Below are 72,089 nucleotides of genomic sequence, written 5' to 3' on the forward strand. Positions count from 1 at the left end.
AATCTGAGTGTCAATCCGCTGAGTAAGTGCAGTTCAGCAGTGTCATAATCAGGGAAATATCACTAATAGCAATGGTCTATAAAGGTTGCTAGGTGCCAACTTGGTGGTCAAACTGTTGAGATTTTTATGAAGCATGAATCTCCTAATCAGATAATGAACTTACTCTTCTGGAGAGTAAGATAAGACACATGTCTAGTTCTAGTTCAGTGGTTATGTAGCTAAAGTTAAACCACGCATCACAGTACAAATACAACAATCTTTATAAACGTTCTATACTATTAATAACATGGATATTATCAAAGTGGCTTAATCCTATAGTTTGTTATGTATGAAACTTAGCTCTGTTCAGTAAGCTAAAAAACAGTCTGGACAAACGCAGAAAATTGTAAAATATCCAGTAGATCTCTTAATAAACCAGATAACATTAGGATGTCAGTTTGATACAAATTAGACCAGGATTTGTAATGACGGCTCGTTGGTAAACTCTAGAAAGCTTCAAGAAGCCCAGAAAGAGCCGAAGAAATTCCATCCAATCACTGCTAGGGGAATATTCTAGAATACCGATGTGTAGCTTCCCCATTGGATGGATAAGAATGACCCCCCACGTGCCTATTGGTTGTCCGAAATGATGATTTACTTTCAGCCAAAAAACAATAAATACATGAGATTTCTGTACTATATTTTGACACTATTTTGGGGAATAAAATTCCTACTTACCAGTCTTCTGTCTTCTCTCTTGCGACGTTGCGGGTTCGATCGTTCAAGTAGTCTAGTAGTACGCGGCATAGTAAGAATCAAAGCTCTAGATATAAAAGTATTTATCAAATCAATTCATTTAGCTTGATTTAATTTAAGTGATTCTAAAAATTCGGTAGATCTAATGCAGATGTGAAGGCGCGGATCGATAAAGCAAGAGCAGCATATCTACAATTGAAGAATATCTGGAAATCAAAACAACTGTCTGTCGATCAACAAAAACTCACAATTTCCAATACTGTATGGGACGGAAACTTGCACAACTACGAAAGCCATCATTCAGAAGATACAAGTGTCCATTAACAGTTGGATGTACTTGAATGCCAGAGTCGACGTTCACTCTGAGACTCAATTGAAGAATATTTGGAACTCAAAACAACTGTCTGTCAATCAACAAAAATTTTACAATTGTCAATACAAATGTAAACACAGTTCCACTGTATGCGACCAAAACTTGAACAATAACGAAAGCCATCATTCACAAGATACGAGTGTTTATTAACAGTTGTCTACACAAAATACTTCGTATTCGTTTGCCAGACACTATCAGCAACAACCTACTGTGGGAGAGAACAAACCATATTCGAGTGTAGGAAAAAATCAGAAGCGCTGGAAGTGAATAGGACACCCATTGAGGAAATCACCCAACTGCATCACAAGGCAAGCCCTCGAATGGACTACTCAAATCTAAAGGAGAAGAGGAAGAGCAAATAATAAATTACGCTGAGAAATGGACACAGATATGAGAATAATGAACTAGAATTGGATGGAAGTGGAAAGGAAGGGCGTTGACAGAGTGAGTGAGTTGGAGACTGCTGGTTGTTGGCCTATGTTCGATTGAGGGTAATAGTAGTCAGTAAGTATGTAAGATTCTAAAAGTTATATTACCATGTTACTATTAATTAAATAATTCTAATGGTGTTGTGAATCAGTCATTGCTTCGGTGAGGTTTCATCCTCTTAGGTTGGGGCTGATAACGTTGTTCAGGCAAACTACGAAAACTCCACGACCAAACCTTCCGGCTCAAAAAGCAAAACTCCATGAAAATCATTCACATGAGCTACAAATCTTCTCCACAGTCTCATCGTTTCTTCTAATCCGAAATTAGGACAGTTGTGACTACTTAAATGAAAACAGTAGTTGATTTTAACAGAAGGGAACAACAGCAAAGAAAATTCATGCGAACCATAAATCCCCTTCATAATTTCACAAGTACTATTGAAAACATTCATTCTTCTGTCGATATCAGTGTAGAAGAACTTTGAAGATTATTCTTAGTAAGCTAGGAAGAACTTGATAAATGTTTCATTCTAGTATAAGAATCCTCAACAATACAAACCTATGACCTCATCATAGAGGGTCGAGCAAAGAACTTTCGCATCCAATCAATCGGTGATATTAGGTAATTACATTGGTGGGTAAGTTATTTTATCTCGATATGACTTAAATCCACTGATTACGATTTCTGACATAACTTTCAGAAGTCACTTCTTTAAATTAATCCTTAGTCAACATATGATTCATACAACTAGATAGTGGAATAAATCATTTACAATTGTGATATGTACTACTGATTTCGACAGAGATATAAGTAGTATATCTCATCAATCGAAAATGAAATGCCTGGCAGTAGACGTTTGATAAAATCTAAGAGAAGAGAACTAAAAAAAAGAATGATTAATGTAGATACAAAGAAACAATGAAGTTTCAGACAATTGATTGACATTTTGTAAATGATGTATTTATTGTAATGTTCTTAGATTTTACCAAGATATTCTATAGTTTAAATTCATTTAGTATTGTTTGTTTGAATCTTCCCATTGATGTTTTAGGACTGTGACTGGTCAGTCTCTACCAGTCTCTTACCATGCTTATGAATATAGGCTATATCGAGGCAGTACGCACAGTATGCACATATGTCAATTAGAGACTGACCAGTTGCAGTCCTAAAACATCAATGGGAAGATTCAAACAAACAATACTAAGTGAATTTAAACTTGACCCCATTGAACAAGCAAGTGGCTATCAGGACTCTGTGGCCGAGTGGATAACGCGATAGCGTTTGAAGCGAAAGATACTAGGTTCGAGTTCCGGAGTGAACATCAACTCTGAGATTCAGGTACATCCAACTGATGAGTCCCAAATAGGACGAAACGTGCATCCTGGATTCCACTGCTACCCACTATCCATTTTTGCTTACTATTCTATAGTTTCCTATTCAGACACTTTCGATTGTCCCCATTTGTGTGTTCTTATCCACTACACAATCAATTCACTACATAACCACTCTTTCTTTTTGACAAAACAAACTATACTACTCAAACAAATCATGATTCTATTTTTTTCTCCCTCCTTTTTTCATATCTACCGTATATCTACAAATGAGGAAAAAAGGGGAAAGAAGAGAAAAACAGACTGTTTGTTTACTTAACAATTACTCAGTCACAAATATTTACCAAGTTTAAACACGTATGAATCTTTAATCCAGTCACAAGATGATTATAAGAGTTGTATGAACAGACTGTTTTATCTTGTGTATTAGATTTTCTTTCTGAGCAAATAAAATATAAATGTCATTGCCATCTTCGAACAGTTAGAAGTATACTTCGCTCATATGAGAGAAGTTTGTGTTGATGTTACTGTTGTTGTTGTTGTTGTTGTTTAGAAGACCAATGAAAGCTCCATAATCAAACCCCGACCGTTGCTGCTATCTTGATGTGGTGGTCGGGCTTGCCTATCGTGATGAATCAATCGAGCTATACTGGCTGGAACAATCGTTCCTCAAGGTCCTATCATGCCAGACAGGTAGGTTGAAGAGCAGTAAGACTAAAAGCAACAAACCCAAGGTCCGAAAGCGAAGTCGTACTGCTGACTGTACAGTGGTCTGATGTCAGTAAGGAATTTCCTTCAGACAACCAACATAATAGCGATGCTGCTTTCCCACAAAGAAGAGCGGGTTGAGAAAAGGTCGACCCTAAAAATGCACACCTGGCCTTATCCCACGGATATCTGTCTCCGGCGGTATGATCCCAACAATTAGGGAGCTAACACAAAAACTACCCACAAAAAGGTCGTGTATGACCGACCTCAAGCAGTTGTCCTGTGGGCACTGCGGTCACACTCTCAAGTCATTAAGACCACTTCCAATCCTATTTTCTTCTCAAGTACCTCCAGAAGAACCCTTTCACAGTGTGGGCAACCTGGAAGTGATAACTGTTCTCATACATAAACAATTAATATGAATGAACTGATATAAGACTAGTTTATTAACGGGAAAGTAAACTTCTACACTAAATTGACATTGAAAATCTTGTCTAGAATGATAATCAAAACTGCCCATCTATATAGTTGAGTTTAGAGAATAAAATATCACCCATTATTTTCTAACATTTAAATAGAGTAACCATTGGCGAAGCAACTATGTATCCAATTGTGATCCACTTAGATCGACTCATGAATTCAACTATTAAGATTACTACAATTTCCACAAATCCCCATTCTCATATAATAATATTGTTGGTGATACAACTGTTGGATTATATCGCGTTGTAGATTTGTCTCTGCTTGGATAGTAATCTTCTACAACTACTCTAATCATTATTCATATACCACCGATTGAGATTCAGCATGTGCTCACTAGTGACTAGTTCCGATATGGATTTTTTGAGGTCCTAGTGAGAAGTCGTGACCAGTACAGCTAATCCGTGTTGGTTGTGATCCAATTACCCACCGAAGACAATGGAAGATGATTGCACAATATCATGGATTGGTTGAAGTTAAACATTAACATTGCTAAATGCCAGCTCAGATGTCTAGAAGATAAACGTTCACACACAAGATCGAAGGTCGTGAGTTTGAATCTCACATTCGGGATCGTGGATGCTCACTACTGAGGAGACCCATACTAGGATGAAGTGGTCTTCCAGTACTCTCATGTTCGTATTATTGGTCATACATTGATCGACTTATGATCTCAATCAGAAATATATATGTCATTAATAAATATAAAATAATTCATTTGGGGAAATATATTATTGTTCAGGTCAACTATATCTAATCATTCAAATATAAAATTAAAATGAATAAGATTGTCAAGATCATTATTTCATCTCCACATGAGCGATCATTTCATTTGATGAATAAAGAAAATAATGATGAAAAGGGAAATGACAATTTATGGATCATCAACACCAAAGGTCGAATATGATTTCAGTTACAAAGAGAGATTTTTTTACCTTTTAAATTAAATTTGTTTGGTATCCATACGATGTTATTACATGGATAAATGTATTAGGGTGTGTGCTACTGATATCGACAGATAAAAGTAGTATGTATCATCAATAGAAAGTGAGATATTTGGCGGTAGAATGTTGATGAAGTCAAAGAGAAGATAAAGAGAATGGAGAATGATTGATATTATACAAATGAAGTGTTTAATGTACAGTTCTCAGATTTGACTAAGATATACTGTAATTCTGTGTGCGAGATCGAAGGTCCTGAGTCCGACGCCAGTGTATTGGATCGTGGATATGCAATGCTGAGGAGTCTCTCACTAGAATGAAACGGTCGTCCAAATCTTCTACTTTCCCACTGGTGGTCTAATATTCATGAATTCATAATTTCAATGAAATCTAACCATCTCCACAACCCCATAATGAAAATTCATTCGGTTAGCTTCTTAATTTAGATAATGTCAAATAATATTGTAATCAGTTACAAATATTTTGTCGTTTACAAATAACATTAATTTGACGTTCAACAAATGATATGTACTTTTAAACAACATAATCGAAGGACGGATAATACTGTATAACTGTTTTGAAAATTTCATAGAGATTCTCAGACATTCACATCCAATATACCTCACCATAACGGATCGAACTCAAGACTGTTAGCTATGCAACGAGCTCTTAAACTTTTGGCCACTTATCTAACGTCCATTGATGTACATGTTTATCTTAAGTCAATCGATGGTATTGCATTACAAATGTACCGATGAATCCAAGCTCAGTCGTTTAGAGATTAAAGGCTTACCACCAATATGAAGGTCCTGGGTTCGGTCTCCTAGAGTGAAGTCATGAGTGTTTACTACTAAGGAGGCAAAAAAAACTGTGATGAACTAAAATTAAACTTTGTTTATAGATACTTATCAATAAGTACTAGTTACCTTTAACAGTTAAGATCATGAATCACTTGAAGTTAGATCACCATAGAAAACCTAAGAAGCACTGGATGGCTGTTTCATCCTATTGTGACATAAATATGATTTCGAATCATATTGAAATTAAACAATTAAAAGAAAAAAAAAACAAAAAAGGAAGAAAACAACCGAGAAATTCGATATCAAAATAAAGGGTAACAATTAAAAAGAAAAAAAAAAAGGTGATCATTTTGTATCCTTCAACACAATGTGTTGTGTTTCACTTTTGTGTGTGTGTATGTGTGTGTATGTCAAAGCTTCATTATTAATTATAATAAATAATTAAAAAAAAACAAAAAACCCCCATGAACTATTCAATAAATGACAATCAAGTCAAAATGTAAAAAGAACCTAAATTAAAATAGTGAGATATTATGGAGGTGGGGATGTGATAAGGTGTGCTGGGAAGGGGTGGGATGGTGTGGGGTGAGGTAGGATAAATGCTGTCATCAATTATATAGTTCACTAATTTAGAATAGATAGAAAGGAAAGAAACGATATGAAAATAGTGAATTTTTTATTAAATTCTATAGTTGACATTACTTAACAACAATGTTATGACATTTCTTTTAAATAGTAAACAAGAAATGTTAGAAGGGGTTTTGTGAGGATTTCAGTTGTTTCATAGTTGAAATCGTCAGTCAATTGAAGATAGAACACCAAGGAAAACATGGAAGCACTGGACATCCGTTTCGTCTTATTGTGGGTTGAGTGCTCTGGCGCGATACTGGTAGGTCCTGGGTCCTGAGATCGTGGATACGCACTGCTAAGGAATCTCACAATAGGACGAAACGGCAATCCAGTGCTTTCAGGTTTCCCTTAGTGGTCTCGCTTTATTGACTCATGATTTCAACTATTAAAAAAGAAATGATTTATTTTGATTTGTATGCTCATTTAATGAATGAGATGCAAAACCCGACTAACACGTCCTCGTCGTGCCTCCCGGATCATGGGACTATTTGTATGTACTAGTGTGAGCGGTAACACGGGAGGTGGAGATCGGCCTAATCAACAACTCTACCTATACCCACGAATGATTACGAAAGCTACAAAGAATCATTGCATAATTATTGTTGGTTCAAAAAGAAAGAAAGAATGGGTCTGACCAAAAATAAAAGAAAGGAACAATGATGTAATGATTCTGCATTAGCATTGCAAAGACGGGTATTGAGCCCTGGTAGTTGTGCCGTGCTTCGATGTAGCGTTCCTTTCCAGAAGGGCCTACTAGGCTTCACCATGTTCCTATGTCTGGAAAGGGGGATATTTACTGAATACTCATCAATTTTGATAGATGAGATCATGAATTAGTTGAAGCTAAACTACCGTGAAAAACCTGAAAGCACTGGACGACCGTTTCCTCCTATTATGAGACTCATTAGTGGCAATGCGTATCCATGATCCCGCCTCGAGGGATTCGATCCCAGAACCTATCAGTTATCGTGCGGGCGCTTAACCACGAGACCCCTGAGCCGGAATCCAACGGTCTCCAGGTTTTCCATGGTGGCCTAGCTTCAATTGATTCATGATGTTAACTATTAAAATCACTATAATATCCACAAAACCCCTTCTCATATTAATCAATTGTCTCAATCTTGATTGTTCCTTCTGCAAATATCAGTCCATTGTCTCTTAGTTCATTGTTCATGCATTTTCATACGAATTGCGTTCCGTTCCCGTTCTTTCCTTATCAATCTTCTACTGAAATACATTCGATCTCTGATCATCACTAAATACTACTTATGTGGATATAAGTAACCCACATTACAATAGCACAAGTTACTACAACATTTTACATTCAATTAAAGTGTATAAGACCAATAATATAGTATTATTTCCTTTCGCATCTTTTTAGAAAGCAAACGAAATACTGAAGTAGACGTTTTGTTGGAACTGTGATGATCTGGACGTATGATAGAAGATAAGACTACAAATGAACAACTTATCATGCATCCAAAATATATATATCATTGTACAGCTTTGAAAATGGATCCTCCGATAAGCAAGCTCTTCGTTCAACCAGTTTTTTTAATTTATTCAAGGTCGCAATGAATGTGTTCCAACTACTTAAAACACGATCTCACCTCTTCGTCTTGTCATAACAAAATATAGTTCAGTACAATACCTACGACAAATGATGAACACGATAATAAAAATCAGTAACAGTATTTCATAAAAATTTTGAAATTACAATGATAACATCCAAGTCATATTTCTACTTCTGGATCTAAAATTTGTAAATAAGATCACAAACAGATCAAATTTCAACCATGTCCGATGTAAGGAAGGTATCCACTGAAGACAATGAAGAATAATCATATGATATCAAAGGTTGCTTGAAGTTAAACTTGTAAACTTTTTGATGCCAGTTCATTGGTCTAGAGTATAAGCATTTGTGCGTGAGACCTAAGGTCATGGATATGGTTCCTCGTTATGAGGTCGTTGATTTGCACTCCTGAAGAATAACCTCCTAGGACGAAATATTTGTTTAATTTAAAAAAAAAGATTGGATAATCTCAATAACAAATTCATCAATTTCCACAAATCCCCATAGATAAAAATGTCATAAATCCAAAAAAAAATTACAATAATCATCAATTTTCCGATAATTTATAAAATTTTCATAGTTGAAATCATGAGTCAATTGAAGCTAGCTAGACCACCATAGAAAACCTGGAAGAACTGTTTGACGGCCGTTTCGTCCTATTATGGGACTCCTCACAAAATGTCAATACAGTAACGATATTTTTGTTTTCTTTTTATGTGACATATCGGAATATTAGACGGTTACGCATTTTAATCACTCAACAGCAATAAGTTGATTTAACTTATCAACTGTCGGTTAATCAGACACAGTTGATTCATTTGAGTTAATATATTAGTCCCCTTTAAACATTCAGCTGTAAAGGTTTGTTGTTATAAAGAATAATTAATGTTCCAGTTGAATAAATATAGAAGGGAATCGACATGTATATCCGATGACTAGAGTTGCATGTAGGAAAACAATTCATGAAAAGAAAATCTCTATTTATTCTATATATAATTCATGAACCGATCTAAGCTAGATCACCATTTGATACCTGGAAGTACTCAATGGATGTTTCGTTCTAGTGTGGGACTACACAAAAGTGTGCATCAACGATTTCGCACCAAAAAGGAGACCTCTACATAGGATCACCGGTCCCACACACGAACGCTGAATCTTTAGACTATTGATCTGGCATCTAATAGTGTTAATGACTAACTTCAATCAATCCATGTCTATATGTAATTGTTTGTTTGGTTAAATTTAATGAAACACATAAATATTGGTACAAGAAAGTACCAGATACATATGCGCCACACAAATCTCATTTGATTTGTGTGAGGGCTGTGATACTGCTCAGGTTACCAAACTGAAACAGGTGGTTTTCTTAGGGGGCCACACCCCGAGCCTTTAACCTAAAGATCCGATCCACAAGGCAGTGGAGTGTCGTAAGGAGATGAAGTCCCATGGTAGCCGGTGACCAACGATTGATTCATACGCCATTTGTTCTCTCAAGATACTGGATCCAGCCCATATGCACATTTGGTTTGAAATGAGGGCTTTCCAACTCCTCTAGGTGAACGCGCCGTGTCTACCTACCCGCTTAAAGTGCGGGACATTCGCTTTTTGTCCTCTCAATTTTGAAAAGGACACCCCCACCACGAGAAATTTGGAAACACTTGAACCATATTATTATGTATCATATTTATTGCTTATTACATTCTTACATTTTCTAGGCATTATGTTCAATAACATAAAGATAGAATTTTAAGTAAACTATACTAAACACATCATCAAATTACTGGTTATGAATACTTTTTTGACTGAAGAATGTTCGCATACTTATCAGAAATTATAGGATCATAACTCATAAAGAACACTACCTGAAGGTGTCAGTTCGAATCTCAGAGAGAAGCCAGTGGATTCCAATCTATGTCGAATAGAGACAGGTTTCTACCTCATACAATAGATGAATCGTCGCGCAGCTATTCATGGATCAATTGAAGTCAGACATTAACATAGTTGAATGCTAGATCATTAAGTTAAGTGTTCTTATTCCAGACTGAAGATCTTGGGTTCGAAACTTGCATACGAGATAGTGGACACACACTGCAGACGAGTCCCATACTAGTGTGGTGTAGCTTACTTATATCCACATTAGTAGTAGTAGCATAGTCAAAACATCTAATAGAAACAAATTTTACAGTAATCCATTAAGAATACTCCTATTCAAGTGAATGTTGTCAACTCATTCATCCTATTTCATCTCTTTAAAATCCTCCTGAAGGATAAATTAAATAGAGATCGAAAAGAATGTATAAGATCCAAGAAATATTGACTTGATCTACTTATTCTATTGTAATTATGAGATTTTACAAGTTAATCATTATTTAGATCTAATTAATTCTTCGAATAGATCAATCCAAATGTCAGTCTGAAGGGTAATGATAGATGGACTTTATATTAAAGTTATTTTACGTGTAATCATAAATTGATTAACAGTAAATACTACCTATGAAAACCTAGAACTACCGGATAGCTATTTCGTTCTAGTATGGGAATCATCAGCAGCGTGCATCCACGATCTTCGAAACGCGATTCACCAGAAGGTCCTGAGTTTGTGGACGAACACTTATGAGGAGTCTCATACTAGAACAAAATGGCTGTCCAGTGATTTCAGGCTTTCATTAATAGTTTAGCATTCATCTATTCATGATATTAATCTTAACTCAACAGTCTCCATAACATTAAACTGTTATCTAATTTCTGTTTATTATGGTTTCAACAAAGTAGATTGAAAATTCGGTGGTTATCAATTTTCTTCGATAATTTGATGCGATTGCAGAATAATGTATTCATTCATTGAGATTTTACAAATACATTCTTCTCCTTTTGTGTTCATGAGTTCATACCTTATTAGCCTAGGATCATCACTTGCTGATCGCCAAGATGAAACTAAAACTCAAGAAGCACAAAACAACAGGGAGGACAACATCACAAAAGTTTATTACGGCTTTTCTTTGGATTGAAAAGAAGGACACTCGATCAAGGTACCAAAGAAAGACGATCTAAACAGGTGTGAGAATTACAGAGGCATCACTCTTCTCTCAATTCCGTAGACGCCCAACTTCGAAATCAACAAGCTGGAATCCGTAAGGATCCACCGTGTACAGACCAAATCGCAACTCTACGGTTCATTGTGAAACAATCAGTTGAATGGAATTCACCACTCTACATCAACCTTAATTGACTACGAGAAAGCATTGTAAAGCGTGGACAGGACAACACTTTGGAGGCTTCTTCGACACTACGGCGTGCCTGAGAAGAAAGTCAATATCCTACGCAATTCCTATGATGGATAAAACTAAAAAAATCGTGCATGAGGGAAAACTCACTGACTCGTTTGACGTAAAGGCCGGTGTTAGGCAAGGTTGCTTACTCTCACCCTTTCTCTTTCTCCTAGTGATCGACTGGATCATGAAGACGTCAACACGGGATACAGAGGACGGTTAGGATGCAGCTGAACTATCTGGACATCGTACTTGGTCTGGCTCTTCTTTGGCATACGCAATAATAAATGCAGGAGAAGACGATCAGTGTAGCAGCAGCCTCAGTAGCAATAGATCTCAATATACACAAAGGGAAAAGCAAGATTCTCCGATACAACACAACATGCAACAACCAAATCACGCTTGACGGAGAAGTATTGGAGGACGCAGAAACCCTTACATATCTGGGCAGCACCGTTGATGAACGTGGTGGATCTGATACGGATACAAGAGCAGCATATCTACAACTGAAGAGCATCTGGAACTCAAAACAACAGTCTCTCAATCAACATCAAACTCACAATTTTCAATACAAATGTAAGCACAGTTCCACTGTATGCGACAGAAACTTGCACAACTACGAAAGCCATCATTCAGAAGGTATATGTGTTTATTACCGGTTGTCTACGCAAAATACTTCGGATCCGTTGACCGGACACTACCAACAACAACCCATTGTGGGAGTGAACAAACCAGATTCGAGTGAAGGAAGAAATCAGCAATAAGTACTGTAAGTGGATGGGACACACATTGAGGAAATCACATAACTGTGTCACAAGGCAGGTCCTCACACGGTATCCTGAAGGTATATATATATATATATAATCAAATTATATATCTATTCCATTCACAACGATAATATCAAACTTACTCAGGAGTTATGTACCTATCAATACTGATTTGATCTTATCAGATACCAGGTCCGTCAGTCAGCGACAACGTAGAACTTCGTACGTACGTATATCAGTTAAGACATGAGAAGAATAAACACAAATTGTATAGAACTAGAAAGGGAGGTCCAGGACAGAGGGGGATGGGAAATGCTGGTTTGCGGCATATGCTCGATTTGGAGTAAGAGGCGTAAGTAAGTAAGTATAGTTGACACCTCATTACCTTTTAAAATGTAAGAAATCTTATCTAATCTTTATTCTGATATCAGTTACTTGATTAAAATTCGATAATTAAAACAAAGTGAATATAAACACGTCTTAGACTCCTTTTGAAAATTTAACCTGGATTTAATGAATATTCCATTGAAAAAGAAAAAAAAAAACATTTTCCGACAGCTACATGTGAAAAACAAAGTTTTATTGAATATTGATCCGAATATTCACTTATCTAGTACCCGATATTGTTCCAATGAACGAACATTCAAATAGGGACAATCAATCTATTTGTTTAATACAGAATTATAGAATATCTTTGTAAAATATGATAACTATGCATTAAACACTTCAGTTGTGAACTTTCTATTAATTGTCTATTACATTCTGTATAATTCTTCCAATTCACAATTCCTTTCTACTTTAACTTCTGTTTTCTTCAACTTCACCTTCTTTATTTTCTGCTATCATGCATTTCACTTCTGATTAGTGTTACATAATATTTATGTCTGTCGACATAAATAGTGCATCGATTCTTTGTAGCTCTCGTAATCAGTTGTGTGTATAGATACGACAAGGATGTATGAGTCGAGTTTTGTTTCCCATACATCACAGTGTTATAAGTTTAATTATGACAGCTTATATTTTATGTATAAATTCATAGTTTTCGGTATTGTCCTGATCTTCTAACTGGATTATTTACATACTGTTTCATTGTCATCCTAGGCAACATTATCAGAGACTAAATCACATATATGTAAACAATTTGTAAACTCAGACAAAAGAAGTTTGTCAGAGGTTATGAAAAGTATAATAAAAACGATGAAACTTAAAGAAAGACACTCAGTAACAAAATTGATATCTGAACGAATTAACATAGCACTTTTAGAATAACTAGAAAGTTCATTTCTACATCAACTAGGCCTTGAAGATTTTGTCCAAAATGAGAGTGAAAGCTTCATCTTTGAGATAAGATTGTACAACACGACCAAAACCATACACCTGAACTGCAAGTTGGCAAATCAGTATTACACAATTAATAAGCTTTATGTCAAAAAATATATCACTGATGTTCTAAGAAGCCCATTTGATTAGCGACAATAATTCATGAACGAACCAATCAGTTATAAAATAACAGGTCTCGGGTTTTGACTCAAAATTCATTCATCCGTTTGGGTAAATAGCGTTTAGGCATTTTACCTTATTTCAGTTTGTGATACAAACTCTAAATACACGATCCCGCCATAAGAGATTCCAACCCAAGACCCACCAGTCTCGCACCAGAGCACTTATCCGATAGACCACTGAACTGTCATCCAATGGTGTTAATGTCTAACTTCAACCAATCCACGAAATTGAGCAACCATTTCACCAATTGTCTTCAGTGAGTTCATATCACCCAACTGGTCTGGTTTACTTGTTTGTGTGAGTTAATATAGCCATCAACTCACATATTTTCATTTTGTTGTTTTTTTTTCTGAATAAGCTGACAATAGTAACCCACAATTCCCAGTAAACGTAACTTGGATATAACAAGCGCATACAAATTCATGATTCCTATAGAAACAACTAACATTCGGGAAAATTATGTATGGGAACAAAAATAGACACTAATGCTATTTCATAACCGACTAGAAGTAAAATAACAAAGGGCAATAATCAAATTATATAAGAACAATGTCAACTAGAAAACTTGCGGTGAATTGCTTTCATGTATAGGAAATCAGATTGATGTTAAGTATTGATAACCTACTGTATAGTTTATTTTAGATTACTCTTGGAAATATCCAAAGAATTTTTTAGAGGTAATGAGAAAAAATGCCTTTTAATCAAAATTACCACAGAATTTCAGTGTAAAATTATACTTGATGTTTAGTAGTTGTTAGATGTTTTCAAATGAAACTTGATGGAGTCTAATGTGAACCAGTTACTTAATGACTTACTCCTGTTACCCCTAGTGAAGGAGCATAGGCCACTCACCAGAATTCTCTATCCAACTCTGTCCTGGACAATCCTTTTCAGTTCTTTACAGTTAACATTCATCCTTTTCATATCTGCTTCTATTTCCCGACGTAATGTGTTCTTTGACCTTCCTCTTTTCCGCTTCCCTTCCGGATTTCAAGTTAGGGCTTGCCTCGTGATGCAGTTTGGTGGTTTGCTTAATGTATGTCCTATCCACTTCCAACGTCTTTTCCTAATTTCCTTTTCAGCTGGAAGCTGGTTTGTCCTCTCATATGAAACACTGTTGCTGATAGTATCCGGCCAATGGATGTTGAGTATTTTGCGTAGACAACTGTTTTTTAAATACTTGTACCTTCTTGACGATGGTTATAGTAGTTCTTCACGTTTCAGCTTCGTACAGTAGGACTGTCTTGACGTTCGTATTGAAGATTCTGACGTTTAAATTAGTTGACAGTTGTTTTAAGTTTTATATGTTCTTCAATTGTAGAAATGCTGTCCTTGCTTTGCTAACCAGTTAACTAATATAATTTATCAGAAGGGAGTTTTGTGAAGATTTTAGTAATTTTATATAGTTGACATCATGAGTCAATTGAAGTTCGACCACCATGGAAAACCTAGAAGCACTGAACGACCGTTTCGTCCTATAGTGGGATTACTCAGCAGTGCGCATCCACGATCCCGTCTCGCGAGTTCAAACAGATCTGTTGGGAGATATCAACTCACTGAAGACAATTGGTGAACGGTTGTTCAATTTCGTGGATTGGTTGAAGTTAGATATTAACACTGTTTGATACTGGCTCAGTGGTTTATCGGTTAAGTGCTCTGGCGTGAGACTGGTAGGTCCTGGGTTTGAATCTCGCGAGGCGGGATCGTGTATGCGCACTGCCACTGAGAAGTCCCATAACAGAACTGAACGGCCGTCCATTGATTCCAGGTTTTCCATGGTGGTTTAGCTTCAATTGACTCATGATCTCAACTATATAAAATTACTTAAATCTCCAAAAAACCCTCTTCTGATATTATTCAACATAAGCTCACTAGTGACTGGCTTCAAGAGGTATTTTTTGGAGTTCTAGTAAGAAGCAGTAATCGGTGGAGTTCAACCAGGTCTGTTAGGAGATATCAACTCACTGTAGACATTGGTGAATGGTTGCTCAATTTTGAGATATAATTTATCTGAAATGTAGCATATGGAATGCCAATCGGAAGTAGCCCAATGAAAAGGTCAGTAGATGTTGAATTAGAAGTGACATAAAGATCTAGTGCATTTCATTGGGGTCAATAGGTTAATTTCCTAAGGATTAGGGTGGTATATATTAATGAATGATTATTCATGCATACACTTACTCTCTCACTCTTGTGTTCTTTCTCATGTAGTCAGTTGAGCGGTTAGTGTGTACCATACAGTGTATCAGTATCGGATTTCGAACACTGCAGGTCACAGCAAATATCAATACAGTTTATTGATTGGTGTGAATTTACAATCAATTTAAATTCATGAGTCAATTGAATCTAGACCACCATGGAAAACCTGGTAACACTGGACGGCCGTTTCGTCCTATTGCCGGACTCCTCAGCAGTGCTTCAAGAGGTACTTCCTGGAGTTCTATTGAGAAGCAGTGACCGGTGGAGTTCGACCAGGTCTGATGTGAGATAGTAATTCACTGAAGACAATGGTGGACGGTTGCTCGATTTCATGGATCGGTTGAAGTTAGACATCCACACCGTTGGATGCTACCTCAGTGGTCTAGAGGTTACGTGCTCGCGCACGAGACTGATAGGTTCTAGGTTTGAGTCTCGTGAGGCGGGATAGTGTATGCGCACTTCTGAGGAGTCCCACAATAGGACGAAACGGCCGTCCAGTGTTACCAGGTTTTCCATGGTGGTCTAGATTCAATTGACTCATGATCTCAACTATTAAAATTACTATAATATCCACGAAAACACATTCTTATAATTATTGAAATTCAGTTTTTCCATTACCATACAAACTTCCAAATACTTTATTTCTCAGCTGATTGATCACTGCGTATTGACCAATGTCATGCTTATCTGCTCCTTTTACAACTGATAAAATTCTATCGATCATGTTGCAATCTGGCCACTAGTTTAAGTGACACTACTTTGCGTGGATAATGTCGAGATCTAGGTAGTTGGAGGTAGTCGATGGGATACCTTGGATCTAGACCTCTTGCTATTTCGCGCTCTTCAACAAGACATACCTAACATCTCAAAAGAAGCTGGTGCCTGTGGATAAAATTGGATGGGTATCACCAAGTTTCACAGTCTGGGACGTTACCACAAAGCTCGTTTATCAAGCTCTGTGTTGTGTTCAGAAAAAATATAAGAAACCTAATGAATAGTTAATGTCTCTTTGACGTTTACTATCACTGATTACAAAGTGTTTTAGACTTTATCAGATAAGACTCATTTACTCTATGGTTTCTAAAATATGATAACCGCGCTGTATCAAACATTAAGTGACGTTAAAAATATGAATGGTCTCAAAGCAACTCGCTCAACCAGAGACTAAAATGTCATGGGTTGGATCATTTGTGAGCTCAAGGATACTCACTGATGGAGAGACAGAGATTAGGCTGAATCAGCCATCCAATGCTCCATAGTGTTCTCTAGTTTATGTTTTATGTATCAGTTTGTTATTCAACTAGGGAAAAATCAACTACCAAGTGCCTATATGCTTACAAAATAAGATGTTAACAATATTAGTTAGTGATGGAAAATATCTTCATATCTCATTAAAAGGTTGTAAGTGATCGACAAGAAACCCTATAGACAGATTTTCTGCTAGTTTGAAATCATCAGCAATACACTTTTGCAGTCTTAAACGGACTGATCCTACCTGTATAATTCAAATATACGTCATCCAGCTTCCTTAGCACCATGGAGGCATTCGAAAAGTGACTAACGAAATTTACGAATGACCACTGAGTAGTAACTAATTTATTGTTCACCTAAACCTTGTTGTTCGTCAGATTCTAATCTAATGAGACGATATTACCTAACATCAGAATATGGTACACGCGACATATTTAAATTCATGACTCGATTTTACACATATAAGCGATCTAAGCTGTGTATAAAAAACAAATTCAAATGGATCAATCATTTTACTCAACCCCCCCCTGTAGCCCCTCTGAGGGTTACTGCCGGTCCAAGGATAAAGGAGGAGGGTTGGACATGAGGTTAGTGACCCCATCCGGTAGAAAAATCACTAACCATAAAATTTTATCCAAGACTATGAAGGTTTGATGGATGAGGAATGTACCAATTTATCATTAGCCATTTGTTTTCATACTCACTGAACCTAACTCTTTTATTCATGTCGTTGCAACACTAAAATAATGAGAAGAAAATAAAGTCCCAAACAAAACGAGACACTTGATTGTGAAAAAACGTTACGAGATATTTTATTCAGTAGAATATGAGGTGTCTGTGTCTATCTATCATCACAAATGTAAAGTATTCTGGAGGAAGATTAAGTTGTGGGCATAGTCTAACATGTACAAGTAACTTATGGGTTATCGTATTTAAGTTATTTGTTAAAAACAAAATATTAATTGGGTTTGTAATCAGAAAAACAATATCATGGTATTAAAGAAAACATGCGTTACAACTGAGCGTTCACTCACCACAACCATGTGAATTTCAATAGTTTGCATAGAACTTGTTAGAAATTGTGGCCGCCTGGATGCCCTGTTTATGTATAACATGATAATATCGCCTATTAGAGAGCAGTGAATAATCGTTCGGACCAATAACACACAAAGACTGTACGAGCAGTCTAGAGTACTGGTCGGTCCTGCTTTCTGCCTAGCCTAGCCAGTTAAGTCCAGAACACCTCAGTTGTATGGATCATTTTATTTCAAACATACTGAGTTTATATACCAAACAGACTGACCACAACGTACCAATAAAATAGAAAATAACATTTGTACAAGATTCAGGCAAATGTGACTGTGAATAAGGGAGAAAGTGAATGATAGATAGGGCATAAATCAAAAATGGTAAATCGTATAACAATAGTTCATAAGTCAAAATAAAGTGTATAATAAGAGGGACATGAATAATAATAGTTTAGTTATTTAACAGTTATACGATTAAAAATATATGTATAGTATTGGTTCATAAATAGATCTTAAAGTTACCACTCACTATTCTAATCGGGACATAAGAGAACTATGATATACAAGAAAGGTAAATACTTACAATGTGATCAGATTGAGGATTTGTAGAAATTGTAGTATTTGTAATATTTTAAATTCATGAGTCAATCTAAGGTAGACCTATATTTAAAACCCGAAAGCACTGGATCGATTGAAGTTAGATATTAACACCGTTGGATGCCAGCTCAATGGTCTAGGCGTTAAGCGCTTGTGTGCGAGATTGAAAGTCTTGAGTTCGAGTCCCTTTGGTGCGGGATCGAGCATGAGTTAAAAATTCGGACCCTGATCACAGAGAATAGTGTGTTGGGTCTTTGGTTCATACTGAAACCCAGAGTGATAACTTCATTGACCTTGAGACCTCGACTGAAATTCTAAGTCAAATTATTTTTTTGGTTTTTTCAAATTTCATTTATCCCTTGAAATCGGATTGTTCAGTGATAGGCGGCTAGCTTCTGTGAAGCATTATACTCCTTGTGGTATCTAAAGAGTTTTGTCTTCCCTCAGAAATCCGAACGAAAACTTGAAAACGAAGTTACATTCAGACAACAAATCCAAAATGAAATGAAAACACGTCTTTAGTCCCAGAGTGAATATCAACTCTGAGATGCAGGTACATCCAGCTGATGAGTCCCAACTAGGACGAAATGTACGTCCTGGATTCCAGTGCTAACCACTATCCATCTTTGTTTATAAAGCTTGTGAATCCTCATTCTGTTTTAACAAGTTTCATTGTTAATATAGGATAGAAATTTTAAAAATATGAAAGCAACTATCAAGATGATGTTACTTATTTATCAAAATGATCTATGTGTTATTAGACAGGTAATTAATTCTTTAAAGAAAAAAAAATTATCAACCACATAGTTACTGATATTCATCTCAAATTCGTTATTTACTGTAATATAAGTAGTATAGTGTTTATTATTAGTAACTTTGTATATTTCCCTAGTGATTAGATGATTTAAGTGTTTATATTCAACTGAATTTTGATATGAAAAGTATTCTATTCTAATTCGAAATATAATGCATAAATGAATTTTTTATGAGAACACTAAAGTAATCACTTTCACGTTAGGCATATATGCCTTCAAATGCCCTGGTACGACCGAGAGTGGCTAGAATCCGCTCTCCCTCTAGAAATGCTCTCACATGGCCATGCGTATATAGCCTCTGTCAGGGACATCCTACTCACTACCTTCTCACTGCATTACTATTGTTTACGAGGGAACAAATGGCGTACGAATCAGTCGGTAGTCACTGGCTATCATTGGACTTCATCTTCTCACGATGCTCTACTGCCTTGTGGATCAGATCTTTAGGTCAAATGTTCCGAGTGTGGCCCTCTAAGAAAACCACCTGGTTCGGTTTTGGCAAGCGGGCAGTATCACAGCCCTCACACAAATCAAATGAGATTTGTGTGGCGCATATGTATCTGGTGCTTCCTTGTACCAATATTCTTGTGTCTAAACAAATAAATAAACATTAGGTATATTAAATTCACTTCGTATTATTTGTTTGGATCTTCCCATCGATTTTGTTAGGACTGCATCTGGTCAGTCTCTATTTGGCATATGTGCATACTGTGCGTATTGCCTCGATATACCTTAATTCACAAGCATGGTTAGCAAGTGGCTATCAGGACTCAGTGGCCGAGTGGATAACGCGATGGCGTTTGAAGCGAGGGTACTGGGTTCGAGTCCCAGAGTGAACATCAACTCTGAGATGCAGGTACATCCAGCTGACGAGTCCCAAATGGGACGAAACGCGCGTCCTGGATTCCACTGCTAGCCACTATCCATCTCTGCTATTAGGTATATTAGTTAAGAAATTCTTTGTAACCTAATGAATATTAAGAAGCGCATTTTTTTGTTCCAGTTCGAGTACAAGAGTGTTTGTATTTGAAAATATTCTCCTTATTAACTAGTAGAATATCGTTGAATTATTGACTCTATATCAATTAAATTAAATTGAAAAGGGCTTCAAACTCCACCTGTAGCCCCTCCGGCGACTGATGCCGGTTTTTAGCCTGGATAAAGTATGAGGGTTGGGCATGGGGTTAGCGATCTCATCCCGTAGAAAACTAACTCGCTATAAAAACGCTACCCAGGAAAAATTATTCAAACCAGGACAGAGTGGGTTGGAGGATTCTGGTCGGCAGCCTATGGTTCATCGGAAGTAATAGGCGTAAGTTAGTAAACAAAAGAGCTTCACTGAACTTTATATGTGAAAGCCGTTTACACTTTATAGCATGATCGCTTTTGTTCGCTTTTTTTATGAACTATTTGTGTACAATATCGGGTTTTATTCTGATTGGGTAAGAATTACGTGAAAATTTATCGAGGTTATGCTAAGATTGTCTCAGTAATAAATCTTGGGGTTTTCGAGCGGTGAGTTTATCATGTGATTTATTCGTCATTCTGATTACGACTTATACAATTTTAACACTGTGCCACAACAATGACGTATCGAACAACTATTCTTTATGCTTAATATTCTTGGACACCTATTCACTCGACAAGTCCTCAAATCAGAACACGGTTGAACAGGAAAGGGATTATTTTCCGAATAACAAAGGGTAGATTGAAGTAAGAAGCACAATAAGAAAAACGCTAGTACATTGATAGTTTTTACATGAGAAGATTCTAGAGTGTTCTCCAAGTATTGACTAGCTGTGATTGGATAAGAATTAGTCAATCAGCGTTTGCCAACGCATTCGTGCCCGGAACATGCTTTAATCCAATCTATGTCCCGCTTACATGTCTCTTTTGAGCAGATTCGTAGGGTCTGGTGCTAGGGTCCAACTACAACCGAGTGACTGGCCTGTGCTTTCGAATTGTCCATCGTCTAGTCAATAAATAAGTTGTATCACTCTTTGCTTGCACAAAAACTGACCTGTCTGTTCTAAATGTTTTGATTTCAAAGGTGTATGGTAGAACGTCAAGAGGTACTCGATATCGAGTCTCGTTGCTGGCTATCAAAGTTGCTTTCAATTGATTAGCATGACATACCCAAACTTCTGAGGCAACTGACACCCCATAAACCACATTCCCTTTCTTTTGCACGATCAGACCAGCTGTCCATGTGCTATGTTTTCCACGATAGTCCATAGCAAGTACTTTTTGACCCACCGTGAACAATCGTGGCATCTGCTACTATACTATTTCTGGATCTACTGCTGTGGAGGCAATGATTATATCCTCCGGTTAGGGTGTTGAACTCTTAATATTCGAGAGAGAGATGGTTAGATTGACGGATAGTATTTGTCGACTGATACTTGATATTGAAATCATGGCTCAGGAGTATTAATGTTCACCTCTGTAAACTACTAACCTTATACACAGGATTCCTTTCTTAGAACAGAAATTTACAATCAAAAGTTTTTGATCTGTCAGTAGAGTAAACGTATGGCCATAGAGCATTTTATGAAATCTATTGATGGCGAAAATGACTGTAAGAGCTTCCTTTTCAATTTGACTGTAATTTCACTTGGCTGGGATGAGTAATCTAGTAGCATGAGCAATTGTCTTTTCTAGTTCGTCTGCTAACACGTGAAATCCATGATTAGAGACATCAAATGCAACAGCAATTCCCAAGCTAGGGTCAAAATGTGTCAAAAGAAGCGTTGAGCTAAGCATTGATTTGACTTTATCAAAAGATGCTTGACATTCTGCTGACCACTGCCAAGGTTTATCTTTTGATAGTAATTCATTCAATGGACCGCTCATTCGATACGTTTCAGGTAGTATTATGCTATAATGACTGATTAACCTCATGAAGGATCTTAATGAACGGACATCAGTCGGTGCAGGCATATTCTGAATAGCTTCGATGTTAGCAGAGTCTGATCGGCGACCGTTCGTATCTAAGATGAAACCAAAGTATTTGATCGAATTCACAAAGTAGATAAACTTTTCTTCACGTAGTTGGAAACCATACTCCAACACTCGGACTGGTAATGTGACTACTAGCTTAGATAAATCAATATCTCATACACCATGCTTCTATTTCAAATGAAATTTAGCTTCTACTAAACACTTAATTAGTGCTCTTATTTCAGTCGATCAATAAACTTCAATCAACACTGAAGAGTTTAAACAGAAATCATTGGTTACTACTCAATAATCAATCTATTCCGAACATCTATAGGAGGTCAGTTGACGCTCCTATAGCTAAGCGGTAACATCTCAGGTCGTGAAGAATTTTGATGCGTGATTTAATCCTCTCGTGAGCTCTAGTCCTATTAAGATTACAGATACACCTTCTTGATTGAAGTCAAATAGCATGAAACTTGTATCCAACTGTTGTTTTTTTTAATCGTTTATCTCTAACCACTTAATTATGGATTGTTCAGAGGTGATAATCACATTGTATATTTTTCATTGTTGATAAGACGTTTCACTCCTCTTTTTTCCCCTACCTCTCCCCCTTTCAAAACAATAAACAATTATCAATTAGGATTCCTTTTTTTAACTGACTACAATCCACTTCTATAACTAAACATCAATCATTTTAACTATAAACCCCTTTTGATCTTAACCATGAAAGTTTGTTTGTTTTTTTCTCTGCTTTGATAAGAGACATTTATTTTTCATTGAACTGAAAACCATTCATATATTATCATTAGATTACTTAAATAGATAACAGTAACATTTGTAATATGACACTTATTAATTTATTCCTAACTTCGTTGATAAGATCTTGTGTGGTTAGTGAAAAATGAAGGAATAACTGATGAAAGAAAAGATAGAAGATGGTTAGCAGTGGAATCCAGGAGGTGTGTTGGGATTCCACGGATGAATGTACCTGAATCACAGAGTCGTTGTTCACTCTGGGTCTCAATTGAAAAATATCTGGAAATCAAAATAGCTTTCTCTCAACAAATAACAAACTCATAATTTTCTAGACAAATGTAAACACAGTTCTACTGTATGAGACCGAAACGTGGACAACTACGAAAGCCATCATTCAGAAGATACAAGTGTTTATTAACAGTTGTCTACAAAAAATATTTCAGATCCGTTGGTCGGACAATATCAGCAACAACCCACTGTGAGAGTGACTAAACCAGATTCGAGTGGATGAAGAAATCAGGAAGTAGTACTGGAATTGGATAGGAAACACATTGAGGAAATCACCCAACTGTGTCACAAGACAACCCCTCACATGAAATCCTGAAGGTCAAAGAAGAAGCAGAAGAGGAAAGAAGACATTAAGCCGAGAAATGGATACCGGCATGAGAAGAATGAACAAGAACTGTATATAAGTAGAAAGGAAGACCGATGACAGTGTGAGTATGTTGGAGAATGCTGGTCGGCGGCCTGTTCTCCACTGGGAGTAACAAGCATAAGTATGTAAGTAAGCCGGGACTCGAACCTACTACTGTTCTATCCAAACACCATCGCGTCATCTACTTACCTTTACTTAAATTCAAACAAGCAATATGAAATGATGAGAGAAAGTGTAATTTAGCATTAAACATTGATTCATTGAACATTTTTATCAATGTGAGAACTAGTTCAACTAGCATCAACCAGTGGGAATCAGTTTTGTGTTGAAAAATACTTGAAATCAGTGCAAAACTGATATTTTGATGAATTGATTCCACCAGTTGAATTCGAACATCAGCTATCCACCTTATCGTTATACTCAATTTGGAAGACTCCACTTTATCCTTGTAAGCTCAATCATTGTAAACCATACAGCCTTACATAAATTCACTAACACAGAACACCCATGTGATAACACTTATGTTTGTTGGTAACATGAGTTCATTTTAGATTAGGATCATTAGTTTCACAAATACCATCGACATGTTTTGGTGGTTAATATCAACGGGTAAGACTATACTTTCAGTGTAACTCATAGTTTACATGTAAGGAGTTGATCCCCTAAAGTTCACTAAGCAACAGCTATTATGTTGATCGCTTTAATATTAAAATACTACAGTGACATTCTCCCACTGATTATTACTTATTTACTTAGTTACACCTGTTACCCCTCATGCAGGAGAATAGGCCGCGCACAAGCCTTCTTCATCGAATTCCATCCTAGGTAATCCTTTCCAGTTGTTCTCAGTTTCTATTCACTGTTTTCATGTCTGTTTCTCATTTCTGACTCAGTGTGTACCTTGGTTTTCTTGCTTCTCCTTTCCTTTCAGTATTCAGAACTGCACTATGTCGTAAAGTAAGAGATATCCTGATGTATTTGTTTATTTCATTGTCGTTTGTTGTATTATAAAGGATTTCTTCTAAAGTCACTTTATTCCTTACACTCAACAGAATCATATTTGATGTATCATACATAGCCCTGATTAAAAACTCGAATTTGTGCATATCATCCTTATCTGTAAAAATTGTACAAAGTTTCAAAACAATTGGATCGTTCAAACTAACCTTAAACGTGAAATGACGATTATTATTTTTTAGTTGGAATCATGAGTCAATTGGAGCTAGACCACCAAGGAAAACCTGGAAGCACTGGACGGCCGTTTCGTCCTATTGTGGGACTCTTCAGTGGCAGTGCGCATCTACGATCTCACCTCGCGAGATTGGAACCCAGGAGTCATGATTTCAACTATGAAAACTCAATCATTACAAAGAATTAAACAAATACATCATTTTCATAGTTCAATTCATAAGTCAATCTAAGCTTAATCACCATTGGAAATCTGAAAGTACTAGAGGGTTATTTCGTTCTAGTATCGGACTCTTCGGTGGCAGCGCGAATCCACGATCCCACACGTAGAACTCAAACCCAGAACCTTCCATTTCCTTCATACAAACAATTAACCTCTAAACCACTGAATCATTATCCAACTGTTGATTACATAAGATTGTAATGTATAAATGTATTTTCATAATGAATATAACTATTCTAAGTAACTAGTTTTCATGTATATCCAAATACATTAGACTAATGGTAGTTCGTTAGTCTTTTCCTTTTTTTTGGAATCTTTACCATAAATGTAGATTGGCTAGATGTTAAAACAAAAAAAAAAACGAAATAGACTTTCTTTTTTCATCGACTTTTAAATTATAATTTTTTTTTCCCCATTTTGATTTGGTTACCATTTCATTTCCGGACTAAATCTGATTAGATAAAAGGTAGTAGGAAAAACTGATTGAATTCCAAATGGATGTCTGTTAATTACAAAGTTTCATTGGTGATAGATATAAAAAGAGGAGGGGAGTAAACTATTTTCTCTCTCGGTATTGTTTACTTGAATCTACGGATTGATGTTTAGGAATGCAATTGATCAATCTCTTATTGAGATATGTGCATACTGTGCGAACTGCTACGTTATAGCCCTAATTCACATGCATTATAAGCAAATATGGATAGTGGCTAGCAGTGGAATCCAGTTTGACGCGCGTTCCGTTTCGTTCTATTTGGGATTCGTCAGCTGGGTGTACCTGGATCTCAGATTTGTTGATGTTCACTCTGGGACTCGAACCCAGTACCTTTCGCTTCAAACGCCATCGCGTTATCCATTCAGCTACTGAATCCTGATTGCTACTTGCTTGTCCTAACCACTATCCATCTTTGCTTATATCACTTTGGATAGCTTCATTCAAGTCATTTCATGCTTGACTTGTTTTGATAGAGTACACACTCTTGACTGATTTTCTAATATGTAATGATCGTATTACTAATTTTCCAGTAAACTGATATAGTATAGAGCGAATTCTCCATTTATTTAAGCTTCCGATATAGTTCATCTGATGAAGACACAGATGAATTTCTCATGTTTTCAATTATAACCCCAAGTCAAAGTTTGTTCCTATTGTAGAGCACTGAATACTAACCATTGTAGGATATTAGTGCAGCTTCTGCATCAATAGGCCTCAACACACACAAAGGAAAAAGCAACATACTCAAATATAACATACAGAGCAACAAACCAATCACACTTGATGCAGAAACTCTGGAAGATGTGGAAAAAGTCACGTATCCAGGAAGCATCAATGAGAATCCGATGCAGACGTAAAGGTAAGAATTGGATAAGCTAGAGCCTCATTCCTATAACTGAAGAACATATGCAACTCAAAACAGCTGTCTGTCTCAACCAATATGGAAATCACAATCTTCAATACAAGCATGAAGAAAGCTAGTTCTGTTGTACGGAGCTGAAACTTCCAGAACTACCACAAACATCATCAAAACATGTTAAGTATTTATAAACAATTGTCTTCACAGGATACTAAATCTCCGTCGGTCGGATACCATCAGCAACAGCCTACTGTGTGAAAAGACAAACCAGCTTCCAAGTGAACAATAAATTAGTAAAATAGGTTAGAAGTGGATAGGACAGGCATTGATGAAATCATCAAACTGCATCATGAGGCAAGCTTTAACACGTTATCGTGAATGGGAGTGTAACAGAGGAATGTTGAATAACACTCAGCGTTGAGAATTGTCAGCAGACATGAATAGGATGAATAAGAAATGAAAATAACTGGAAATCATTTCCCAGAAAATAGTTGTATGGAGAATGCTGATTGGCGGCGTATGCTCCTCGACGACAGTTGACAGGTTTAATTAGGTAAGTAAAGATATTATTGAACAGAAAAAAAAACAATTAAGATAAATTTTACAATCATCCATCAATTATAGTGAAATATAAAACTGTGATATATATATATAGTTAGCAACAAAACAAAGCCATTAATAAAAAAGTGTATGTCAGTATATACAAATATTGAAACAGATTCAACTTTCTTATTGTATCCATGTCACTTATCTCTTTCAAGTTTTCATTGTTCCCAATTTGATTGATCTATATAAAACTTCATTCATTTTGACATAAATTAGATTTAATTTAAAAAGAACATGGATGAGACTATAGAATAAGAATGATCAGTGAGACTATAATTTATAGACAAATTGAATTAGATTTAAGATAAAAATGAACTTGAGGTTTTGGCACGAATTTCCATTCATCAGTTTTAGTTGATGTCAGTTCAAATCTAGTTTAGTGAACAAAACATGAGTGGGGACAATCGGATATATTCAGGCACAAACTACAGACTATCTCACTAAATTCTGATAACCATACAGTAAATAGTTAATTTTCACAGTTGAAATCATGAGTCAATTGAAGCTAAACCATCATGGTTAAACCTGGAAGCACTGGACGGCTGTTTCGTCCTATTATGGGACTCCTCAGTGGCAGTGCACATCCACGATCCTGCCTCACGACATTCCAAACCCAAGACCTACTAGTCTCGCGCCAAAGCACTTAGCCGATAGTTAATTTGCAAAATAGCAATCAATTGTCTCAATCTTTACTGTTCCTTCTGTAAATATTAGTCCCTCGTCTCTGATTTCATTGTTCATGCATCTTCTTACCTATTGCGGTTCATTCCTATTCTTTCCTTATCGATCTTCTACCAAAATACATTCTATATCTAACCTGCACTATATACTACTTATGTGGATGTTAGTAGACCACATCACTCTAGTTCTTAATACTAATCATCAACTGTAAATCATAATCCTTATTCTTCACACAGGTTTATGACATTAATTTAAATCCAGTAAATAGGTGGATATTCTCAAGGCTACTGTGCTGTCGTTCAAAGGTTGTTCATAAATTATAGTCTCACCAGATGATCTTGTAAAATGTCAACTATTTATCTGGTTCAAAATAAGGTTAAGAATTAGTGTTAAGTAAGAGTTTATGTTGAAAGTCAGGAGTTTCCATCACGAACCAATGTTAACTGTAATGGAAGAATGATTGTAATGATATGGATAAATGAATTTTATGAACGAATTCCAAAAGCGATATTTTTAATTTGAATGGTTCGTCTTTCGATTAAAGTTTTACAACAACATGTTAAAACCAAATGGATATGGTTTTAGTGTGGATTCAATTACACATTTACTTACTTATGACTGTTAACCCTCGTTGAGGAGCATATGCCACCCACCAGCATTCTCCATACAACCTAGTTCTGGGAAATAATTTCCAGTTATCTCCAGTTGCTATACATTGTTTTCAATATCTGCTTCCGATTCTCAACGCTGAGTGTTATTTGGCATTCCTCTCTTCCGCTTCTTTTCACAATTCCATATTAGCGATTGCCTCGTTATGCAGTTTGACGATTTCATTAATGTGTGTTCTATACACTTATAACCTCAGCTCAATAGGGAGCTGGTTTGTCTTTCCACACAGTAGGCTGTTGCTGATGGTATCCGATCAACGGATATTCAGTATATTGTGTAGACAATTGTTTATAAATACTTGTCATGTTTTGATGATGTTTGTAGTGGTTATCGAAGTTTCAGGTCCATATAACAGAAAAAGCTTTCTTCACATTCGAATTGAATATCGTGGTTTCCATATTGGTTGAGACAGACAGGTGTTTTGAGTTCCATATCTTCTTCAACTGTAGGAATGAGACTGTTGCTTTTTCAATCCTTACCTTTCCGTCTGCATCGCATTCTCCCTGTTCATCAATGATGCTTCCCGTGTACTTGAATGTTTCCACATGTTCCAGAGTTTCTCCATCAAGTGTGATTTGTTTGGTGTTCTTCATGTTGTATTTGAGAATGTTGCTTTTTCTTTTGTGTATTCTAATGCCTACTGATGCAGATGCTGCTTTGTGATTCTGCAATCATGCTTTTCATATGTGTTAATCAATTTAAGCACTTTCAGGTAAATTAAGAAGCCTAATAATAAATGGTATTACAACTATGCTTTGTTGCCTTATAAAAATATTCTGTGTTCAATTTTGTGTCCTTCAGGGAAATGAATTTTGTAAGTGTTATATCCTATAGTCCGTTAAAATATCATGTGACAAAAACACCAATCAGAATACCGACTTTTATGACCTTGTTACTGTGCTAAATCAATTACAGGTCAATCAGCACTGAGCAGCTTTGAGTCAACTCAGAAACCCTATTAGTCCTAGCCTAGCCCAGCACGTCCAATCAAGAACACAAATATCAGCCTTCTCTGTATGAGTTGTATATGTCATACATACTTGGTTCATATACAGACAGACCGGACCTCATCAACTCATATAATTTTGTAAAGTGATCAAATTTTTAAATTGTTGGAATATACTACTCATAACTTTCATTGCAGCTAGTAATGTTTTGTAACAAGATTGATTTGTTGTATTTGCCACTTTAGCTAAATACTTAGAACTGTTTGCTGTAATTATGAAATACTTCCATCTGCTACTTATCCCAACAGAATAGGACACGTTTGTCGATGCAAAACTTGAAAAGAAGGATGTAAATGAGGACTGCTTATCAATATGATATTCAGAACATAACATTTAAAATGTTTTGATCAGGTAATGAATTCAAATTAATTGAATTAGCAGCTAATCTATAAAATTTTACAGTTGAAATCATGAGTCAATTGAAGCTAGATAATCAAAGGAAACCTGGAAGTACTGGATGGCCGTTTCATCCTATTGTGGGACTCCTCAGTGGCAGTGCGCATCCACGATCCCGTCTCACGAGATTCTTACCCAGGACATATCAGTCTCGTGCGCGAGTGCTTAACCTCTAGACCCCTGAATCGGCCGGCATATAACGGTGTTACTGTTTAACTTCAACCAATCCACGAAATTGAGCAACCGTCCACCGTTGTCTTCATTGAGTTACTATGTGATAGTAATAATAATCTTTAAAACTTTAGAAAATGTATTTTAAATATAGTCATTATTTATTATTCGAAGATAAAAAATCATCAAAGACATAGTATACAATCATTTGGAGAGTTTTTAAACAATACACTAACATTAAATACTTCATTTGAAAATTTTCCACTAATTGTCTTCGATCTCTCGGGTTAACACTTAACTCACACGATCACTGAGCCTGTATCCAACAGTTTTAATGTCTAACTTCAACCAACCCACCATATTGCTCCACCGTCCGCCATTGTCTTCAGTGAACAACTGCTTCTACAATAGATACGGTTGAACTCCACTGGTCACAGTTACTGACTAGAACTCCAGGAATTACCTCTTGAGTGTTGAGTTGCAATAATTCTAACGTATAAAGTCATATGAATAAAATGTATTGTTAAAGATTTGTTAGGTCTAGTTAAGTAAGATAATAATCTTATCAATCATATTAATAATTTAGTCATATGAATAAAATATGTGGTGGAAAAAATGTTGTCCGAGTAGTCGAAACAAGAAATTCACATGAACTGAGAATAATTGATGGGTGAATTAAAAATAAAATGGAAAAGATGCACATAACATTTCAATTTCACTGAGATTTCAAACCTATTCAAGTCAGATTACCATTGTAAACTTCGAATCACTGGACGGTCGTTTAGTCCTAGTTTTAGACACATAGATAATGCGCATCCATAACCCGACCATTGGAGATAGATTTCAAGACCCTCAGCCTCGCGTGCGAACGCTAAGTCACTATACCTATGAGCCGTCAACCAGTAATGTTCAAGCCTAACTTCAACGAGTTCGCGATATTAAGTGACCGTATTCCATTATCTTAGGTTGGTAACTTCCTCATACCCGACAAAGGTTATTATTTGTTTATTTAAACACATAAATATTGGTACAAAAGGGCACCAGATATATATGCGCCACACAAATCTCATTTGATTTGTGTAAGGGCTATGATTCTGCACGGATGCCCAAACTGAAACAGGTGGTTTTCTTAGGGGGCCACACCCGGAGCCTTTGACCTAAAGATCCGATCCACAAGGCAGTGGAGCATCGTGAGGAGATGCATTCCCATGGTAGCCGGTGACCAACGATTGATTCATACGCCATTTGTTCTCTCAGGATACTGGAGCCCATGTGCACCATTGGTTTGGAATGAGGGTTTTCCAACTCCCCTAGGTGAACTTTCCGTGTCCACCAACCCGGTTAAAGCATTGGACATTCGCTTTTCGTCCTCCCAATTTCGTAAACAGCAGTAATGCTATGAGAATACAGTGAGTAGAATTTCCCTGGCAGAGGCTATATACCCGTGGTCATGTGAAAGCATTTCGAGAAGGAGAGCGGACTCTCACTACTTTCGGTCGTACCAGGGCGCTGATTCCCATTTCTCACCAAAACTCCGAAGGGTTCCTCTCAAAGTTAGTAGTTACTGATAAGCACATAAAAATTATCCACGATTCCTACACTTATAAGATTCTAATATTAAACAATATAAAGTATTTTGATCCTGACTTCGATTAATCGTTATCAAGGATGTAATATCATACGTATTAATTCATATCTATTTATCTCTCTATATTTCATTATTAGTCATAAAGACAATAAGCACCCAAAACGACTAATAAATGTGAAAATTAAACAGATCCCATACAAAAATTTGTTCCTGAATATTTTCATGAACTGATATCAGTGACCGATACTATTGAGATTGATAGAACTCTGGATAGCTGTTTCTTTCTATCATGTAACTTCCTTGTTCCCTCATTTCCATATCAACCAGTCTCTGTTATCGTTCTCTTTTCGTCGATCTTCTTAACCTTTTGCCTCCAGGCAGTTCACTTTCGATTGATGATATATGGTACTTATGTCTGTCGACATCAGTAGACAAATTATTATTGTAATTTTCTAAAAATTAGTCTACATAATATCAATTATTTTGTTATTAGAATGAGGATTTGTGGAAGTTGTTGGTAATTTATTAGTTGAATTCATGAGTCAATTTAAGTTAGAACACTATTGACAACCTAGAAGTATTGGATAGCCGTTTAGTCCTAGTATGGGGCGCCTCAGTAGCAGTATGCATCCATGATCCTGAACATGTGACTCGAAACAAGAACCTTCGGTCTTGTGCACGAACCTCTAGATCACTGAGCCGGCATCCAACGGTGGTAATGTCTAACTTCAAACAGAATCCTGCGTGATGAATGGTGGGTGCGCACTGCTACTGAGGAATCCCATATAATGACTAAACGGTAGTCGAAAAATTCTATGTTGACAATGGTCGTCTATCTTAAATCGATTCATGAATTCAACTACTAAATTACTAGTCTCTACAAACCCTCATTCTGATAATAATAATAATAATAATTTGCTCACTAGGGACTGGCTTCAAGATGTATTTCCTGGAGTTCTAGTGAGTAGCTGTGTTCAGTGGAGTTAAATCGTGTCTTTTGTAGAAGCAGTTAATCACTGAAGACAATGTTTAACGGTTGCTCAAATTCGGGGATTGGTTGAACTTTGACATTAACCCTGTGAGATGCCAACTCAGTGGCCTAAATACTAAGTGTTCGTCCGCAAAACCGAAGGTCCTGAGTTGGAGTGACTTTTGGTGCAGGATTGTGAATTTTTGTACTATACTGTGCTAATACTGAGTTATATAGTTGGAATTGATAAATCACTAAACTTTTAGGGATACATTAGTTTGTAACAATATCTATTTACTCACGAGCTATTGCTCACGTGAAATGCTACATTATTTCCTTCGGAGGTGTAACTTATTTATCAGTTTCTGTTTATATATCACGAAAGGAAATTAAATGTTGTCTATTCATTTAGGGAGGAATTTAAATGTAACAATTTAGAAGCAGTATAACGATAAACATTCATCAAATTACCTGTCAGTTATTGTTTATTCACATAAAATCATTTACTTACTGACTTACTCCTTTTACCCCTAGTAGAGGAACATATATCACCCACCAGCATGTCAGTTTCCAATTCTTGATGTAGTATGTTCTTCAGCTCGCTTCTTTTTATGTCCCTTTACGATTCCATGTTAAAGCTTGCGTCGTGATGTAGTTTGATAATTTTCTCAATGTGTGTCCTATCCACTTCCAACATCTTTTCCTCATTTCCTCTTCAGATGGATATCGGCTTGTTTTCTACCACACTAGGCTGTTGCTGATGATATCCGACCAACGAACTTCAGTATCCTGTGAAGATAATTTTTCATAAATACTTGTCATGTATTGGTGATGGTAGTAGTAGTAGTAGTTCTCAAAGTTTCAGCCTCATACAGTAGGACTGTTTTGAAGTTCGTATTGAAGATTTTGACTTTTATATTGAATGAGACAGGTAGTTGTTTCGAATTCCATATCTTCAACAATTGTAGAAGTTATGTCCTTGACTTACTGATCTGTACCTTGTCCTCTGAACCAGATCTAACATCAATCAATTCATGATCTCAATCAATAACAAACAGATTAATTCACTTCATAAGAACATTCATTATAGTAATGTTAACACTAAATGAATTTATCCATATTATCGAAAATTAAAAACAAGAATAGAAACATTTTTCTATCCGATTCAGATCAAGAACTAAAAAAAACAAAAAAAATCTTTTACATATGAATATAAAAGTGTCCATATACAGTATGTTCAATTAGACTTTGTTACTATGCGAATAACGATACAGTACAATTGACTTGTATCGAATATATATATAACGGTTAAGTAAGTGTATTGTATTTTGACGAAGTAATTCAGTCCCTATACATTCATTGTTACTTGATGGTATGAATGGATAATATATATTGGTTAATTGTTATTATTGTCATTCGCTGATAGTTGAGAGAACTCATCACCGTCCATATTTATCTGTCGTTGCACATCTATATTTCACATATATTATTCATTCACCTCATAGTATCTATTATACATAATGAATAGAGTGTAGTTTAGTGTAAACTTAAATATGAAATGCATTGTTTTTACTTATGTACAAGTAGACCATGTACTAGTGTGGTATGGGCTAGTTATATCCATATAAGTAATATATGGTGATGGTCAGACATAGAATGTATTTTGGCAGAAGACCGATAAGGAAAGAACTAAAATGAAGCGCAATTGGTAGGAAAATGCATGAACAATGAAATCAGAGAAGATGGATTGATATTTACGGAAGAAACAGTGAAGATTGAGACAATTGATTGTTATTTCGCACATAAACTGTTTGTTATATGGTTATCAGAATTTAGTAAGGTAGTCTGTCGTTTGTACTTAAATATATCCGATTGTCCCCATTCGTGTTCTTGTTCACTACACTAGCCGTCTGCAACTATATTTATATCGATCTGTATAGTTGAACGGTGAGAGGAGGTAAAAATGTTTAAAATGAATAAGCTTTATACTCTTACGACTGTTTTTCTTATAAATCTTTTTTGTGTTGGTTATTTGGATCTTTTGATTGATCTTGAGGACTGCAACTGATCAGTCACCTATTGGTATATGTCATATCTGAACAAACTGGCTAAGAAGATACTTACTTACTTACTTACGCCTGTTACTCCCAACCGAGCATAGGCCGACGATCAGCTTTCTCCAACCCACTCTGTCCTGGGCCTTCCTTCCTAGTTATATACAATTCTTGTTCATTCTTCTCATGTCTGTCTCCATTTCTAGGCGTAATGTGTACTTTGGTCTTCCTCTTCTCCTTTGACCTTCACGATCCCATGTGAGGGCTTGTCTTGTGACACAAATGGGTGATTTCCTCAAAGTGTGCCCAATCCACTTCCAACGATTCCTCCTGATTTCTACCTTCGCTGGAATCTGGTTTCTTGCCTCCCACAGTGGAATGTTGCTGATAGTGTCTGGTGAACGGATCCGAAGTATTTTGTGTAGAAAACTGTTAATAAACACTTGTATCTTCTGGATGATGGCTTTCGTAGTTCTCCACGTCTCCGCCCCATAAAGTAGAACTGTTTTGACATTTGTGTTGAAAATTCTGATCTTGGTGTTGGTTGACAATTGTTTTGAGTTCCAGATGTTCTTCAGTTGTAAATGCGCTGCTGTTGGTTTGCCGATCCTCGGCCTCACAACTGCATCAGCTAAGCGGATAACCTAATAGTATTTGAAACGAACGGTACTGAGTTAGAGTCTCATAGTGAACATCAACTCGGACGCAGATACATCCAACTGACGAAACCTGAATAGAATAAAATTCGTGTCCTGGATTCCAATTCTGTTCACCATTCATCTCAGTTTATAAAATATCGAAAATATTATGATTTCAATCTTGTAATTCATTATTAATAAACATATTTTCATAGTCTCTTGAGATTAGACTCATATATATATAATCATGTTTTACATGTTAACATGTATTCAATGTATAAAAGATTCATCATCATTTACAATTGAAGCATTCAAACATACAATCAATGTACAAATTCGTTATTTCATCAAAATGTATTCATACATTATACTTTATTAGGAGAAACTCAGAATATTAATGAATAAATGTAAGCGCTCGTGCGCGAGACTGATAGGTCCTGAGTTCGAATCTAGCGACGGGGGATCGTGGATGCGCACTGCTAATGAGCAGTTTCACAATAGGATGAAACTGCCGTCTAGTGCTTCCAGGTTTTCCATAGTGTTCTAAATTCAATTGACTCATGGTTTCAATGATAAAAATTCTATATTCCTGAATATGCGTAAAACATTAAGTACACATTTTTATTGTAATTAGGATCATTTTTTCTTCTTTGGGATAGATCATGTGAATCGACCAAAAAGAGAAGTAATGGGAATATCATTGATTTTCGAAAATATACTATCAAGCCATTAAAAAACAACCTATTTGTCTGATCAACATTTGACAATGTATACATGTGTTTATCGATTAGTACTGGCAAAATGATAAAATACTTCAGTAATGTCTTTGTTATATTCTAATGAATGATAAATGAATAGTAACTACCCGAAGTTATTTGTGGACTGTTATTATTTATAATATTATTATTACTTTACTTACTTACTCCTATTAACCTGAATGAAGCATAGGCCGCCGACCAGCATTCTCCAGCAAACTCACTCTATCATGAGCCTTCCTTTCTAGTTCTATCCAATTCTTGTTCATTCTTCTGTATCCATTTCTCGACGTAATGTATTCTTTGCTCTTCCTCTTCTCTTTTGGCATTGAGGATTCTATGGGAAGACTTGCATTGTGACAAAGTTGTGTGTTTTTTTCTCAATGCGTGTTATATCCACTTCCATCTCTTCTTTCTAATGAGTATGTTTATTCGTATTCCTTTCATTTTACCTATTCTTACTGAGATACTATTCAACATTCTTAACTTATTCCCACTTTATTAGTTATAGTATCTTACACTTCAATCACCTATGTCTTGATCTTGTTTTATTGTTATTTTTCATTTTATGGTGTGATGTGGTATCGTTTGCTTAGATACAAACTGAGTATGTCTGAAATACATGACTTATACAGTGGAAGCTGAAATCGTGTTCTCGATTTAAGGGGCTATGCTAGGCGAGAAAAATCAATAAAGCTCATAGTTGAGTGTAGGCTACTCGTGCTGGTTAAAATGTCTTTCGTTTAGCACAGGGCCAAAGTCATACACGTTGGTGTTCTGATCGGAAATGTTATGAAGTGATAATTGACGGGATTTTAGACATGACAGTCTTCTTTTCTGATATCGTCAGTAGATTATTTAGAACTATGGAAAACTCCATGAATAACGTTTATTTGTTTATATATACATCAGATATAGTGTATATCTGCAAGCTTGGTAATGATGCATCGAACTTAATATTAATTTGTAATGACGGATGCATCAATTCATTTTGATAATTTAATCAAAATGTCATTAGCTGCTCAATACAAATTGATGCGATCAAGTATATACAAAACTTGAACGAGTTTCCTTTGTGTTTGGTTACATGTTAACACATTTTACTGATCTACCTTTTTGGATAACGATTAATTATGGAGTTGTTGCTCCAATCAATCTTTTTTTAAACAAATAGTACTGGGTTCGAATCCCAGAATGAACACCAACTCTGAGATGGAGGTACATCAAGCTGATGAGTCTAAATCACGATGAAACTCATATCCTGGACTCCACTATCTATCTTTGCTTACAATCTTTCTTTAGTTTATGAGTAATCATCACTTGACTATGGTGTTTACATTGATTGTTGCCGACCAACAGAATATACGTAAAGACGAATGAGGGTTGACCTAAATTAAACTGTATCAGAGAGTTAACGTGTTGACGCATTTTATCCAATCAAAAAGCAGTAAATATGGAGAAACAAAGAAAAATACAAGATCCAAGAATTTGGGAAGAAGACATTGTTTCTACATGGTTATATATATATAACTTTTCATCCTAACTGTATACCCTAATATCACACTTAAACTCCTCTAACAAGGCTTACAGTAAACCATAAACCAAAACTAACTGTCAACAATCTTATATCTCACTTTCAATCCTAAATCTAACTCGAACTTGACCATAATCCTAAACTCAGTTTGAAACCTACCACTGCACTAGCGAACTATTACTCCATTCTGTATCCCTTTTAAATAAATTCACAATCATTTCATTGACTTATTCATAAATTAGTGTTTTTACTAATTGTTTAGTGACTTGTAAGCACTTTAAGGGTGTTCTTTTTCATTGAAATTTGATAGTCAGTGTCTTGTTATGAGGTAGTTTGGTGAACATCATTCTAGATTGATTTATGCAAAGTTACCTAATTAGTTCAGTAATGAACTTTAAATTCATCAGTTAAATAATACTTCAAGCAAAGTTGAACAATAGTGAGCAATGGAATCAAAGATGTTTGTTTGGACAGATTTTGAGGTGTCTGTTAGATCTACCTACCTCCCAGTATAGATTTTCATACAGGGACTTGAACTCAGTACATTTCTCTTTAAAAACACTTACTGTACTATTCAGTGAGTTCAGTTAGTCACTGACAATGGGGATGAATGTTTGATTTAACATTCAATAATGTTTATATTTTCCTATTGTCGACAGTGAAAATTGGAACTGACAAGTTCATTTTAACATATGTAGATCATGAAATTGAAGCTTGTGAATACAAATCTAAAATCAAAGATGTCCGCATGCAAAATGTGACTGGTCAATTCTAGTTTTTAACATCAACGATGGCAAAATATTAACTCCTTTCAAGTAACTTATTCTAACAATTTGATGCATGATAAAACCATTCGTTTGTATGGTGACTAATTATGAATTGATTACAATTGTACAAATGTAATGGAGATTGTAGTATTGTAATCAATGAAACCACGAACTGACCTCAGCTAAGACCATCGCTGAAAACCTGGATGTGCTGAATGGTCATTTCGTTCTACTATGGGTCTCCCTAGCAGTGCACATCAACAATCCTGCATGTAGTACATGGATCAAAACCCCTCGGTCTCTCTCGAGAAAGATTGAGCTCTAGACCACTGAGCTAGCATCTAATAGTGTTTATATCTAACTTCAGACAATTCGCGACATCACACAACTATTTTCTATCGTCTTCGGTGAATAACTGCCTCTTAACCGGCACGGATTGAACTACATTGGTGGTGGCTTTATGAACTTACTATTGAGAAGAAGTCAGGTTATCTAGTTATTTGGCTATATATATTAGTTTTAATTTTAGTGGCTAAACTGAATGACAATTTTTACATGTATATTTCAGCGACAGAATTCGTTATTAGTCGATTGATCGCCATCTCTTTCAGTTTGCTATCTTTATAATGTTATTGATAAGCAATACTGAAGTGTTCTTATGCGGCAAACATCCGATTTATTCAAGTTTCTATTCGCTGCATCTTAAAAGAAATATCCTCAAACGTAGGATTTACTGTATATCAATAAGAAATCGGTTTACATTGATCATGCTTGCCAGATATAGCAACTACATGAAGTCACACTATGAAGGATGCATTGTTGAAAGTAGTTTTCCTTTGTCTGATACTACAAATACTTGTCAGTTACACAGTCCCGGGTTCGAATCCCGCGTGTGGGATCGTGGATGTGCACTGCCATTAAAGAGTCCTGTACTGAGATGAAACGGTCATCCACGATCCAGCCTCGCGAGATTCCAACCCAGGACCTATCAATCTCGTACGCGAGCGCTTAATCTCTAGACCACTAAGTTTGCATCTAATAGTGTTAATGTCTAACTTCAACCGATCCGCGAAATCGAGCGACACATCCACCAGTGAGTTACTATCTGACAACAGACCTGGTTGAAATCCACTGGTCACTGTTTCTCACTAGAACTCCAGGAAATACCTCTTGAAACCAGTCACTAGTGAGCATAAGTTGATTAATTTCAGAAGGGTTGATGTTAGACATTAACACCGTTGGATGCCGGTTTGTACGCAAGACTGATAGGTCCTGAGTTCGAATCTCGCGTGGCAGGATCGTGGATGTGCGCTGTTCAGGAGTCCCACAATAAGACGAAACGGCCATCCAATGCTTTCAGGTTTTTCATGGCGTTCTACCTTCAATTGACTCATGATCTCAACCTTTATTATTCTATCATTATCATATATATCAATCAGGTGTAATATTTACTGAAATAATTATTTATTCTATTATATGTATACTACTTAAAAACAACAAGATAATTGTTATCCGAGAGAGAACAATACTACTTACTGTTTATTTACTTTAAATCAGTAGAACTATAATGAGAAACTTATAGAGTAGAAAAAAACTTGTATAATAAAGGAAATGATCATTTGTACAAATGAATATATAAACACTTTAATCAACAAGTACACTAGCATAGAAGCATAAATACACATACACCTATATACTTAAGTATAAGGAAATACAAGGTGACAAATTGTAATATAAATAGGAGGGGGGGGGGTATTCCAAGTAATATACTAAGAAGCCATTTGAAGGGATTGAATATGACGACGATTATGACAATATGGATAGTAATAATCATAATAGTAATGATAATAATAATAACGCTGAATGTTTTGATTATCTACGCTTGAAGGATGGAGAAAGTAGTAAACAAATTTTGTATAGATTATATGTAAACAATAAAGCAATTTCTTCTCCTTGAAGAAGAAGAAGGCGAAGAAGGAGAATTGTGGAATAAATTATGATTGTAATAAACAAAATAAATTCAAACAAAACAGCAATGATGAATAGAATTTGTTTGTTCAATGACAATTATTCTACTCCTGTTAACTATTTATTAATAATAATATCGTTGCCTGAATAGTTGACTTACTTACTTACTTACTTACTTACACCTGTTACTCCCAATGGAGTATAGGCCGCCGACCAGCATTCTCCAGCCCACTCACTCTTTCCTGGGCCTTCTTTTCTAGTTCTATCCAGTTGTTGTTCATTCTTCTCATATCTGTCTAAATTTCTTGGCTTCATGTGTTCTTCGCTCTTCCACTTCTCCTTTGGCCCGTCAGGATTCCATGTGAGGGCTTGTCTTATGACGCAATTGGGTGATTTCCTCAAAGTGTACTCAATCCACTTCCACCGCTTCTTCTTAATTTCTTCCTACACTGGATAAAATCTGGTTTGTTTCTCCCACAGTAACTTGTTGCTGATAGTGTCTGATCAACGGATCCGAAGTATCTTGCGTAGATAACTGTTAGTAAACACTTGTATCTTCTGGATGATGGCTGTCGTAATTCTCCAAGTCTCCGCCCTCATGCAGTAGAACTGTCTTGAGATTTGTATTGGAAATTCTGATCTTGGTGTTCGTTGACAATTGTTTTGAGTTCCAGATGTTCTTCAGTTGTAAATATGCTGCAGTTGCTTTGCCGATCCTCGCCCCCACATGTGCATTAGATCCAACATGTTCACTAATGATGCTGTCCGAATCTTCAAAAGATTCTTCATCTAATGCGATTTGATTGGTGCATGCTGCATTGTATCGGAGAATCTTGCTTTTTCCTTTGTGTATATTGAGAACTACTACTACTGAGGCTGCTACTACACTGGTCGTTTTCTCTTGCACTTTTTGTTGCGTGTGTGATAGAAGAGCCGGATCATCTGCGAAGTCTAAATCGTCCAGCTGCATCCTAGCTGTCCACTGTATCCCGTGCTTTCCTACAAATGTTGACGTCTGAATAGTTGAGTAGTAACATATTTGAAAAGGCATTGAATCCACCAGCAAGTATCAGTTCATTTACGATTATAGATAAACTATTCTGATGAGTCGCAATTAGTATGAAATCTAGGGTCCAGGGTTTCTAGAGGATGAACTTTAATCGCTAGTAAGCAGTGGAATCCAGGATACGCGTTTCATCCTATTTGGGACGCGTCAGCTGGATGTACCTGCATCTCAGAGTTGATGTTCACTCTGGGACTCGAACCCAGTACCTTTCGCTTCAAACGCCATCGTTTTATCCACTCACCTACTGAGTATTGGCAGCCACTTACTAGTGCAATGATGTGAAGTTTAAATTCACTGTTTAGGACTGCAACTGGTCAGTCCCAAATTGGTCGAAACGCGCGTCAAACTGAATTCCACTGCTAGCTACTATCTATCTTTGCTTACAATTATTGTGAATTTAGGCTATATCGAGGCAATACGCACAATATGCACATATGCCAATTAGAGACTGACCAGTTGCAGTTCTAAAACATCAATGGGAAGATTCAAACATACAATACTAGGTGAATTTAATCATTAGCTTATATTTAAATGTAGTTCATGCGACGGCAAATCAATTGGACATGTGACGATATTGCAACTTGACTAAGAAGGACAAAATATAAATGACATTGGCCACTTCACAGTATTCAATCAATTGTGAATAATTTTTATTAAGATCATAAATCAATTAATGTTAGACAATCACTGATAACCTGAAAGCACTGGATGAGTGTTTCGTCCAAGTACGGACTCTTCAGAAGTATATATCCATGACCCCACACATGGGAATCAAATCTAGGACCTTCAGCTTCTCTTGAGAACGCTTAACCTCTAGATCACTGAATTGGCATAAGCACAGAGTTATTCAAAGATCACAGAATATGGACAACTCATGACATAATGACTATCCATAATTGGTTCGTGTTAGATATAAATATATCAGAAAAGACAGATACAAATTCATTCACGAATATCAATAAGTGGATAGATCAAACACTCACTATTATTGATATAATGAAGAAGTATTAGTGGGAATATTTTCTCACTGTTGTGTTAAGTACTGTAGATGATTAATTTCTGTTAGTATATTTGAATGTAAACCATTGACGTCGATCTAATTCTAGTGATATTCTGCCTTGAAAGCGGTGGAGGAAAGTTTGAATACTAATGGAGTCATCTATTCAATCAAGATTACAAGTAAGACTTGCTGAAGACTACAATCTAGCACAAAATCTAGACCAAAAAGGATTTTCAGTCAACTACCCACAACTATATTACGTACCACATGACACGTTCCAGTTAGGTGTACCTGCGATCTCGATGGTAATATAAGTTCAAATCTTATACGACCTACCTAAATGCTGAATTTTTAACAGACTAACAATCAACATATGACTTTGAGTCATTTCGACAAGTAGGCATATCACAACTTGATTGATAGTATTCAATCAACACCAAAAAGACTAGATAAAACTGACATTGGTCATTGTTCACGAACTGATTAATTATGGTCTAAAATCCTTCCATACTTGTTTTTATAATTTCAAGAGGGATTTTGTGGAGATATTAGTAATTTATTAGTTGAATTCTTCAGTCAATTGAAGCTAGACCACCATGGAAAACCTGGAAGTACTAGACGACCGTTTCGTCCCTGTATAGAACTCCTCAGCCATGCTGATCCACGATCCAAACTCATCATTTTCGAACCCAGGATGACCGTCTAGTGCTTCTAGGTTTTCCATGGCAGTTTAACTTCAATTAACTCATGAATTCAACTATTAAATTAATATGGTTATCTCCTGTGGTAGGCTTTTATTCAATTCATGCATTCTGTAGATTTTCCTAGGAAAAAAATAAAAGGAAGTTAATTCTAAGCGTTTTAGTTAATAAATGATTATGTCAACATTGCAATCAAGCGTATCAAGCGTATATATATATATGGTGAACATACCTTCATTATAAGTAGTATATGACAAAATCATTCAAGTTTATCTTATGAAAATCTGTTAGAGTAGTATCTTCTGACTGATGATTGTTCCTTTTTTGTGTGTGTGATTTTGAAGAAAAAAAGAAAGGGAGACTTGTATTTCACACATACTTGTTTTGTACTATTATAATGAAGTGAATTATTATTCAAGCGAATATATATGCTGTATAAGTCTTATTTTTCTCACCTAAAACTTATGATATAATTAAGCTAGTGATAATAGAGTATATATTTCATTTCATTCAAGGATTGATCGAATATACTACTGTTAATGACTGAATTATATTGTAGGGGGGAAATAAATCCCTAAACTTGATAGCTCTGTAAGTATTCGACATTGGATGTTGATCACATTAGTTTTAATGGATTCATCTAGCTGAAGGCGCTCGGTTATGTATCTGCACCAGATCGTGATTTGAAACGACATGCTCAACGTCTCCTGCGATCACTAGCCAGTTTAGATCAGTTACTCCTCGATAATATTGATAATCTCTTTAATCAGGAGAGATTTTATGGATATTTCAGTATTTTTATAGTTGAAAGCATGAGTCAATTGAAGCTAGACCACCATGGAAAACCAGGAAGCACTGGTCAGCCCTTTCGTCCTAGTATAGGACTCTTCAGCAATTGACTCGTACTTTCAACTATGAAAATACTGAAATCTCCACAAAACCCCTTCTGATAATAATAATCATATTCTCACTAGTGACTGACTTCAAGAGATATTTCCTGGAGTTCTAGTGAGAAGCAGTGACCATTGAAGTCCAACCAGGTCTGCTGTGAGATGGGAACATACTGAAGACAATTGGTGAACGGTTGGTAAACTTCGTGGGTCGGTTGAATTTAGACAATACCACCGTTGGATGCCGGCCGGCTCAGTGTTCTGTCGGTTAAGTGCTCTGGCGTGAGACTGGTAGGTCCTGTATTCGAATCTCGCTAAGTGAGATAGTGGATGCGCACTGCTGAGGAGTCCCGTAATAGGACGAAGCAGCTGTCAAGTGCTTCTAGGTTCTCTTTGGTGGTCTTGCTTCAATTGACTCATACTTTCAAGTATGGAAATCTATTAAATATATCTTCCAACCTCCTCGCTTTTGACTTTTGATTTCAATTATAGATGGTGTTACTGGTAATGTGTTGCCAATCTACAATACCTATGGTACTTTCAATATAATAAAACAGCGGAAAGGGGAACTAAAAACTGTAATAATAATAATATTAATAATAAATGATTCATAATACGTAAATAGTTCTTACGATAAAATGGAATATTTTAAGCCGAACGACTCTGACTCGTAAACTTGTGGTTAGAAATAGTCGACAGCAAACCTCGAAATTAAGTTTCGTGATATTTGTTATTCATCATTACGGTGTGACACAGGATCAAATTCGTCAGATAGAATCAGGTCCCTGAAGATTACAGACACGCATCGCCAAACAGCACGAAATCTGGGCGGAGCAGGGTTTCCTACCGACTGCATCCAACCACCACCTTACAAATCAATATAATGTACAACATGTTGAGTCACCTAGACAAGCGACCACATCACAATATGGTCGGTAGAATTTCATCTACATTAAGAAGTATCTGACATACATGAAATTGATCAATCAATTGTAACCCCTTATCTGATGTATCAGTCTGGACTGTAAAGCGTATTATTGCTACAACTTATCTTCTGGATTAAAAATACAATGAACTTGTCAAGAACAGATGCTCCTCATATATATTTAACAGTCAGACAAATAAATTACTTATTGAAATCTCAATCTTGTGTTAGTTTGGTTTGCATCACGAACCAATCTTTTAAAAAATCACTGAAAAGTAGAACATATTTAATAGGTAATACGTCTTTTGATGCACTGAACTAGTATCCACTGACTAACATTCTGAATTACAATCATTTGGTAATGTGACACATCTATTTTCCTATTGAGAAGTCTTCTTAATGAATTCTAGACTTGGTTGTTAAGCTCTTTTAGTAACCCTCAGGCTAAATTTACACAGCAACTTGAACATGAGAGAGAAGACACGAAATATGGAAGAAAACGCTTTACTCAAAAGGTTCGATCCTGCACAGAAAATCTAGGATATTCATCGTATTTTAGATGGCCTTGGGTTTCCAGTAAATTGTGCAATGCTACTAAACATGATAATAGTATAAGTAATCATCCAATCAGAAACTCAGCATATGACTTTCCACTTCCTAGATGTTTCTGTGAAAACTTCCTTTAGTAAATGCTGATTGGATAAGATGCTTCTCAGTGTTTTCAGAGACTTTTTCTAGCTGTTTTTTCGAGGATTTTTCTTAATCACCCCAACAACTATGTACTTGGTATATTTCTCACAAAAACTCTTGGTATCCCCTTTTGTATTCAAAGATAAAACAAATATCTAAAGCTTTCTATTTTCTAATGATTGTTTAATCAAGCATAGTCGTTTGGTTAGTTTCCCTATACCCTTTTCATCTTTGTAAATAAAACAATCTCAATTGTATTTGTAAACTGCCTTTTTAAAAGTACATATCATTTATTGTATTTCTGAAAGGAATCAAAGTTGAATAATAACCACGCAGTAGTTGTACACTTTCATACATACATACACATACACATACATACATACATTCATGCGCACACATACACATACATACAAAAGATAACAAATCTCTGTCGGCAACCTCTAAAAAATTATAATCATTAATTGAGATTATTTTAATTCATTCCTACTTTTAACAAACAGAACAAACAAACATCAAAGGACACTGGTAACTAAAACCACTTAACAACTAAATGATTTGTGATCTGTTGGAAAATTCAGGAAAATTACCTTATCTTAAATATAATAAACTTGGAAATGATATAGATATAACTAATCATTAAAACAAACATGGTAAGCAAAGTATGCATATATGCCAATAAGAGACTGACCAGTTGCAGGCCTAAAAACATCAATGGGAAGATTCAAACAAACAATACTAAATGAATTTAAACTTCACCCCATTGCACAAGCAAGTGGCTATCAGGACTCAGTGACCGAGTGGATAACGCGATGGCATTTGAAGCGAAAAGTACTGGGTTCGAATGTTAGAGTGAACATCAACTCTGAGATCCAGGTACATCCAACTGACGAGTCCCAAGTAAGAACAAACGGGCGTCCTGGATTCCACTGCTAGTTATTATCCATCTTTGTTTACCATGCTTGTGAATTTAGGCTATATCGAGGCAATACGCACAGTATGCACATATGTCAATTAGACACTCACCAGTTGCAGTCCAAAAACATCGATGGGAAGATTCAAACAAACATTACTAAATGAAATTAAAACCATCAGTTTGTCGATTATTCTCTATAGATAGAATATACAGTATTATTTTCAAAGTTGAATTGAATTCAGATAGATCATCATTGGAAACTTGAGAGCATTGAGCAGTTGTTTCCATAGCCTGTTTCGTATGTAAATGCCTAACATTTAAACCACTGAATCATAAATCAACGGTGTTTATGTTTAACTTCAATCAGATTACAGTCTTGAGCAACTTTCATTCATTAGATGTGATGAATAATTGACTTACACCCGACATGGTTGATGTCCACCTGTCAAATCTTCTTACTTACTTACTTACGCCTGTTACTCCCAACCGAGCATAGGCCGACGATCAGCTTTCTCCAACCCACTCTGTCCTGGGCCTTCCTTCCTAGTTATATACAATTCTTGTTCATTCTTCTCATGTCTGTCTCCATTTCTAGGCGTAATGTGTACTTTGGTCTTCCTCTTCTCCTTTGGCCTTCAGGATTCCATGTGAGGACATGCCTTGTGACTCAGTTGTGTGATTTCCTCAGTCTGTGTCTTATCCACTTCCAGTGCTTCTTCCTGATTTATTCCTCCACATGAATCTGATTTGTTCTCTCCCACAGTAGGTTGTTGCTGATATTATCTGACCAACGGATCCGAAGTATTTTGCGTAGACAACTGTTAATAAACACTTGTATCTTCTGAATGATGGCTTTCGTAGTTCTCCACGTCTCCGCCCCATAAAGTAGAACTGTTTTGACATTTGTATTGAAAATTCTGATCTTGGTGTTCGTTGACAATTGTTTTGAGTTCCAGATGTTCTTCTGTTGTAAATATGCTGCTTTTGGTTTGCCGATCCTCGCCCTCACATCTGCATCAAGTCTTCTTACTAGATGTATACTGCAGACGGGTTCCATACAAAGACTCAACAGCTATCCAATCCTTTCAGGTTACATCTAGCTAAGATCAGTTCCTTAAAATATCCACAAATCCTCCTATACTTACAGTATTATTATCATTTTTTCAAGTGTTTATATGATTAGATGAGTCCGATTTATGCGGACGTAATCACAAAGATGTACAACGACAATTGCAAGACTATATGCAGATGCTTATCTATATTTCTAATAAAAAGCAATCGGATAGATAATAAAAGTCATGACTGATATACCATTGATTCACTCATTAGTTACTTTTGGTTGATCAAGTGAATTAACTAATATGTAGTGAAATGAACCGCTGATATGGTGAGTTTAAGATCCAACCCAACAGTCAGGTTTTATTTCATTGTAGAAGGGGGTGAATTACCAAATTGATTTTCTTATAATCCTTTATGACTTGAATAGTCTTCAGTTACCAGTTTATAAGTAGGCAAGGTATTCTATCAGATAGATTAATTTTATTCCTCAAAATAGTGTTCTTGTTTTCGGTTTCGTTTTGTTCGAACACTCAAATCATAATCTAATTATATTCTGTCATTGTGTTCATTTATCGATAGGTATCTAGTTCATATATTTTATCAACTTAAAATCTGTTAATCAAACGCTCAGCATTAAGTCACAAACATTATACTTAGAGATGCACAGTGGCTAGAAGTGTAATCCAGGAATCACATTTCGTCTTATTTCCGAACTCTTCAGCTTCACCCCCATTGCACAAGCTAGTAGCTATCTGGACTCAGTAGCTAAGTAAGTAACGCGATGGCGTTTGAAACAGATGGCACTGAGTTCAAGTCTCGGAGTAAACATTAACTATGGTATACAGTGACATCCAGTTGACTCGTCCTGGATTCCACTGCTATCCACCATCTAACTCTGCTTATAATTTGAGAAATAAATTACTTCTTTTCCAAATAGTCATATTCATAATGATTTAGACACTGTTTATCAAACGGTCATATTTCACGAAACATACCGACAAACTTCAAATCTAACTTTGAAATCTTACAAATAAGAGATAATTTGATGTTGAATAGCATTGATCAACTAACTGATCCCAGTAATATAGAAGGAATCACAAAGACATTTTGACAATTCAGTAGTTAAATATTGAAAATCTATTAAATCTAGGGATAAGTTTAGTTTCTTTGAATTTCGATTTTGTTTAATAGTCATTTAAGTTTTTATGATTCTATAGAGTTGAGATCATGAGTAAATTGAAGCTAGAGAACCATGGAAAACCTGGAAGTACTGGACGGCCGTTTCGTCCTATTATGGGACTCCTCAGCAATGCGCATCCACGATCTCGCCTCGCGACATTCCAACCCAGGCCGTACCAGTCTAGCGCCAGAGCACTTGACCTATAGACCACTGAGCCGGCATCCAACGGTGTTAATGATTCGTCAAATAGATGTTAGATAGTTAGGAATAATAATGATTAGATACAAATTTGTTGTTTGGAATGCCATATACCAGCTGTAAAACCTGGTGTTTCTGGGTCCGATCATGGTTCACTCGTAGATGAGTATTAATGTTAAGTTCCATATGAGGATGATACACCTATTCAGCCTATCACTGTTCAGTAGTATTTTTAATTGACGTCAGCTTCTGAAGTAAAGCTGTGAAATTAATGCTATGTTTGAAAATATATTTATAAGATTATTGTAACGTACATACATATATTCATTTGTATAGATGTATACGCTAATGTGGTTAGACACAGGGTATTAGGGAATGATGGTAAATAAGTTGATGAGGTTATAAATCTTCATCGATTGAGATGGTTGGGCCACGTGTTACGTATGTCTGAACCTGATTGCCACGACGCGTAACGTTGACTAGAGTTGGAGACGGTTGTAAGAAAGTTATGGGAGGCAAAACCAAAACGTGTCATCAGTGCTTGAAGTCACTAACTTCTAATCTTAGCCATGTTGGTAGATGCAAACAACTTGGTTGAGTTTCGCGCGACTATCGTAACCAATGGTTGGAGACTCGGGTTCACATGGTTCAGGATCAATCACAATGGAGTAGGTGTATATCTTCTCTGTCTTTCCTTAAACTATGAAATTAAAATTACTTTATACCTTTCTTTCTACCAACTGATTCATTCTATCTGTGTCATATGCTTATATGAAGTCTTTTTTCTAATACCATTGAAGTAACTAATTCTGTGACTTTAGTTTTCATCATGTTGTGCTAATGACGTGTGAGAATTAGGATCGATGCTGATATATACCTGATTCTACGTTGTTGCTGACTGACTGACTGATACGGTAGTTAATTGTAAATACATTGCAGTGAGATAGGCGGTCTATACTACCGAACTAAAACTCCACATTTTTGTAATTCTTTCTGTCTGAATTTAGTTTGCTTTCTCCGAATAAACAGCTTACAAAAGTCTGCATTGAAGTAATGAGATGCATTATAATATGTATTGTCTTATGTCTTTACTCCTACAATAAAATTTTATAGTTTGCGTAACGGAGTGGCTGTACGTCAATAACCACGGGAAATTAGTATTATTCAACATTTATTTCGTCCTGGTTTGTGACTCTTCCTAACTGTTCATCCGTAATGTCATTGGATTCGGACCCTGGATCTTCAGGTTTCACAGAGAGCGCCAACCGTTCAGGTCCCTGATCTGATTTCAATTGATTTTTATGCGAACAACTTACTCCGACAGGGAATTTACTGAGTTCTCCCCAGAAACCGTTAGCAATTGTTTATAAGCATCTCAAGCAGCATTTACTCATTAACGGGATTGAATTTTACCTGCACAATATCGTGAAATGACTAAAGTACATTATACAAACCACTAAGTTCAGACTCAGTAGCCTCTAGCATTACCATTCGCTGCAGAACATAATGATTCTGAGTTCAAATACGACTCGATCATAAGTGAATACTGGTGGAAACCTCTCAGTATTCTATAATTATCAATAATTAACCAAATAAAGTTTTTCAGTTGACGTTAATTTACAACTTAAATCAATTGCATTACAGTTAATGATCAGAAAATCTATTGATTAAATTGTTATGACAATTTATATTCAACTAAACGCACGAGACCGTAATTCCTGTGGTCGTATCGAGCTTGCTGGATAGTGGATGCGGACTACTGAAGTCTCATACTAGGATGAAACGGTTAACATGAAATAGTCTATCAAGTGTAAACCAATAAAATTTATAATCATTCGAATTCACCAAGTAGTAGTTCATCTATGTCATCAAATCAATCATATAGTATATGCTAAACTACTAATGAAAACCTGAAAGCACTGAATGACAGTTTCGTCCTAGTATTGGATTCCTCAGCAGTGTAAATCCATGATCTCATTCAACGGACTCGAACCTAGAACCCTAGATTTCATTCATTAACATTTACATTGACTCATGTGTTCTACTGTGAAAATACTACAATCTCTATAAATCCTTATAATGATAATTAATCTATGTTATGTGATTACTTATTGTTATGAATACAAAGAATAATTTAATTTGTTATTAACACAGTTTAATTTAATTGTTAATTCTTACCCTGTTAATAATAACGATATTGTTTTCTTTTTCTAACCCTCCTACCCCCTTTAGGTTCTAATTCTTTGAACCTAGAAGAATAATTGACATTAATAGGAACCTGTTGTTTACCTCTCTCTTTCTCTCATTCTCATACTCTCTCTCTTTTCTTCTTGAATCAGAAACATTCAATGTTACTTTGATCAAAGGAATTAGATGCCTGAATTGTTGTTGTTGTTGTTGCTAACTGTACTGAAATGATAAGTCATTAATTGATACCTTAGAGATTAAACCAATTTTCAAGATTCTAAGCATAAATTAATATCGAAGTAATGTCGTTATTATTATTCTCCTTATCTATGGATTCATTTTTGGACTGTTAATCAAATAAGCATAAACAGTTGTTTATCATTTTGTTGACAAAAGAAACAAACAAAATGCCTAAAGCTTATTGTATTCATCGATAGATCTAATCGGGAACAAACAAAAAGAAAAATGCAAACAATGTAAGTAAAGATGGATAGTGTCTAGCAGTGGAATCCAGTTTGACGCGCGTTTCATCCTATTTTGGACTCGTCAGCTGGATGTACCAATAAGAGACTGATCAATTGTAGTCCTAAATGTCAATGGGAAGATTTAATCAAAAACAATACCAAGTATAAGTTTTTGTTTGATTGAATACAAATAAGGATAGAATGATTTGTATCATGCAATACATAGTGATTAAATTATAGAAACTCTTTTACAATCTATTTTGTTCATGGTTGATTTTGTTTAGCCCTTTTATTATCCTACTTAACAGATAGTGTTATTTGAGACTGGTAGGTTCCGGGTTCGAATCCCACTAGTGAGAGATCATGGATGTGCACTGCTATCCAGTGTTTCCAGGTTTTCCATGGTGTTCTAGCTTCAATTGACTCATGATTTCAACTATGGACAAGTAACAATTTGTCTATAACCTTTGTAACTGTGTATACTTGAATTTTATTAATTGCCATTACGTCGCTATGCCTTACTTTGCCTTATCTCACTAAGCATTGATTTGATTTGTTTATAAATTCCTTTCTGTATTCGCTCATTCATATATAATATTAGCCTCTTTGTTCGAAATTCGTTCGATGTGCTTGTAACTTTGTTGTCTGTACTATTCGCTAATAAACTTCTTATTGCGTTCTGAATTTAAACACCGTTGGGACTTATATATAGTAATGGTAATCAAGGTGATTGACTAACTAAACTAAGCCACTACAACATACATATATGCCTTCAATTTCAACATAAACTAGATAGAACACATTTCTTAGTTGAGATCATTAGTCAATTGAAGCTAGACCACCATGGAATACCTGGAAGCACTAGAAGGCCGTTTTGTCCTATTGTGGGACTCCTCAGTAGCAGCGTGCACTCACGATCTCGTCTCGTGAGATTCGAACGCCAGAGCGCCTAACCACTAGACCACTATACTGGTATCGAATAGTGAACACTGATAGACTATCATTCATAAATTGTTCAGTTGAAAGGAATTCTACTGGAGATCTAAGTCTAAGCATATATCAATAGGTGACACAGACGAATACAGCAAAATTAAAGCATTGTATAGGAAAACCACCACTCTAAGAAATGCTTTAATTAAAATTAAAGATAAGATTCCGTCTAAATCCAATGTATATACAGATCAGGTTGTATTGATTGTGATGAGTTATGGACTGACGAGTCTTCTCGTGAAATATCAACTCGAGATCTCATAGAGTCGTAAAATCTAACAATTAAGTCGGCAGTGACAGTACATACTGTTTTAGATAACCATCACACTGATATTGAAAAAATCCACGTAATTCAGAAAGCTTTATATAGCTATTAAGAGAGGTGAGTAGCTGAAACGTTTCATATAATGCTTAACCCTTCACAGATCATTAAAAAAGAAGGCCTGATTAATCATCCAACTTGAACTGCTTTTCATTTTTCACACAATCTAATCACCCGCACACAAACATAGAATTTCAATTCCAAACACTACTACTTTATGTTACAAATTATTTTTTTTCGGTTCAGAGGTCTGAAGATTATTAAATTTCATTGAAATCATCAATTGAACATCGTTGTTTGCAGTATCAACGGTCTGCAGATTGAACGTTCTTGCATGAAATCGTAGGTCCTTTGTTCGATTCTTGTCTGTGTGCACCATACTGGGACAAAACAATCGCCTAGTGTTAACATCTCTTCAATGATGATCTAATATATATCAATTCATGATTCCTATGAAACAAAAATTATGTACCTGGCCATGTGAAAGCAGTTGGAGAGAGTAAGATAACTAACTCTTCTCACCCTCAGTCGTATCAGGGCATTTAGTGACCATATATATCCAGTACTATCAATATCTAATACTAACCAGTATCATCACATCAAAATGGATTCATAAGAACCCATGTAAATAAATAATCCTTTTAAAAGTATCGTATTAAAAAACTATTCACTGATAAACAAGTGTATACTTAAAACCTGTTGACTTTCTATTAATTCACCTTTTGATTGTTGCTTTCCTTTTATTATAATAACTAATGATCATTACTATTACTATTATTATTACTATTACTATTATTAGTATTATTATTATTACTATCCGTAGAAACAATACACCCAATGAAACTAGTTTGATTTAGTAATCCCTTTATCTCTCTTTTTTTTTAAAAAACACCCCCCGCTCCACATTAATATGGATCATAACAGGAGTTACAAATGACCTAATTCCTTTCATTTACATTGTTACTATTCTGGAATTAATTAATCTTATGTGAAAAATTATTAATGATTTATTGATTTTTGTCAAATAAAATTTTAAAAATTTTTTTTTTGCCCTAAAACATAGTTGATTATTTTCTAATTGTATCAAATGTGTGTGTGGGTGGGTGTGTTTTGCTTACTTTTAATGATCCAGATCAATTGTGATGTTCAGATAATAAGCTTAATAACATATAGTTTATTTTCATAGTTGAAAAGGTGAGTCGAAACCCCTTCTGATAATTAAAATAATCATATGCTCAATAGTGACTGACTTCGAGAAGTTTTGAGGAGTCTCATAATAGGACGAAACAGCCGTTTAGTGCTTCCAGGTTTTTCATGTTGTTCTAACTTCAATTGACTCATGATTTCAACTATATAAAATTACTAAAATCTTCACAAAACCGCTCTCTAATGAAATGTGACGTTTCACGGGATCTAGCTGTTAACCTAACATTTCTCACTGTCTTCCTTTATCCGAACTTGAGATTTCTATAAACTCTAGTGGAGTTTTTCTGTTGAAAATTTAAATATTGTTATGTCGATTGCTTGCGTGCTCTGTTTAGTATACGAAGTTATAAGACCGCCAATGAAAGAAGAGCGAATTATCGATCGGAGCAATGATACACAAAAGCCGCACGAACAGTCTTCAGTACTTTTCAGTCCTGCTTTCTGCCTAGTCCAGCTAGTTATGTCCAGAACACCAATAACAGCCTCCGTAATATCAATCATTATTCTCAAACATACTGGGTTTATATACCAACCAAACAAACTGACTATATCATACCATAAAATAGAAAATAACATTTGTACAAGATTTGGCTAAATGTGGCTGTGAATAGGGGGAACAGTAATTAATAGACTGGGGATAACTCAAGAATGGTAAATCGTACAGTAGTAGTCTATGGGTCAAAATAAAGCTTATAATAAGAGGAACACAAATATGAATAGTTTAGTTACTTAATAATTATACAATAAGAAATATACATATCATATTGGTCCATAAATTGTCTTCGAAAGTTACCATTCGTTAATCTCCATGGGATATAACAAAAATATCTTTCATGATTCATTTCAATAGTCTCAGTTTTTCTTTTCTGTTTTTCTCTCTTTTTTTTTCTTTCTGATACATTCTTATATCATTGAATACCTTTCATTGTTTCTCTTGTTCTCTTTTTTTTTTGTTTTCTCTTCAATATTATAATACAGCTGCTCAAAATTCACATCTTCAAGTGGAAAATTAAAAAACGTACTTTTTTGTATATCATCTTATCTCCTCTGTTTTGTTTGTTTCTTTGGTTTTTTCACAGATAGACAAACGGATCAATTCGACAAACACATGAAAGCTTTCAGTGAATTATGGAAGGGAAACATTTTAGAACTTACAATTTGATACTTCAGTTCTGTTCTGTTTTTTGTTTTTCGTTTAATCATAATGAACAAATGGTGAAATTCTCTTATATTTAGTTAGTTAAGTAGAAATTTATAGATTATGATTATCATTATGATTACGTAATTCATGAAATTTGGACAGTTAGGATGCAACTGGATGATTTGGACTTCACAGATGATCTGACTCTTCTATCATACACGTAACAATAAATGTAAGAGAAGACGACCAGTGTAGCAGTAGCAGCCTTAGCAGCAATAGTAGAAAAGCAAGATTCTCTGATACAACACAACATGTTCCAATGGAATCATATTTGATGGAGAAGCTTTGGAGGACGTAAAAACCTCTACATATCTGGGTAGCCTAATTGATGAACATGATAAATCTGATACAGATGTGAAGATAGGAATCAGCGAAGCAAGAGTAGCATATCTACGACTGAAGGACATTTGGAACTCAAAAGCAACTGTCTCACAACCAACAACAAACTCACAATTTTCAATACAAATGTAACCACAGTTATACTGTATGAAATTGAAACTTGCACAACTATGAAAGCCATCACCCAGAAGATACAGGTGTTTATTTACAGTTGTCTAAGCAGAATACTTCAAATCCGTTGGTCAAACACTATCAGCAACAACCCACTATGGCAGAGAACAAACCAGATTCTAGTAGAGGAAGAAGAAGTACTGGAATTGGATAGGACATGCATTAACGAAATCACTAATTGTGTCACAAGTCAAGCACTCACATGGAATCCTGAATTCCAAAGGAGAAGTGAAAAAGTGAAGAATACATTACACTGAGAATTGGAGACAGATATGAGAAAAATGAACAAGAATTGGCTATAACTAGAAAGGAAGTCTGATGACAGAGTAAGTGGGTTGGGGAATGCTTGTTGGAAGCCTATGTTCCACTGAGGGTAACAGGAGCAAGTATGTAATTCAGCAAATAACATAATAGTGTATGATATTATTTTTTGGCATAGAACAATTATTGAATTACAAACTTGTTTGTTATTATGCATTGAATTGCATGCAAATTATCCAGCAATACTCCTTTTATTAAACTTTGATGTTTAAAAGCAGAATAAATGCTGAGTTAGTAGGTTTTTAATCTCAAGCATCTTTCAAGTATTTGCTCAAGTTTCATGCAATAAACAAGTAAGTAATGATTAATGTTAACCATAGAGTGTTTGGCAGAAATATTGACCATAGTGACTAGGAAGTATGTTATAAATATCTAACTTTCATCTAACTCATCGGTTATAATTGGATGACCTAGAAGTAGGTTGAAAAGAAGATAAAGGTGATCAAATAAACTAAAACACTGGATTAGTCAAGTTGGTAGATGCATACTAATCTGGATGAAGTCCTCTTTACTATTGTAACCAATGGTTGGTGATATGAGACATCATTTAGAATTCTTCAAAATGGCACAGAAACATTTGCTGTTTATCTTTTCAATGTTGAATTTTAATGTTCCTTCTCCACTCAGTCATTTCAAATTATAGTTTCAAAATTTAGTCTTTTCCATTATCTTTTACTTACTTACTTACTTGCACCTGTTACCACCCCAAAGGAGCATAGGCCGCCAACCAGCGTTCTCTAACACACTCACTCTGTTATGGACCTTCTTTTCTAGCTCTATCCAATTCTTGTTCATTCTTCTCATGTCTGTATCCATTTCTCAGCGTAATGTGTTCTTTGCTCTTTCTCTTCTTATTTGGCCTTCAGGATTCCATGTGAGGGCTTGCCTTGTGACATAGTTGTGTGATTTCCTTAATGTGTGTCCTATCCACTTCCAGTACTTCTTCCTGATTTATTCCTCCACTGTGATACAGGCGGAGATTTTTCCGTTATCATTGCTAATAAATTATTTCATTTCATTATTTTCATCTCGTCGTGTAAATTTGACATCAAAACACACATCTATGCCAGGTTTTGAACAGATGATGATTTACTGATACGACAAATTATTAACGTCTATTATAATTAAAAAAAAATCCAGCTAATACGATTGGATAAACTCAGCCTCGTTTTATTTACCATCTCTTAAAGGCATAGTAGTATACTAAGTAGCTGTCACATTCTACATCTGGACAAATAACCAGTACAAACTGACGTCTAAGTCAAGAGTGGGACTCAAGAGTTACAGATCTAAACTCATAAGTTTAATATTAAGATCAATCAGTTTCAAATTAATAGCTCAAATTTTCAACTTCATTTCATTCATTATTGTTAATAATTGATAATTTTAAAATGATTCTGAAATTATCAGTATGAGGCTGTGAAGATTGTTGAGTTTTCGATGGAGATCATGAAAACCTAAAAGTACTGGACAACCGTTTCGATCTAGTATGAGACTCATCAGTAGTGAGCATCCATGATCTTCTATGTGGGATGAGAAGCCAGGGCCTTCGGTTTCCAGTGCAACAACTTAACCTCTAATCCAGTGCTTCCATGTTTTCAATAGTGGTCTAACATTGATCGATTGATGAACTCAATCGAAAAAGGTTCTGAAATTTCCTATGATCATCAGTATAATATTGATAAGATGAAAAATCTCAAAGCACCTAATTACTACTGGCAGTTATAGCTTGGATCTCATGAGTGATAATTAGGTAATATTGAGAAAGTGGATTTCTACCATACATTATTAGTAGTCAGTTAATCACCACTAATGCCGAACATTCAAAATCATTTTACAGACAAAAAAGTAAACAAGTAGATTTATCCTAACTGTTTATTGTATCCTGATTGCATTTTGACATTTGGTTACAGATCAGTTTTCCAGAAGTTAAGTGGTCAACGTAAGACCAAAAAATTCTGGGTTCGATTTCAAGGAGGTGAGGTCATGGATGTGTATTATTGTAGAGTTCCTAACTAGGATTAAACATCCATTCAGTGATTTACCGTTTTCAATGGCAATTCAACTTCGATGAGTTTATGGTTTAAATGAAATTTAACATTCTCCACAACTCCATGCAGATATTCATTATGTGCTGATTACTCATTGTAGTGAAGAAGAACACGAGTGGGGATAATCGAATGACCACAAAATTACAGACCATCTAACTAAATTCTGATAACCATACAGCATACAGTTAATGTGAGAAATAACAATCAATTGTCTCAATCTTAACTATTCCTTCTGCAAATATCAGTCTGTCTTCTGTGATTTCATTGTTCATGCATTATCATACCGATCGCGCTTCATTCCTGTTCGTTCCTTATCGATCTTCTGCCAAAATACATCCTATGTCTCTCCATCACCATATGCTACTTATATGGATATAAGTAGACCACACCACACGTGCTAGCTTCGAGAGGTTTTTCTCGGATTTCTAGTTAGAAGCCATGACAAGTTGAATTCGATATGAGGCAGTTACCAGACAAAGACGATAGATGGTCGCGTAATGTTTTAGATTGTTTAACATTAAATATTAATAACATCGGATATCGATTCAATGGTTTAGATCTTAAGCATTCCTGAGAGAGAATGAAGGTCCTGGGTTTCGAATCTTGCGTAAAGGATCATGGATGCGCACTATTGAAGAGCCTGTACTAAGATGAAACAGCCATCCAGTATTTCCAAAGTTTTACTGATGGTCCAACTTGAGTCAGTTTATGATTTTAATGTAAGATGTTTTTTTCTTTTGTCTTACATCAAGAACTGATCTTAAATAACTATCAAAGAACAAAAAAGAACATTAGAAAGTAGTCCTAGTAATGAGAAATTTTGTTAGGAATCATTCCATACTACTACTATACAACTTCTTGATAAGAGCTTCCTTCTCTAATAAATAAAAGACTGATAAATAAGACTAATAAATAAAAAGCTCTGGCTTGAGACTGGTAGGTCTTGGGTTCGAATGTCGCGAGTGCGGGATCGTGGATGGGCACTGCTGAGGAGTCCCATAATATGACGTGCTTTCAGGCTTTCCATGGTGGTCTAGCTTCAATTGAATCATGATTTCAACTGTGAAAATAGTAAATTCTCCACAAAACCCCCTATGATCCATTTGTAAGTGTTGACACATGTTATTTATCATCTCTCATATTTTGTTTTATTAAGTGAGGAAAGCAGGAATGTTCGGAATATAATGAGGAAAAATGCTCATACACTGTAAACTTATGTTATATAATTACTAAGTGATTAGATTACTATGTTTATATATTCTGTTTGTCATTGGCTTTTGTTTAATTGATTGACTACTGTTATATGACTTACTATTGCCTAATTTGTTGTCAATCAGTTACTCATGGCCATTTATGGCTTGTTGATGTATATTTGTAAATTTGATACGATGTCGTTTGGTACGTTTAAATATACAAGTCGAAGTATGTTTGAAATATGATAGTAATAGAGGCCGACGAATAACCTCATTCTTGAACTCAAGGCAGAAGATAAGAAATGACTTATGGATAGCTGACGAATAGAAATTTAGTTTGGATTGCTTCATAGATAACTGTGCAAGTCAGCCAAGTCTTACATAAACAGCTGGTTATAAGCATATGTAATTTGTTGCTGATGGCTGCGGCAGTTCTCCAAACTTTGTCTTTCTATAGTGGAATTGTCTTAACGTTCGTATTGAAAACTCTGGATTTGGTGTTGACTGTAGTGATACTCCCAATACTTTATCAATCGGTGCCTTCACATCTGCATCAGATCCTTCTTGCTTATCAGTCTTGTTACCAGATGAATTAAATATTTTCTTCTTTTCCAGAGCTTTTCTATCATGCATGATTTGATTGATGCACACTGTGATGTACTTTAACATCTCACTCTTTTCGCTTGTGTATATTAATCCCTACTTTCGCAGAGACCTGTGCTACACCTGCATTTGTTACCGCCTATGACAGTAAAGAGCTAGGTTATCTATGATGTCTAAATCGTCTAGATGCATTCAAGCTGCCCATTGTGTCCCGTACTTTCCCTGAGATGCAGAAGTTAGTCGATTCCAAGAAGAAAGAGTGCCAGGATTATGGTTTATTGTGTGGTTACGCCACAGGATTGAACTTTGCTGCTCAGTTGGTAGTTTTAAAGCCTGGATAGTCTGTGGTTCTCTTGAAAACCAATGTAAGATTATACTCACCCATGAGGAAATATTTATATATTATAAGGCATAATTGACGACTGGCGAATTCGGATATTAATGTTCATAGGGTTCAGTAGTAAACGTTCCAATAAACTATCATCAGACTGATTATTATTATAGTCCAGTAGAAAAGATTCATTAGAGATTGTTTTTATTTATAGGTTGTAGTTGTCACAGATTGATCTCCATTATAATACAATTAAAAATACGGAGCTAGTTAAACCTAGTAGGAGACGTTTTACCAATAACAATCTCACAATCCTTCCAAGGCTCATAACCGAGAGCTTCAGGTCTTGAAATAAAGATTTAACTCGTAAAACTCCTAGGGTGTAACCTATTGGCATAATTCCGACCTTAAGTCATACGATCATTCGATTTCATTAATGATCACTGTTTTACTACCAATACATCTGAAGTATATCAGTCACAATTTCTCTTCAAGTGTACTCCAAGTGAGGTTAAAATATGATGAATGTAATCCGCATATTTTTATATTCATTTCCTTTTCTATCAGATATTCACAAGACGAAAATTATTAAATTTAAAGCGTGATAATTATTTACACTTGTTACTCTTCTTGGAGGAGCATAGGCTACCCACCAGCATTCTCCATTTAAACGTGTCCTGGGCAATCCTTTCCAGTTCTTTACAGTTAACATTCATTCTTTTCAAATTTACTTCTATTTTACGACGTTATTTGTCCTTTGTCCCTCCTCTTTTCTGCTTCCTTTCACCATTCCAAGTCAGAGCTTGCCTTTTGATACAGTTTGGTGATTCCCTCAATGTATGTTCTATGCACTTCCAACGTCCTTTCCTAATTTCCTATTCACTAGGAAGCTGGTTTGTTCTCTCCCACAGAAGGCTGTTGCTGATGGTATCCGACCATTGAATGTTGAGTATTTTGCGTAGATAACTGTTTATAAATACTTGTACCTTCTTGACGATGGTTGTATTAGTTCTCCACGTTTCAGCTCCGTACAGTATGACTATGTTGAGGTTCGTATTGAAGAGTGTAACTTTGATATTGGTTGACAGACAGTTGTTTTGAGTTCCATATATTCTTCAAGTGTAGAAATGCTAGCTTTATTTTTCCAATCCTCACCTTTGCTTCTGCTTCGAATCCTGCTCGTTCATCAATAGTGCTTACCATATACGTGAAAGATTTCATATCTTCCAGAGTTTTGCCATCAAGTTGTGACTGGATTAGTGTTCTTCATGTTGTATTTGAAGATCTTTATCTTTCCTTTGTGTATGTAGAAGCCTATTGATGCAGAAGCTGCTGCTACATTAGTTGTCTTCATCTACATTTGTTCGTGTGTCTGGGATAGGAGGATGAGGTTATCTGTGAAATCCAAATCATTTAGTCGGATGTAAGTTGTCCACTGAATACCGTACTTTCCCGGTGATGTGTAAGTCTTCATTATGCATACAAAAAAAATGCAAATGAAAATTCATTTTGAAAAGGATTAATTAACACGCAAATTTTCGATTGTTTTACTTGTTGATAAACAAGAAAAAAAAGAAGAAAAGAAAACTGTCTATTTTGTTTTTTTTCCTGGTGATTACCAGTCAAGTAAATGCATCCTTAAAAAAATGTTAAACTTTTCATAATTAAGGCGTCAAATATAAATGAGGGAGTAAGAATTAATGAAAGTGTTGGGGAACAACATTGAAATAAGATTCTATTGAGGATTCTTGTTAGTGAATCTATTTGGAAAACTTTGCATATACTTTATCTGTTTTGTAACAAGGATTCAATTGTTAAAGGAGTGCACTCCATCAAAATGACGTTTATGTATAGTAGAGTTACTTCTTCTATATATAAGCTATTCTGTCACGCATAGATTTTAATGTTTTCTATTTCTATTGCATATATGCAACAATCTTACCAGTTAGCAGGTTTTTTTTAAGGAAAGAATTATATTTGATTACATAATTCATGGTTGAATTCGTGAGTCGATTGAAGCTAGATCACTATGGAAAACATGGAAGTATTGGAAGGTCGTTTCGTCTTATCGTAGGACTCCTCAGCAGTGCGCATCCACGAGCCTGTCTCGTGAGATTCCAACACAGGATCTATCAGTCTCGCGCGCGAGCATTTAACCACTAGACCACTGAACCGGCCAGCATCCAATGGTGTTAATGTCTAATTTCAACTAATCCACTAAGTTGAGCAACCGTTCACCATTGTCTTCAGTATGTTGATATCTTACAACAGACCTGGTTGAACTTTAATGGTCACTGCTTCTCACTAGAACTCTAGGAAATATCTCTTGAAGTCAGTCACTAGTGAGCATATGATTATTATCAGAAGGGGTTTTGTGGAGATTTCAATAATTTCATAGTTGAAATGATGAGTCAATTGAAGCTAGACCACCATGAAAAACCTGGAAGCACTGGACGGCCATTTCATCCTATTGTGGGACTCTTCAGCAGTGCGAATCCACGATGCCGCCTCAGTGGTCAAGTGGTTTAGAGCTCGCGCATGAGACTGATAGGTGCTAGGTTGGAATCTTGCGAGGCAGGATCGTGGATGCGCACTGCTGAAGAGTCTCGTAATAGGATGAAACGCTCTTCGAGTGCTTCCAGGTTTTCCATGGTGATCTAGCTTCAATTGACTTACAATAATCTTTTAATAAACATTTTCATTCATTAACCTATTCCTAGTATGACTGACTTATTTGGTAACTGGGTAACTATAAATTATAAATAACAGATCATTTAAATAAACCTTTTATAATAAGGACAATCAAATTTTTTAAAAAAAGGAAGAAAGAGTGGAGATACTGTTAATAATCACTGATAACATCAGTAATTAATTAATTGAATTATCCTACTTCTATTTAACACATATTCAATAATATATGTAGATGTTATCTGAAGTAAGCGATTGGGAACAATAATTGACTATCTATACATATGTTAAAAGTATGTTTTCTTTAATTGATAATGGATTCTAGCTTGATTCGTTTATAAAGAACTGGCTTTAGATCATTGAAAAAGGACTGGCTTTTAATGAGTAGTTGTTTCATCTGAATCTATTCAACTGTGAGAATACGTGTGGCTAACAGAGATTGAACTTTAAACTTTTAGGATTAAGATATAATAAGTAATATTTAGACTATTAAGTTGAAACTGAGTGTTTAAAGTTTCGTTATTACTTACTTAGTTACGTCTGTTACCCCTCGTGGAGGAGCATAGACCGCACACCAGCATTCTCCATTCAACCCTGTCCTGAGCAATCCTTTCCAGTTATTTACAGTTAACATCCATTCTTTTCATATCTGCTTCTAGTTCCCTGCTTAATATGTTCTTTGGCCTTCCTCTTTTCCACTTTCCTTCCGGATTCCAAGTGAGGGTTTGCCTCGTGATGCTATTTGATGATTTCCTCAATGTATATCCTAACCAATTCCAACGTCTTTTACTAGTTTCCTACTCACTTGAAAGCTGGTTTGTCCTCTTCCACAGAAGGCTGTTGCTGATAGTATCCGGCCAGTGAGTGTTGAGTATTTTGCGTAGACAAGTATTTATAAATACTTGTACTTTCTTGACGATGGTTGTATTAGTTCTCCACATTTCAGCTCCGTACAGTAGGACTGTCTTGAAGTTCGGAATTTTTTCATATGATTGAACCTTATCAGGCTTAGTTACTCTCTAAGATAATGTAATTATTATTCACCGATGTATGAGTGATTGTCAAATGAAATGCAAACATTAATGTGAAACAGTACAAATTGAACAATATGAGATAGTATTGTAGTGGACAGGAACACGAGTGGGGACAATCGAATGTATTTGATCACAAAATTACAGACTATCTCACTAAAATCTGATAACCATACAGTAAGAAGTTTATTTCCAAAATAACAATCAATTGTCTCAATCTTGACAGTTTCTTCTGCAAATATCAGTCCATCGTCTCTGATTTCATTGTTCATGCATTTGTATACCAATTCCATCACGTTCCCGTTCCTTCCTTATCAATCTTCTACTGAAATACATTCAACGCATGACTATCACCACATACTACTTACGTGGATATAAGTAACCTACATCAAAGTATATGTATCAGTGAACTGTAAAATTGTATATTCCTTTTAATACCACATATGTAACTAATATCTAACACTTTTCCATTCATTTACTCGATGTGTCCTGTTTATGACAGCATAATGTTTCATTTCAAATGCTAATTTTCACTTTATCTATTTTTTTATATCCAGCAGCTGAAGTTGAACCACAATGTTTAGTCAGTGATAAGGATATGAATAGGAGGGAACGTAATAACATGTTACTATTTTATTCAGTAACTAAGATTTTAAATAGAAGTCAAAATAATCTAAAGTAAAATGAATGTTTTCTAGCTACCATGAAAATAGCCTGGCTACACCAAACAAGTAACATATGGATGATGACCTTACTCAGTTGAATAATTCATTTATTTATAACAAAGAGCATATATTTCCATTACTCAATTATTGTAGGGAATAATGATTGAATATATTCTGTTCAGGCTTCCTTCATAAATCATAAATGAAGATTAATGTCATTTCTTCCTAAGCGACCAGACCGTTGCTACTATCTCGACTTGGTGGTCGGATTTGCCTATCGTAATAAACCAATCGAGCTATACTGGCTGAAACAATCGTTTCTCAAGCTCTTATCATGCCAGACAGGTTGGTTTAAGAGCGGTAAGACATTAACACAGTTGGATGCCAGCTCAATGGTCTATCGGTTAAGGGCTCCGGCTCGAGACTGGTAGGTCCTGGGTTGGAATCTTGCGAGGCGGGATCGTGGATGCGCACTGCTGAAGAGTCTCATAATAGGATGAAACGGGCCATCCAGTGCTTCCAGGTTTTCCATGGCGGTCTAGCTTCAATTGACTCATGAATTCAGTTATTAAAATTAGAAAAGAAAAACTCACCAAATTACTTGAATTATTATAGCATAGCGTAATAATTAATTCATTCTAATCATCACCAGAAAATCTTGATGAAGAATGTGCTTGAATAGATCATTATATTCCATTAAAAAGCTACCCTCAAACTTTTATAAAGAAACATAGTATACATTACTGTATTAAACTATAAGTTAATAAACCTTAAATTTGTTCTGATGTTGTTTAGAAAAACGATGGAAGCTACCAACCCATCCATCTCAAAGAATGAAACTCTCTTAGAAAGAAACATACTTCTATATAACTGGAGATCAAAGGTAATTAAATCATGAACAAGATTAACCAAATGTTAAAGACAATTTTGGAAAGTTCCATTGAACATATTGCGTTCCTCAAAGAAAAATACTCGTTGCATATCATTATCAAATTCAAAGACTAATTTACATGTGCATGAGGTTGAATTAAACTGTAATGATAGCGTTAAGCGATCTTAAGTGTATCTTTGAGATTATTCAACCAGGTATTCGTCAATCAGAATACATACTTTGTAAATAAATTCACTTAGTATTGTTTGTTTGAATCTTCCCATTGATGTTTAGGACTGAAACCGGTCAGTCTCTTATTGGCATATGTGCATGCTGTGCGAATTGCCTCGATATTGTGGATAACGCGATGGCGTTTGAAACGAAAGGCACTGTGTTCGAATCCCAGAGTGAACATCAACTCTGAGATGGGGTACATCCAGCTGACGAGTCCCAAATAGGACAAAACGCGCGTCCTGGATTCCACTGCTAGCCACTATCCACCTTTGCTTATAATGTTTGTAAATAAATGTTACGAAAAACAGCAAAACTTCGATGAATGTAAAGTTTTAAAACACTTTCATTCTCTCTTCGTTATCCTAAACGTAACAATCTCAACTTTAAATATTCCAAACTTCAAACCCCTTTCTAATGAACAACATGTAGTGCACCGTAGAACGATCTCTTCTTTAGATTGTATTTTTCCTGAATTTTGTTTTCTGGCCAAAATGCCGATAAAATGCTTCTTTTCATTATTCATAATCTGCCAATAATCTACGATCATATCATTATCCAAATTAGTCAAAATTTGTAATCTAATCAAATCATGTTATCTAAAGTCAGACTATTCCTGATTCCGTTTTATAATCATGAATCAATTCGGCAACCACTGTTTTCATTTTGATTGGTTGTTTTCATCATTGTTAAGGACGACCACATAGTTCAATTCGGAAGTACACAGAAAAAAACATTTGAACGGGAAAAACAATTAGGTGAGTTTCTAAACACTTTATTGTTCATATTCCCAAGAACCTCCGCCTCTGAGGAAAAAAGATTTCGTAGCTTAGAAACATGACATATTCAGAAGTCACGATACGACGTGGGGGCAGTGAATGCATTCAAAATTATAAATAAACAGTTTATATCTGCCTTAATAAGATTTATGGCTGCCACATTCATTAAAACCCTTAAGCCTGCTTTTTATACTTAACATGTGTCAGTAGTCAGGCCGCAACTTCATTCATATTCGAAGCTACAATGTCCTCGTGTTTTTCCTTAAATTAATTTCACTCCTAATTTTATAAGCTTCATTCACTCTCCTTTTTACTCCTTAAACCGGGTTTCGTTGCGTTACGCAATGAAAAGTATTTGAAAAATATTCCAGAAATATCACAACAAGTGCTTTTGACCATAGTTGCATTGTGGCCAACATTGGATTTCAGGATGTGTATTCTATTCTGTTTGAGACTCTTCAATTGAATATACCTAATACAGCCATATCAATGTTCATTCCATGACTCGAACCCTGTCTTTTTCACTTCAAACGCTTAAGCAATATTCACTGAACTACTGAGTACAAATGTCCACTGACTTGTGCAACGTGGACGAATTTTAATTCACTTATGAAGGACTGAACTCTCTATTGTCAATATTTACGGTTGTTATTGATGCATCTATTTTTAGCATATAGTCATCCTAAATAGATTGTGACTAGTGGCAACATCGAAGCAATTCGATGAGGTTGTACATATACAAAGTAAACTGATTAGTCACTGTACCGAACATTAACAACGGAAAGGTATAAACACAACAGAGGACAATCAAATATATTTGAACACAAAATTACAGAATCTCTTGGTAAAATCTGAGAACCACAAAGTAAATACTTCATTTGTGAAATCTCAATTAATTATCTCAGACTGTACTGTTCCTTCGTTCCCACATCAATCATTCTCTGTTCCCGTTCACTTTTCTTCGATCTTCTTTACCTTCTGCTACCAGATATTTCACTTTTGATTGATGATATATACTGCTTATATCTATCGACACCAATAGTACACACACACTACAATATCACTACATGCATTGATAAAAGATTCAGTTAAAACTCTAAGTCTTAACATGATAGTCCCATAATAGGACGAAACGGCCGTCCAGTGCTTCCATATTTTCCATGGTGGTCTAGCTTCAATTGACTCATGATTTCAACTATGAAAATAATAAGATGAATGTTAATATTTCTTATCTCTCTTTTTGTTTATTTTTTTTTGGGGGGGGAGAAAGTAGGTGGCTAATTTGATTACGTTGACAACTTTTAAATTTTTTTTAATTTTTTTTTTGGAAAACATAAATCACCCCTCTTTCATTTATCTTTAAATGATTAATTCACTTAACTGAACAATAAAAGGGAATAAGAAACACGCTAGGTTACAGTCTATATTTCATAAATACCTATTTTTACTAACGTTTATCATTTAAACAAATAAGACTTTGGATCATTTAAATTGTATTATTTAATAGTTACTAATCCATAATACTGGGAGGCAAAATCCGAATCACACGTTTTCGTCGTGCCTCCTGGATCATGACATCCATCCGATGTACTAACGTGAGCGGTAATGAGGGTGGTGAAGATAGGCCTAATCAACCACTCTAACAATACCCGCAAACGAATACGAATAATACATAGAGTCATTGCATAACTATTGAGGGTTCAAAAGGATGGTAAAAAAATGAGACTGCCCAAAAGACAAAAAACCGAATGAGAGTGTTATGTAATGATTCTGCGTAAGCAGTACAAAATCAGCTATCCCGCCCCGGTAGTTATGCCGTGCTTCGATGTAATACTCTTCTCCAGAAGGACCTACTAGGCTTCACCATGTTCCTATGGCTGGAAGGAATCTATAATACTAACATTAGCCTGGAAATTATTACTTTTATGTTTGTCTCCATGTGCCATACTTCCTTCCATACAGTTGATATAAATATGTTCATTTAATAGAATACTCTTGAGATGGTGGAGAAGATTTGTAGCTCAGGTGGGTGATTTTGATGTAGGTTTGTTGTACGTCAGAAGTCTACCCGAAGTTTGTGCTGATGATGTCGTTCAGGAAGACGATGAAAGCTCCGATACCAAACCATCCAGCTCAGAGAACAAACCCACATCAAAATAGAATACTCTGTTTTCACATAATGAATTCCTAATGACTTCTAATGTGAATATTATGAATTGAACGAGATAAATGTTGTTCAGATTATTTCATAAGAATTTTGTTCTCTGAGCTGGACTAGTCAATCGTGACGTTTCAGTTGGACAACATCAGCGCAAACGTCAGGCAGAAATGAGATATTTGAATTTCTACATATATGACTGACAGTTTATCTTGTCAACTTTATGTTTGATTGGTTGTAGTTGGTTTTTAATCTATTACTATCTGGACGCTCTCTCTTTCTCCTGGTGATCGACTGGATCATGGAGACGTCATCATCTGGAGAGAAACACGGGATACAGTAGACAGCTAGAATGCAGCTGGAAACCGGTAAAGTTTATTGATTTCTGATTGACATAGTTGTCGGGCTTCCCAAAATTCTCTTGTGTTCTTAGTATTTTGTTCAACACTTCAAGATTTTCCTAAACGAACGTGTCTGCATAGTTGCTGATTTGCCTTGCTGTAAGTAAAGATAGATTATAGAGTTTGACAGCTAGTTGATGTTTATAAAGACAGAGAAACGTCAACTTTGTTTTATGTAGTGTTTCTTTAAGTTCAGTTAGTACATTTTGTAAATAGTAACCATCTGTTCTTCTTTTGTTACTCCATCCTTTAGTTTGTATAGGATTGATTGAAGCAATTTTGTTGCTTTATGAGTTACACCTATTTGAAACTGCCTCAACAATCATTTTTGTTTAATTTCTACTTCACTTTTACCTAAAGTTTGTGTTGATAATGTTGTTAAGTAGACTAGTAAAAGCTTCACGATGGGACCGTCCTGCTCAAAGAATGAATCTATAACAACGTCATTCACCTGAGCTACAAATCTCCGCTATTTAGGTTAATAATAATATGATCATTTTTGGTAGTGTACTATGTCCAGGGTCATGTCCTTAGCCTTGAGCCACAATGTTCTATGTGTGAAACCAAGTGATATTATTCAGGTGCTTATATGACAGTAATTAGGCTGCAGTTCAAAAATATGACACAAGGATTGAATATGAATTACAGTCGCTATTAAATCATTTCTCCTCAGGACAATGTGTTTAGCTATAAATCAAGTCGTTGATGTGAAGGATTACCGTACTACTAAACTTCTATAACTGATATACTATCAATGAAATTGTTTACCGCATTCCTAATTCAGAATTGTGTTATAGCAATTCTCCTACAATCAATTTCGATTAGGGTTAAATTTGGTTAAGTCCTTTTTATTAACTTACTTAACAGACGATATTATTCGAACGGTAACAAGTCGTCTATTTCTTTGTATGATTATAATCACTATCATATCTGTATAAACGTGTATGCTTGATCAAATGACAGTCTGAGCACATATATCTTTCTAGCTAAAAGGTTAATCGCTTAAATATCGCGGCGAGATTATAATTTATGGACGACCTTTGAACGAATCTTAAGTAACCTTGATAAATGTTAGCCAATCAGTAAACAGTCAGCATAGAGTAAAAATATTTTATATAAAACCAAAGAATTAAAGTGGATACACTTTTTTTATATGGTCCAAAAACTTGTCAAGGCTAGAAAAAGGTTCAAAGGTTCCGAAATCGTAATGCATAAAGTAGAGGAACTCATCCATATTGCTCCATAATAGGTGGTCTCTGGAGCCATACTAAGGTCATAAAAACCCTCTCATCCTCGACCACATAGCTTCAATATTGTTTGTGTGTACTCCGGTTATGTAAGTATATCATTTTTATTATGGATATATCCCTACAATACTCATATCACTGAACAGCCGAAGCTTCAGTAACATCTGCGAATATTGCAGCTAGTGTTACTGATGCTTTTATCATACAGTTTGTGGCAATTATTATAATATGCCTTAGTCTCAATCTGGATCGAGCGATAAAGGTACCTATTCTAGAAAACGTCTTCCTTCAACATATATTACATCGAAGGACAACATCACGGTGGTCTGCACAAGGTTTACAAGTCATTTAATACTCGCAATTACAAATACAGGAAATTCTTAGTAATTTCATTTGTTGTAGCCGCTTAATTATCAAGTCTACTCTAAAATCCTCTGTGAACCGAATGTACATGAGCATCAGGTACTGAAATTGGCGCCGTGACCTTGAAATCCCTCAAACGCTTCTGATTGACTCATCCATAAATTATAGTCTCGCCAATATCTCATTTCCATGTATATATATGTACTCAAATCCTATTGTTAGCCTTTGCTTTGCCTAGCTGCGCCTTGATTTGAATTTACCATCAATTCGTCGCTCTGCTTCGAATTCTCCTGATGTGCTTATAACTTTATTGTCTGTCCTCTATTCGCTAATAAACTGAAGTCGTCACTTCTTATTACCTTCTAATTTTAAACACCGTTGAGATCTACATAATGACGGTTATAAAGATGATTGATTAACGGAGGAAAACCACTATAGTATCCCAGTTTATACAAATTGAATGAAAGCTCGTCTTATCAGTAATATAGCAATTACATAATAACAATGGAATAACCATAATAATAATAATCTTCTCTTTGTTACATATTTGATCTTGTTTCTGTCATAGTTATCTGTTGATTTTCCTCTATATAATCATTATAAAAATTATTTACAACAGTAGGATTAGTAAATGAATGATGAATAGGTGATAAGTGTTGATCATCTTCAATTGTATTTAACCAAGTGTAAACAGGTTCACTCTCATGAATCATATGGTATCCAACATCTAGAAGCAACAACAACAACAACAAGAAGAGAATGAAAACAGTTAATGAAATGATAAACATTTAAAACTGTTCTATGAATAACTTTTATTAAATTATCGTTTAAAATCAACTTCATAATTAAACTTACAATGTTTTGAATTATCTTATGAACTACGCAAACATGGATGGTGGCTAGAAGTGGAATCTAGGATACGCGTTTTGTCCTATTTGGGACTTGTCAGCTGGATGTACCTCAATCTGAGAGTTGAGGTTAACTCTGGGACTTGAAAATAGTATCATTCGCTCCAAACACCATTGCGTTATCCACTTAGCTACTGAATCCTGATAGCGAACTGCTTGCACAAGCAGGACGAAACGTGCGTCCTGGATTCAAATGCTAGCCACCATCTATCTAGTTTATAGAGCTTGTGACTATAAGGTAATATCGAGGTAGTTGCACAGGATGCACATATGCCAATAAGAGACTGATTAATTGCAGTCCTGAACAATAATGGAAAGATAGAAGCAGATAATATCAAGTGAATTTATCTTGTGAATTGTTTAAATATAGTCATCATAACACAAATTTATGTAGAA

The 72,089-nt window shown here is 35.6% G+C and overlaps 2 non-coding genes across 2 annotated transcripts; both read right to left on the bottom strand.

Annotated features, from left to right (window-relative positions):
• Positions 1–25,990: 25,990 nt before the first annotated feature.
• Smp_tRNA_01240_Pseudo_TTG.1.1 lies at positions 25,991–26,062 on the bottom strand. The gene has a single exon. It is a non-coding gene (tRNA).
• Positions 26,063–41,597: 15,535 nt separating this feature from the next.
• Positions 41,598–41,664, bottom strand: Smp_tRNA_01237_Gln_TTG.1.1. The gene has a single exon. It is a non-coding gene (tRNA).
• Positions 41,665–72,089: the final 30,425 nt, after the last annotated feature.

The sequence above is a fragment of the Schistosoma mansoni genome, chromosome 7 (genome assembly GCF_000237925.1).
Source record: "Schistosoma mansoni strain Puerto Rico chromosome 7, complete genome".
Taxonomy (NCBI): Eukaryota; Metazoa; Platyhelminthes; class Trematoda; order Strigeidida; family Schistosomatidae; genus Schistosoma; species Schistosoma mansoni.